Source organism: the organism of the source record quoted next, unplaced genomic scaffold, assembly GCF_019419815.1.
Source record: "Pyrus x bretschneideri cultivar Hongxiangsu unplaced genomic scaffold, Pyrus_bretschneideri_v1 Contig26, whole genome shotgun sequence".
NCBI lineage: Eukaryota > Viridiplantae > Streptophyta > Magnoliopsida > Rosales > Rosaceae > Pyrus > Pyrus x bretschneideri.
The window spans coordinates 1,959,661-2,031,749 of record NW_025999568.1 but is presented as its reverse complement, the minus strand read 5'-3'; the positions used below and the strand labels follow the sequence as shown (position 1 = coordinate 2,031,749).

Sequence of the window (72,089 nt, the reverse complement as noted above, 5' to 3'; positions counted from 1 at the left end):
ATCTCATCTGGGAAGGTCTGTACAAGATTAGCAAAATAGGCGGCAAGGGTAGCTTCCCTGCTCGCCACCATGAATGACAAAGAGATTGAAAAATAGTGGAATGCCTATAATATGAGGAAATACCATACGTGACCTCCTGCTACATTAAAGCCCAAAGACTCAAGCAACTCGACGGGAACTACCTCGTAAACTGAGGACTATCTAGTTGTTATTCAGTTCCTACCTTACAACTAAGTCATCGTTCGTTTTACTTGTTTTTCAATGAGGAATTCAGAAGTAATTTACAACTTGGCTCGGCTACATGCCTACAACAATTGATCATTCTTGCACTGTAAAAAAAGATCGCGCCCTTCTTAGAAACTTAATGCAGGAATTGCACTACCTGGGGACCAACCATGCTCTCCAATGCCAGATGGTAAACTAATTCCCCAACACCGATATGGGTCTGCTTTCTGATGTGAGAGGATAAACTATACATTTTGAATATCCAGACATGGATGAATCGAGCTGCTTTAGTAAAACTAGGTACACAATGGCTAGTGCAAGAATTCCTAGAAGTAGCCACAATGGTCTTTTTCAAGGCTTAGCTAACTGAAAGATTTTTGGTCTCTTGGCTTAATCTGTGGGGAACTGGGCCTCAGAGACAGATGAGGCACATTACGCAATACGCCCTATAGACGGCTGTCTTAGAACCCTAAAGCTGTTACTGAATGCACTAAGGTAACTTACGGTTTTCAGAAAACTGCCTACTGCTTGCTCTTCGAGCAGTAAGCCCTGCTAAACTTATACAACCACACATTTTTGTGAAAGGTTAAAATAGTTAGCGTGCATATATGAAGCTCTATCCACTGCTGACATGCTACACAATCGATAAGCTTTATCTTTAGCGCGAAATGATTATTTAGATCTACACTAATTCCTAAAGTGTTGTGATACTTGCTACGCAACACATTGGTTACATAAAAGGCAATAAAACCCACCCATCTTCATCTTCTAACCTGGGAAGAAAGTGAACCACCATACTTTATCGATGTCAGTGTCAGCATTAAACAGAGCTCCGTATTATTCTCCCGTCAATGCCAATTCACACCCACCTTTCCCCTTTGCCTATTGATTGGATCAAAGTTTACATAGAGAAACAAGAAAGAGAGGAGAGGATAGCAGTAATTGGATTCATCGGAGCTTCGAATGTGTTGGCCGGAAAAATGAGGGCATCTTGGTTTGCTGGTAACACTGAAAACTCCTTCCTTTTGTGTTTTTGTCTTCCGATGGTGACTTCGGTGTAGAGATAAAATAAATGGGTTTAAATAACTTTTGTTCATTGTTGTCACACGTTGAAGTAAAAATCACTTGTATCATTAATTATGATTCTAATCATGATTAGTAACTATGATGTATGGCAAAACTCATTGTGTGGTTAACATTACTTCCCTTTGCGATGGTACTTGTTTTCCTTTCACATATTGTTTGGGCCCAAAATAATATTATTGGGCCGAGCGTAGGTTTATGTTCGGCCCAAAGCTTTTTCAAATGTACCATGGCCTGTCTGGTGATCCTAAGCCGCTCAATTAGGGTGGTTGAGTCCTATTACAAGAAGGAGTGATTTGAATAAGAGCGGATGGGTCGAAGTCCTAGTATGATAAGGGGTCTTAATGTAATGAGGATTCTCGGTCGGAAATGAATACGGCCTGAAAAGAGGGGTGAATTCAAAGTCTTAATAAGAGTAGGATTGGTCAAGATAAGGTTGGATTAGAATAAGAAGTCCTAATCCGAATATGGTTTCAACTCGATCTTAAGGAGGATTTGTTGCTATAAATAGAGAGTAGATTGCATCATTTAAGCCCCCTCCAATCCAACACACAACTGCCCTGCGCAAACCTCTCAAACATCTTGAGATTTTTTTTTATTTTCTTTTTCCACCAACACACCTTCAGTTTGGATAAACAACACTGTGAAGGCAACCGGCGAATATCTTCAGTTTGGATAAATAGCACTGCGTCGAGGCCGACTGGTTACCTATCCAAGTCTTGGTCGAGCAGGGTTTCCGAATCCTTATTGGCAGAGGTCATCTTATTAGCCTTCTCGGCGAAGTAAAGTGTTACAAGTTACTACATTCAGCGCATTGAACGCCGAGTGGTTTTATGATTGAATACTCATAAGTGAGTTTCAAAGTTTGGCATTCTGACGGCCAAACCACATTTATCATCAAGACATACATCTCTTTTGAGTACTTATGTCCGTATAATTTGGAGCCGATTCGACGTGCTTATACTCTTATGAATACAATCACCGTGACCAATTAGTGAACTTCGCAAAACTAGCAGCCTTGTCTTTAGGCTCTAGAACCCGAAGGTCGATGGGTTTTTCTTCCTCAGCCGCAGTCGCAAGATCAAGAAGTCAGCAACGTGCTCAACGCAACATCAACAAATTTTACTCCTCGACTAAGCTTGGTCGAAAAGTTGGCACGCCCCGCATCAATCGAAGGACATAGTTAGCTCAGTAGTTACTCGACTTGCGCGCCACGTAGGCTTTGTAATTTTTAAGGTCAACATTTTGGCACACCCAGTAAGACCCATTGTTAAACTTTCGGAGTTCATGACCATTGAGACATGGTCAGCAAAAAAGAAAACAGTTATGGGAAAGTCAACGACCGACTTGCCGATTCAGGGCCCTGGACAAGATTTGTCACAAGTTCAAAATCCCATCATTACTATGACACCTAAGGCTACAAATACGACACACCGAGAAAAGGAAGTTTGTCTCGATGGCCAGCCTCGCAATGCAGAAATTCCTAACAAAACTGCATGCATTTTAATCGAAGGAATAATGGAAGATTACGACGAATACGGTGAAGAAGGTTCTGATACCCCGACTTGGTCGTTTCTTCAAAGATGACTTGATGAACAATCTTGGCAGGTCGAACAGTCAGTCGGCCATAAAATGAACAATTTGCTCAAAGTAATACGAAGTAATGATGATACACTCTAGATTGCTTGAACTATTGGTCAGTAAAGCTTTCGAAGATGGACACGTCGATCAACCTCGACAACTTCCATTTAAGAATATTGCATTACAGGCTGAGATAGGATCCGCTTGGCTCCAACCAATTGACTTGGAAAAAAGAGGATCAAGCAGTAGATCAGACGAACCCGACCAGGGAATGGAAACAGCATCCGTCAATATGACTGAGGTCCAAAGGATGGTCGATTTGGCCTTAAAAAAAAGGCCGAAGTTCCCAAAATTCATCCATCCATTCCTAGCTTATGTGGAGAAGTTTCAATATCCTAAAGGCTTCAAGATACCAAATTTTAGCCTTTTCGCTAGAGAATCGTCCTTGTTTTCGTTGGAACATGTAGCTCAGTTCACTGCGCAATGTGTAGATGTTAATAGAAACTTCCATAAACTGCGACTATTAAACTTCTCACTAACAGGTTCGACATTCGCTTGGTACATCAACCTCCCACCTAATTCCGTCCAAAGTTGGGAGGAACTGGTCGAAAAATTCCATGAACAATTCTACTGACCATGGATGGAAATGTTAGTTTCATCATTAGCTAGGATGGCTCAAGCATTAGACGAGTCACCAATGGAATACTTAACAAGGTTCAAGTCGGCCAGAAGTTGGTGCTGAGTACCTCTCTATGAAGTTGAGTTCGTCAGAATCGCTCTAAACAACCTGGATGTGGAATACAAAAAGAAATTCCAGGGGGCAAATATTCGAGATATGTAAGCACGTTGAGTAGTATGATTATTTGCTTCGAGAGGAAAAGATCTCAAAATCCCTGTCCCGGGGAACGATATACAAGAATCCCACATTTAGTTACGCATTGGCCGAAAGCGAGGATTCCTAATACGCCAGTGTAGACGTGGCTCAGATAGTAATAGATAAACTATACGTTTGCAAGGCATTAGCTCAAATTAATTCCAAGGATACCAAAACTCGCTTGGCCTCTGAAGAGACGATTAAAACATCGAAAGTCTACACTTTCAATATCACCAAGGCCGATGCAATTTTCGACCAGTTGTTGTTAGCAAAGATCATAAAACTTCGGTCAGGACATAACATTCCTAAAGCCAAAGAGTTGAAAGGCAAAATGTATTGCAAGTACCATAACTCAACAAGCATACCACCAACAATTGCGTCGTGTTCCATGATGCCATTCAAAGTTGGATTGATAAAGGTAAGCTAAAATTTCCTGAGAAACAGATGGCTGTCGACGTTAATCCCTTTCCCTCGACGACAATTGGCATGGTGGATGCTTATCTGCCTAAAAACAAAGGGAAAGGGAAGACCGAGTTCATCCTAGTACAACATGTCCTTAAGCAAAACTCCCAGCCGTGATTCAAGATTGATTTATTTTCAAATGAACTGCCTACGGAGTTTTCAAGACCGACCATAGTCGAATCTATGTCAGGTTCTAATACCGACGAAGCTGATGGACCAATGGTTTTGTGCGGTCGTTGTAAAACATGCGTCGTCCTAACCGAACCTAAAAAGAAAACACCTCAGGCTTTAACTTTATGGCAGCTATCCACGGCCGCAGCGACACCTCCAAAGGAACTCGATGTCGGCCAATGCCTGAAGGTGTTTGAGAGACTCGGCCCTCAGGTACGAACAAATGGTCCAACCTCAGCCAGACGGAGTCTTGACTTTGACGCACCGTTTTATAATGAGGATTATTACTTGCGTAACTCCAGCAGTTCAAGTTCATCAGTGAGTCAAAAAACCTTCAAGCCGCCTAAGCCACGCGACCAACATTGGTATAGTTACAATTCTCCTACTGGCATGTATACGACGCTATCCAAATCTTAAAAACGTCGCCGTCAGCGAATAAACTGCATAGCCTGATGATAGGAAGCACAAGCTAATTCGACTTCCAAGTGGCAGCCAAAAGAGGCAGCAGAAAGCGGTGATGATCGACCAACCCTGACCATTATGGCCAAATTACTTTAAGAGAAAAAGGCAGTCGATCGTGACTTTGAAACCACCATTAAAGAGTCCAAAAAACACATCAAACTCCTTCTTCGGCCTGGGGAGATGAAAGCTTGTCTCGAGAATTTCAAATAAGAAGCCGAAAACGAGCTTCCCCCATTGGCCCCGTAAGATTCATTAATAAAAGTCTGGCGGAATCTTCACCCTCTATTCCTCGGTGAATCCTTGGAGTACATGCAAGAATTTCATAAGAAACATTCCGCCAATGACTTGTACTGCCTGCCTAAGGCATGTCAAGAAGCCCTCGACCTGGCATTAACTTGTCCCGATGCTGAACAAATTATCCAGAAAACCAATGATCCAGCAATAAAAGCTAGGTTCCAGCATATACGTGAGGCTCGAGTCCTCGGATTTGAGGTCGACCCATACGCAGACATAGACATCGCCGAGCTTCCCTTCTCTCTTGAAGATCTCTAGCATTTGCGATATCATTTCGGAGTCTTCTCCGCCGTATCCCTCTTCAACCTTACGACCGATAAGAAGGACCGTGTGGCACGTTTAGATGCATATCTAGACACAAGGAACGCCCGAATCGCCTATGAAGAACAAGCTCATAAAATATTGCAGGGACAAAATCAAACCTCAACATCGAGCATGCTCGAAGACAACAACCATAATGAACTAGGTCCAGGTGCCATTCCACAAGAGCAAGCATCCAAAGAAGCAACACAAGTTGAATTCATCGCCGTCGAAGAAGATGGACAAGCGAGGAAGGATGACATACTTAAAGCAACCCTGGCCAAATTGTTTCCCCGCTCATCTTCTGTTAATCACCAACATCTGAAGCCGCTGTACGTTACGGTTCATATTGAAGGATACCCAATTTCTAAGGTGTTTGTCAATTGTGGAGCCACAGTCAACATTATGCCTATATCCATCGTGAAGGCATTACGTCACTCCAATGACGAACTCATACCGTCAAGAATAACAATGAGTAGCTTCGTCGGTGACAAGTCCTAAACCAAAGGGGTGCTCCCATTAGAGGTAAGTGTTGCAAGTCGCAACCACATAACTGCATTTTTATAATTGACTCAAAGACCAAATATAACACATTGCTTGATCGTTACTGGATCCATCAAACGAGCTACATTCCTTCTTCACTATACCAGGTTCTCATCTTTTGGGACAGCAAATCGGTCGTGGTCCACCCAGCCGATAATTAGATGTTTGAGACCAACATGATTCAGGCTCGCTATTATGACGATCATGTCGGTTACATTACTCTACAAGGTTTTAACGAAGACGGACGGTCGACTCGAATCTCAGTCCAGAAAGTCATCAAGGTAAAAGCCGAGACTGTATACCAGGATTCGGCAAAACTCAGCTTGGCAAATTTAATTACCAACACCGATGATTGACGCCCAACAAGAAATGTGTCGGGCTGCGGTTTCTTCCATCATGGAACGTCTGCTAGTTCATTGGTAAGCTATTTCCAAGCATCCACACTCGGGCATAAACTTAATCGAATTTTTGTTCGGGGGAGATAACGGCCCAATATTATCATTAGACAAAGTTCGGGCCGCACTGGCCGAACTCGGTCAAGGATCCGTTAGAAGAAATAAATGTTGGAACGGCCGATGACCCTCAACCATTATTTATTAGTATGTTGTTACCTCACTCTATGAAGATTGAACTTTGTAAATTGCTAAACGAGTTTAAAGATTTTTTTTCTTGGAGTTACCATGAGATGCCGGGCCTCGATCGGAATCTTGTTGAACATGAATTACACATCAAAGCTGGTTGTAAACCTTTCCGACAGCCTCCTCGCCCGAAGTACAACTCGACATAAAAAATGAGCTAGTATGACTTTTAAAAGTTGGGTTTATTCGGACTGTTCGATACGTGGAGTGACTAGCCAATATCGTCCCAGTGCTAAAGAAAAATGGCGCCCTATGCATCTGTATCGATTTTCGTAATTTGAATCTGGCCACTCCTAAGGATGAATACCCGATGCCAATCTCAGATTTGTTAATTGATGTTGCAACCAATCATGAAATGTTATCCTTCATGGACGGACATGCTGGCTACAACCAGATCTTTATAGCCGAAGCTGACGTTCACAAAACTGATTTTTGTTGCCCGGGGGCACTTAGCATATACGAATGCGTCGTTATGCCATTCGGCCTCAAGAACACCGATGCCACATACCAATGAGCTATGAATACCATATTCCATGATTTGATCAGTACGGTTATAAAAGTATATATCAACGATGTGGTAGTGAAATCGAAGAGCCGTCGAACGCATCTGGATGATCTTGAGCAAACGTTCCTTCGTATGCGCTAGCATAATCTCAAAATGAACCCAGCCAAGTGCGCCTTCAGTGTATTGTCCAATAACTTCTTATGTTTTGTTGTGCACCATGGTGGCATCGAAGTAGGCGAAAATAAAGCATGTGCAATCATTAGCGCTCCACCCCTGAACCAAGAAGCAACTTTAGTCGTTACTCGGGAAGATAAATTTTCTTCTCCAATTCATAGCTAATTCGGTGGGTAAAATGAAAACATTCTCTACGTTTTTGAAACTTAAGGACTCAGATAGATTTGAGTGGCGAAAAGAACATCAGGCGGTTTCCACGCAACTCAAGGTCTCCTTTACAACGCCACCAGTACTTGTACCACCTCGATGCGGTAGGCCTCTCAAATTGTATATTTCAGCAGCCGATGAGTCCATCGGTTACCTTCTCGCGCAAGATAACGATGTTGGGCATGAACAAGCTATCTTTTATCTTAGTTGGAATCTGAATTCGCCTGAGATCAATTATTCACCTGTTGAGAAACTTTGCTTGGCTTTGTTTTTCGCCGCGTCAAAACTTCGACATTACATGCTCCTATCAGTCACATAGGTCATTGCACAAACAGATGTTATTAGTTACATGCTTACTCGGCCTATGGTAAAAGGCTAAATTGGGAAATGGACAATGGCATTATCAGAGTTCAGTTTTCAATACGTGCCCCAAAAAGCCATCAAAGGTCAAGCTCTAGCCGATTTTTTAGCCTAACACCCCTCTCCTTATGGTTTCGGAGGCAACAAAGTTGACATCGGATTAGTCGAAACACGAGACAACTACTGGACGAGGCACTTTAATGGTTCTAGCACCTCAGCCTCAGCTGGTGTTAGCATCGTCATTCAATCCCTTGACTGCTACCATTGGTATCTCTCTCTCAAGTTAGACTTCAGCTGTACGAATAATCAGGCCGAATATGAAGCTCTTAACATCAGCTTTCACGTTCTTCACGACTTACGAGCAGCCCATGTTCTCGTCCTTGGTGATTTCAAACTGGGGATTAACCAACTAAACGACATTTTTTGTTGCATGATTTGTACTTTGGCACCCTATCACATGGTTGCCACCTATTTGGCAGAGTCGTTTGAAGAAATTACAATTAAGCACATTTCATGTGTTCAAAACACTGACGCAGACGAACTCACCCAAATAGCCTCCGGAGCACAACTCCCGGGGAGCAAGCTAGGTCGGGCAACACCTATAGGACGACGATCTTACCCAGCCTTAGTTAATCAGCAAGTTCTCCAATGTAATCACATGATACGTACACGAGTGATGTCTTTACAATTGTTGCTAAAACGAGGAGATCCTATAGAAGTATCTGTTGTCGAGACATTGCCAAACGATTGGAGAAGGGCGATTATACGATATCTCGATAACCCCAGCGATAAACATGGCCGGAGGACAAGAGTCTATGCCAAAAACTACGTGTCATACAAGAATGAGTTATACCGAGAGGGTAAGTGATGCGAACTAAGTAAGCACACAAATTAAAACCCTCTTGTGACAATTGTAGTAAAGATGCAAGTAGGGATCGTTCTAGACCGGGGATTAGGAGGGATTACTAAATCACTTGGACACTGACTCAAAAACGTAAAATAAACGTTAAAACACTAAACTCAACTCAAAGAATGCAAACTAAACAATAAAACACTAAAACAAATCAAAAGACTCAAAGAATACAAAACACTTATAAACACAAACTAAGACACTTTCTAACGAAATTGGACACTAAAGTAAAGGGGGTTTGAGTTTTTGACGAAATTAATTAAAATGCACAAATTGTAATTTAAAGGCAGAATTTAAATATGAATGTGATGAAATATGGAATGAATGCTAGCTAGAAGGTTCTTCTCCACACATGTCACACTTGCATACAAAATGACTTTTAGTTGGTCTTTCGATAAATTATGGAACTCGACACTCCAAGTTAATTAGGTCCGCTTAAATTAACCTTCAAATTTCCCTAGAATCATTGAGTTGGATGAATATGCATCGCAAACAAATTATTCCTAACAAGTTCTCTATATGAACAGCATGATAAAGATACAAGTTAGAATCATTACGTTCTTTGGAAATTATAAGCATCGACAAGGCATTTGTAACTATGAAAAGCATGATACTCTTGCCAGGAATTCAATTAACGCGATTGTTTATAAGCAACCTCCACTACTTGTGAATATAAGTTCATAACTATTAGGTGAAACTCACTTATATTCTAGCGTCAAATTCATGCATGAACATTAAGCGTGCACTCTCAATAAACATACACAAACAAGTTATCAATCAAACAGTTAAATGAATTGAATCCAACGTTCATGAAATTCCAACCAAAAGTAATCAATTCATATTGCAAGTATAACCATGGTTTCGAATCACCCCCTAGCTAACTAGGGGGATTTAGCCTCTCATGTTCACAAAAAGAGAATTACAAATGAATTTAAACATAAAGTACAAAGGATTGATTACACCTAGAACGCCCAACGAATCCACGTGAATTGGTACGCGTCGAAGCTCCTCTTTCCTCTTCTCCTTGCTGCGGCAGAGATGGTTTTGGATGGTTTTTTGAATGTGTTTCTGGTTTGGGAATGGATTTATGGTGGTTTAATGGTGCGGCAAGGTTGTGGGGTGGTGTTGCAAGGTTTGTAATGGAGGGAGAATGGATGGTGGTGGCACGGCAAGTTTGGAATGGAAGGGGAGATGGTGCGGCTGATGGATTTTAGGTTATGGAATGCACGGGTCTTTGGGAAAATATGCGGCTGGAATGAATATGGAATGGTGTTGCGGCTTTTTGAGAGAATGGGAAGATGAATTAGGGTCCATGGATGCCACGGCCTAGGGTGGAATGTGAATGTGGTTGATGAGAAAATAAGGTGCATGCTTTCTTGAGGCTGTTTTGTTATTTTTTTTCTGAAAAATATGAAAAGAAAAATCATATTAATAGGTCCCTAAGGTGCGGCTAAATGGTGGAAACCCTAGGGTTTAGAAATTCAAACCCTCTTTTATTTTTATTAACTAAAATTCACCTAAAGGCTGCTAGAATTTAGGAAATAAAATCAGAAATTAAAGGGTGCGGCTAGGGTTAGGTTAGGAGAGGGAAATAGGGTTTAATTTCACAACATTGGACAAAAGTGCCCCCCCTTGCACGGCAAGGGAAGGGAATTAGAGTTAAGGCACGGCAAGGTTGTGTAATTGGGCTAGGGCCTTGGTTTTGTGTCCTAAAGTGCCAACAAGGCCTTCAAAGTGGCTAGAAAATACGGACGTTTAAGTTTAGGAAAGGTTACCAAAACGGGAAACTTAGGGTTAACTTTCCTACTTCAAGTAGGAAACCTTGTTTGAGTAGGATTCCTCGTTTTGGTAAGAATTCATCGTTGGAGTGGGAATTCGTCGTTTCTTCAAGTCTTCAATTCATTCATTCCTCTTTCGCTCCAAAAGACTCCAATTTGCATCTTCTTGCACACTTTGGCCTTATAATCTGAAAATACACAAAAGTGGCCTTAAACACTAAAACAACTAAGTAAACACAACATAAATGCACGAGAACAAGCTAATTAAGTCGCATGAATATGCTCCTATCAAATTCCCCCACACTTAACTTTTGCTAGTCCTCGAGCAAAACAAAACAACTAAAGTAAACAAAACGCAACAAAACAAACAAAACATAACCTAAACCTTCCAACGTTTGCCTCAGGGATTTCCAATGAAACATGACATGTCAAAGATCATTACTCACATAGCTTTTAGTCTTACTTCCCCTTAAGCACATCCTTAATCATAGTCACCATTCACTAGTTCACATTTAATCAATTAAAACACATTTTGAATGTAGTAACATGCCTTAGAGAATTCCCTCAATTCCTCACTAGTTATGCACTCAATTTTCACTCAGATTTTCTGACTACACACCCTACACTAGTTATATGTGAGAAGATTGATTTACACATGAAAGACTAGTACTCACATATGTTATAACAAAGAAAGCAATTTCTAGAGTAATTAAACGTGTTTGGATATGATCTCATGAATGGAATGCTACTACTTAGATGCGAGAACCAGTGACACCATATGCTCATACCAAATTCAAACTCCACAATTGAAATGCACAACACTCAAGATAGAAGTCAAGGGTTGTAACGGGGCTTGGGGTATTGGCTCACAAGGAAAGGTAGGGATAAACAAAAGTTCTTTAAGCAATAGTAAGTAAAGTAATGAAATTAAGACCTAGAATTCCCTTAGAATGCAGAAATCAACTTTTAAACAAATAGGGGAGATTCAAACATCTCGTAGGGCCTAATTCATTGTTTTGGGCCCTTACTTCAACAAACAATACTTTGGAACTCTTTTTCACTTCTTTTCAACTCTTTTTCAATTTTTTTTTCTTTTCTTTTCTTCTTTTTTTTTTATTTTTTTTTTATTTTTTTTTCTAACCGTGCCTATGGCACATAAACTCACATCAATAATCTTTCCCCCACACTTATTTCCTGCAACACATTAATCAAAAGGAATTCATTGCTTACTATGCTTCAAGAACAAGGGTAAGGATGGTCCTAATCTAGGCTAGGTGAGGATAATGCGGGTTAACAAAAAAATATGGGCTAACACGGCTCAATGGGGTTAAACTTAAACACAAAATGAGTGAAGGGCACATGGCTGTTTGGCTTTGATGGTGGTCACTACACAACTTCATCTTGAATATGTGATATGCAAATCAATGACATGCTTTGAATGAAATGGGCATGAGTTCTAGCATTTGGAACTAAGTGATGAAACGCCTTCTAAGTAGTAACCAAGCAAAGAATAATGAGATCATGCAACGACTTAGAAAACATTAATGCACAGATTTTAACTCTCCAAATAACGTTTAGGCTCAAGTCTCACAGGGATGTAGCGTTTGTTTGAGTTCCTTCCTTCAAGCATGTTACAAAAACTAATTTTTTCTTTTGTGATTACATGTGAATTCGTAAACTATAACTACAATCAAGCATAAACCAAAGAGTATATCCAACGTCCATCCATGTTTGTAACTTTCTTTAACCATCATGCAATTAAAAACCAAATCCTCATCATTGCGTTGGAAGGTGACCTACGAAACAAACAAACACACAAAAACAACTCTTTTTGGGTTTTTCAAAACAATTTTTCAAATTTTTATGGTATTTTCGGATTTTTAAGTCAACACACACTAAAACACTCTAAAATAGCTTAAAAACACTTAAAAACAGTGGGAAACAAGTTTAGACATGTTAGGTGGTAAAACCCTACGAATTTCATGCAAAAATATCTCAAAACAGAATGTTACACCCCCACACTTAAACTAAACATTGTCCTTAATGTTTTAGACACAATTACAAACATTACACAAAACATAAAGTAAGCAACAAAGGAAAGGGTTTAGGGATGCAAATCTGAGTGTGGAGCGATTCCCAAGTTCTTCCTTTGTTGATTGCATGGGTTGCCTCCCAAGTAGCGCTTGCTTTAACGTCTTCCTGCCGGACGAAACTTCCATTCAAACTTCCCTAGGTCCCACGGCATGGAATTGATCCTTGAATGGAAGGTGATACTTGAAGTGAACCGGCATTGGTTTGAATTCTAGTGTAGGTGCCTGATTCATCAAAATCAGCCAGTTAGTATAAAATGTAATGGAATTTGGAGAAGATGACTTACTTGTTTTGTCCGACAAGAACTCAATGACTAACACCACTCCTTTGAAAGTTTCAGGGATATTGGACTTGGCCAGATTGCATGTGATGGTTATGACTTGTCCAATGTCATCAAATTCAACTTCTTTGGGTTTTGTGGTTTCAAATATGTCCTCTTTGATGCCTTCTACATCTTCTCCAGCCACTACCTTCTCTTGAATCATTCTTCTTGGTGTACAAAGTCCCTTGAAGAATTCAACACCATCTAAAACTTGTTGTGTTGCACCAAGAATTGGAATAGCATTTTGCACCTTTGGGAAGGCTTCCACGATGTTCTTTTTACTCTCTTCTTGGTTGGGAATCAAAAACCTGCTAGGAAAAGGGACATTGGGTGGAATAACATCAGAATAACATGGAATTGGGACGTCCTTACTTGTGGTGGGTGGTTTAGAGGGCTTAGGGGGCTGTGGCAAGGGTTGTTCTACCCTTGCTGTGTGCATGTCTTCTTCCTCCTCCTTAATTAGCAGCTCCTCATCTACTTCTAGGCTATGTTTGGACATTTTTAGGTCAGCTCCAACCTCCATAGCATTTCCCAAAGTGATAGCATTATGGATTTCAAAATCTTCCTTCGAGTTTTCAATAGTTGAGTTGGAGAGTTCACATTGCTCTTGAATTTATTTCATGAACTCCATAATTTGCCCAATTTGCTCCTCCAATTTACCCAACTTCTTGTCTTGATTTTGTTCATCCTGCGTCAAAGAGGTTAGTAATTGAAAATTTTTATCATTATCCATGAACATACTTGAACTTGATTGGAATTGTTGTGGGGGAGGTTGTGGTGGCTGCATAGGTGTCGTATAGAACTCCTCATATGGTTGCCAATATGCTTCTTGTTGAGCCTCCTTGGCTTGATTTTGTGACCCCTGCACCAAAGAATTTAATTCATTAAGAATTTGATTATAATCTATTAACGAACTTGAATTTAATTGAGCATATTGCATATGAAGTTGTGGTGGCTGCATAGGTCTTGAATAGAACTCCTCATATGGCTGCCAATATGCTTCACATTGAACTTGTTGAGCTTCCCACCACATAGAGTTCGAATGATCCCTCCAATCTCTTTGTGGACATTGATTGACTTGAAATCCTTGCCTATATGAAGCACCAAATGTAGGGACACTCTGCATTGTGGTCCTTTCGGCATACGGTGACAATTGAGAAGTAAGATTTGCCAATTGAGCTTGAATGCTAGCAAAATCCATATCTTACTTCTCTAGTACCTAACATCAAAGAAAGAGAACTAAATCAAATATCAAAAGTAACAACAAACAAAGAAAACAACACTAAGTTAAAAACTAAAACGAAAACAACTAAACCAAAAAGAAAAGAATGCAAACTAAACAATAAAACACTAAAACAAATCAAAAGACTCAAAGAATACAAAACACTTATAAACACAAACTAAGACACTTTCTAACGAAATTGGACACTAAAGTAAAGGGGGTTTGAGTTTTTGACGAAATTAATTAAAATGCACAAATTGTAATTTAAAGGCAGAATTTAAATATGAATGTGATGAAATATGGAATGAATGCTAGCTAGAAGGTTCTTCTCCACACATGTCACACTTGCATACAAAATGACTTTTAGTTGGTCTTTCGATAAATTATGGAACTCGACACTCCAAGTTAATTAGGTCCGCTTAAATTAACCTTCAAATTTCCCTAGAATCATTGAGTTGGATGAATATGCATCGCAAACAAATTATTCCTAACAAGTTCTCTATATGAACAGCATGATAAAGATACAAGTTAGAATCATTACGTTCTTTGGAAATTATAAGCATCGACAAGGCATTTGTAACTATGAAAAGCATGATACTCTTGCCAGGAATTCAATTAACGCGATTGTTTATAAGCAACCTCCACTACTTGTGAATATAAGTTCATAACTATTAGGTGAAACTCACTTATATTCTAGCGTCAAATTCATGCATGAACATTAAGCGTGCACTCTCAATAAACATACACAAACAAGTTATCAATCAAACAGTTAAATGAATTGAATCCAACGTTCATGAAATTCCAACCAAAAGTAATCAATTCATATTGCAAGTATAACCATGGTTTCGAATCACCCCCTAGCTAACTAGGGGGATTTAGCCTCTCATGTTCACAAAAAGAGAATTACAAATGAATTTAAACATAAAGTACAAAGGATTGATTACACCTAGAACGCCCAACGAATCCACGTGAATTGGTACGCGTCGAAGCTCCTCTTTCCTCTTCTCCTTGCTGCGGCAGAGATGGTTTTGGATGGTTTTTTGAATGTGTTTCTGGTTTGGGAATGGATTTATGGTGGTTTAATGGTGCGGCAAGGTTGTGGGGTGGTGTTGCAAGGTTTGTAATGGAGGGAGAATGGATGGTGGTGGCACGGCAAGTTTGGAATGGAAGGGGAGATGGTGCGGCTGATGGATTTTAGGTTATGGAATGCACGGGTCTTTGGGAAAATATGCGGCTGGAATGAATATGGAATGGTGTTGCGGCTTTTTGAGAGAATGGGAAGATGAATTAGGGTCCATGGATGCCACGGCCTAGGGTGGAATGTGAATGTGGTTGATGAGAAAATAAGGTGCATGCTTTCTTGAGGCTGTTTTGTTATTTTTTTTCTGAAAAATATGAAAAGAAAAATCATATTAATAGGTCCCTAAGGTGCGGCTAAATGGTGGAAACCCTAGGGTTTAGAAATTCAAACCCTCTTTTATTTTTATTAACTAAAATTCACCTAAAGGCTGCTAGAATTTAGGAAATAAAATCAGAAATTAAAGGGTGCGGCTAGGGTTAGGTTAGGAGAGGGAAATAGGGTTTAATTTCACAACATTGGACAAAAGTGCCCCCCCTTGCACGGCAAGGGAAGGGAATTAGAGTTAAGGCACGGCAAGGTTGTGTAATTGGGCTAGGGCCTTGGTTTTGTGTCCTAAAGTGCCAACAAGGCCTTCAAAGTGGCTAGAAAATACGGACGTTTAAGTTTAGGAAAGGTTACCAAAACGGGAAACTTAGGGTTAACTTTCCTACTTCAAGTAGGAAACCTTGTTTGAGTAGGATTCCTCGTTTTGGTAAGAATTCATCGTTGGAGTGGGAATTCGTCGTTTCTTCAAGTCTTCAACTCATTCATTCCTCTTTCGCTCCAAAAGACTCCAATTTGCATCTTCTTGCACACTTTGGCCTTATAATATGAAAATACACAAAAGTGGCCTTAAACACTAAAACAACTAAGTAAACACAACATAAATGCACGAGAACAAGCTAATTAAGTCGTATGAATATGCTCCTATCAGTAAGGATGGTTTATTGTTATTGTGCCTCAACCCACAGGAGGCTGCCCAAGCAATCGCCGAAGTACACGAAGGGATTTGTGGGGCTCACCAATCCGGACGTAAAATGCGTTGGCTGCTTCACCGTTACGGCTACTTCTGGCTAAGTATATTGAAGGATTGCATTGAATACACACGATGATGCATACAGTGTCAGATTTACGGACCTATACAAAGAGTCCCGGCTGAATTACTTCACTCAGTTACCAAACCATGGCCGTTCAGAGGATGGGCAATTGACTTAATCGGCAAAATCACACCATCTTCTGGAATAGCAAAACACATGCGGATACTAGTGGCAACCGATTACTTCACTAAGTGGGTCGAAGCAAAATCATACGCCGAGTTAACAACCAAAGAAGTTTGTAATTTTGTAGAGGAAAATATTGTGACCAAATTCATCGTGCCAGAAATGATCATAACTGACAATGGCACAATCTTTACAGCCGACAAATTTAAGGAGTATACGGCGAATCTAAATATTCGGCTTGAGCAATCTACGCAATATTATCCATAGGCGAATAGGCAGGCCAAAGCAAGTAATAAGGTTTTGATTAGCATTCTTGAAAAAATGGTAAGAAAGAGACTTGGTATGTGGCATTTGAAGCTAAATGAAGCATTATGGGCCTATCGAACTTCAGCCCGATTAGCCACCAAAACGACTCCATATGCGTTAACATATGGACACGATGCTATGTTACTGGTCGAGCTGAGTATAAACTCATTGCGAGTGATCGAACAAAGTAGTTTGTTCAGTGCTGAATACAGTCAAGCCATAAGACAAGAGTTGGAAAACTTGGAAGAAATTCGGCTTGACGCTTTCAACTTATCAGTGGCACAGAAAAAGATTGTCGAGCGAGCTTATAATCGGCGTGTCAGAGAAAGAATGTTCGACGAATGAGAGTTGGTATGGCAAACCGTGCTACCAGTTGGAATTAAAGACCCTAGGTTTGGAAAATGGTCACCGAATTTGGAAGGACCATTCGTCATTCACAAAATTCTCCGCAAAGGGGCATACCACCTCAAAGATCGGACTGGTTTAGTTCACAAGTTGCCAATCAATGGGAAAATTTTAAAAAAATACTACCCAGTCACTTGGGAGATGCGAGAATAAAAGATCAAAGATCATTTCATTAAATTTATAAAAGGACGTACAAGTAAATTTATAAAAGATTCCTAAAATTCTAAGGGGTCGAAGGAAGAAAGGTTTTAAAAGCGGCTTTAAACTCCAGCCACCTTACTTCACTCAGTATGATTTCGGCCTGCCTCACCTTCTTATTAAGTTGAACTTGCTGGATCCGCTTTATGCCAACCGCGAAATCCATCAGTCAAGCTTTATTCATCTCGAAATCCCTTTCGAGTTCTGAAGCAACAACTGACCTTTGTTGTTGAAGCTCGGCAATTTGACGTTGAAGCTCGAAAATTTGGCAATCAAAGCTGGTCAACTGCACCTTCTTTGCTTTTATAACCTCAACCTTTGGTCGGCTAGCCTCATGAGCAATCTTTGCCGCCTTTAGGTCGTCATCGGCCTGGAGAGCTTGTTCAAAAGTGATAAAGTGATGTCGGGTCTGTTCTAGAAGGTCAGACAAATAGACGACATTTTAAGTGCTCGATAAGCCACCGTCTGCAAGGTCGTTCAGGCACTCTCCTACGAAGTTGAGGCCTTTACATTGGAGGACCTGAGAGGCAAAGAAGGATATGATTTCTTATAGCTTGATAAAAACACGGGATTTGGCCACGGTCTCCGAAGGTTCGGCCGATGCGATAGAAGAACCAGCTGCTCCTAAAATGCTCAAGAGTAGAGCGTCAAGCTCGACCTCTTATGAAGGCTGCACAAGAAAAGATTTTAAGCAGAAGGAAAAAATTATAAGGAACATAGCAAAGGGAATCTGTTTTAAACCTGCCGAAAAGAGACTTCGACCATGTCCCCTAGTTCATTGCTCGAACCCAGAGAGCTCAATGGTCGAGCCCAGTGTTTAAGATTGCTTATTAATTCATGCAGCCGATGGAGGTTATCCACGTTCGAAGGCCATTGAGGTGGCCAGGAAATATAGATAAAACCCTTCGGCGTATAGAATTGTTGGTGAAATGAATAGTTGGGCACTTGACATTTAATATTTTCTCGGTTCAGATTTGTTATAGTAAAACTAACAGAAGAAAGGGATCAAGCCTTACAAAAGCTGAAGTGACTTCTTGAGGAGGAACACCAAGGTTTTGATCGTGCAGATGGACAAGCGTCTCGGCCGTCGTTTCAGGCTCTACGAGAGGCCTCTTCCCACAGTCTGCTGCAGGAAGGTCGACTTGGTCAGCTGTCTCAACCACAGCAGAAGGATTAGTGGTAGGGATTTTGGTTGGTCATCCTAAAATTAAAAGCTATTAATACTTGTGAATTTGATGAGACGAAGGGAGTTACCAACAATATAATCATACCTCTTCCAGGACGATAGTTGATTGTTTTTTGGGAGATTTTTCCTGACAGATGGAGCCACCTCTTCCAAGACAGGCGCAATGGTCGGCCCCGGAGCTGCAGGTTCTTCGACCAACGGAGTAGCAACTAGTTCAGCCACGACCCCATGGACCGGTTGAATTTAGGCCACTTGGCTAGTTGGTGTTAGCTGTTTCTCCATCGAGGCTTGAATGACAGGAGCGGGAGGAGAGACACTACGAGCGATCACTCCCGTAGTCTGGCTGGTGATAACAAAAATCTCCCGTTTTCCTTTCTTCGCCAATCTTTTAATGCGTTTTGTGGGGCAAGGGGCTTTATTTCTGTCTCGGCTCCCTGGTGAGGTCGTTTGCTTAGCAGGGGTTGCGCGGCAACTTTGGTTTTCTTGGAGGGGACCGATATTTTCCTGGCCACAGCTGCAGTGATCACGTCCGCTTTTTTCAACACTCGACCATCTGAGAAAGCGAGATCAAATTAGTAAAGTTTAGTAATAATAATAAAAAAGAGGAAATAAAGGTAGAGATAGCCGTATACCTCGGGTTGTCTCTTTGGATTGAGGGGCAAAAGTTTTTTCTGGTCGGTCGTCAAAAATTTTATTAACAACGTCTTCGACCGAAGCCCCAAAAAAGTTTTGATTATACTCTTCCCACCAGTCACCGAAGGTGTTAGTGCTGAGAGATTCGAAAACAATTGGTCGGAGGCAGAATATTTTACACCATTCCTGAAACTCTTTCTCAATATCTCTACACTCTCTCTCTAAAAAACCAGAAAGACGTCTTTGGCTTAGGAGGGAGAGGGAAGTAAGTAGAGGCACCAGACAACCTTGAAGGTAGCTGAGTTGTCGGGTAGTAAAGTAGGGGTGGTAAACCTCTCATCTCGCTCGGCAAGAGTCGCAACCAAGTGGAAGGTCACGTGTTAACACAAAGATCAGTATCTTTACTTTTACTCCATGCTAATGTTGGAAGCCTGATGGAAAATGGGTACTCTTGGAGACGACATATTAAAAATTCATCGTCAGAAATAACATCAAGGCCGAAGAAATATTTGAAGACTTCTTCGGCCCGGTGAGGAGGTTCTAGTCAGGATGCCAACTGAAGGCCGAGCGATTTAGTGGACTGGAAGTTGGGGATCTCTGGCCGATGTGTGGCAAAGTAGACCTGTAGTCAGAGTTGGAAGACCCAGAAATGACCGTTTTTGTTTGGGTCAATTTTTGCTTCGGCCAGGTAGCGAAGGAGATTAGCGAGAACGGCCAAGCTGAGTGCCAGGGTGTCACCACTAGCTAAGGCTTCAGCCACTGGCATATTTTTGACCAGGCATTTGTTTGACTTGGTACAATAGATAAACTTATTGTACTAGTAAAATAGGAAGGCTTCGTGTTCCTCCTTCCGTAGACTCGTCTCCCCTCGGCCAGCAAAATGGAGGATGAAGGTGTTGTAGTTAAAGAAGTTCTTGTACAACTTCTGAACTTCTTCTTTCGAAGGCTCTTGACCATCTTGACTCAGCGTCTCGACAGCTTGTTTGTCGAAAAGCACCTCGAGGTCGAGATTCAACGGGCACCCAAAAAGGGTGGCATCTATTGGGATGCCAGAGGAAGAAGTTCCAAGAATAGCTGAGATGTCAAGGATAGTAAGGCCGATATGGCCAAAGGGAAGGATCATGGTGTTGGTGGCCGAGCACCAGAGGCTTAGTGCTGCCATAAGAAGTTCTTTGTCCATTGCTAGCTCTATGGTCGAGAGTCTAATGACATCATAGATGCCAAGAGCTTTTTATTCTTAACCAAAGAATTTTTCCATCCGGACAACCCAGGCTGCCCAGTTGGCGTTGGTCGTCGGCCAGACTTCTTGGGGCTTTGTTAGGTCCCACTTTGACCAATCAAATCCTTGCAGCAAAGGTGTCAGGCAGTGAGCCTTGAAGAGCATGGTGATGGACAATGGTACTACGTCCTTGAATAGCGGCCCCAGGATTTGATAAGTGGTGCTTAGATCACTCTCAAAACGTAAAGTTTTGATGGTGCTTTGGTCAATGAAGCCTTTGCATTTGTTGCACTAATCAGAGAGCTGTGAGATGAAGGAAGCCATTGATGAAGATTGGAATTGTTTGGGTTTGAAGGAATAATTGTTGGTTTAAGAGCCTGAGATTTTCTAGGATTTTGAAGGCAAAGATGGCGAATGGATTTTCAAGGTTTCTGGAAACGTAAAATGCAAATGGAAAGAGTTTAGGTACTTATAGGTGTTTTGGGAGGGAAGTTTAAACGTTTGGTTTTCAAAATTAAGGGCAGAATTGACCAGGAAATCGCTAATTATTATGGATATTTAGAGAGTTTGGGGGAAAGGATCGAGGTTTCTGTGGTTTGAGGATGCACGATTGCGTATGGCAGCGGATTTAATGCAGAAGAGATGTTTCGACCAGCGCATATTTTCGAGGGTCATGATTAAGGGTTGCTAGGGTAACCAAAGAATTGACACATGACAAAACGTGCAGAGGAACTCAGATCGTGGGATCATGCTTCATAAATGCGCTCAATGGATGGGATGTTTGAGGCTTTTCATTATCCTTTACTTATCTTGTAGGGTTTAATTTCACTTCTTCAAGATCAAAAATCGGCTAAGGAATTCTAGGCCGAAGGCCTCAGAAGTGAAGGAGCAATGTTTGGGCCCAAAATAATATTATTAGGCCGAGCGTAGGTTTATGTTCAGCCCAAAGCTTTTTCAAATGTACTATAGGCTGTCTGGTGATCCTAAGCCGCTCAGTTAGGGCGGTCGACTCTTATTGCAAGAATGAATGATTTGGATAAGAGTGGATGGGTCGAAGTCCTAGTACGATAAGGGGTCTTAATGCAATGAGGATTCTTGGCCGGAAATGAATACGGCCTGAAAAGAGGGGTGAGTTCAAAGTCCTAATAGGAGTAGGATTGGTTAACATAGGGTTGGATCAGAATAAGAAGTCCTAATCCGAATATGGTTTCAACTCAATCTTAAGGAGGATTTGTTGCTATAAATAGAGAGCAGAGTGCATCATTTAAGCCCTTTCCAATTTAACACACAACTGCCCTGCGCAAACCTCTCAAACATCTTGAGATTTTTTTTTTCTTTTTTCGCCAACACATCTTCAATTTGGATAGACAGCACTATGAAGGCAACTGGCGAACATCTTCCGTTTGGATAAACAGCACTGTTGCCGTAGAATCAGCCGACTGAGGAGCACCTTTAATTTGGATAAACAACATTGCGTCGAGGCTGACTGGTTACCTATCCAAGTCTCAGTCGAGAAGGGTTTCCGAATCCTTATTGGCAGATGTCATCTTATTAGCCTTCCAGGTGAAGTAAGGTGTTAAAAGTTACTACATTCGGCGCATTGAACGCTGAGTGGTTTTATGATTGGATACTCACAAGTGAGTTTCAGAGTTTGGCATTCTGACGACCGAACCATATTTACCATCAAGACATAAATCTCTTTTGAGTACTTGTGTCCATATAATTTGGAGCCGGTTCGACGTGCTTATACTCTTATGAATATAATCACCGTGACCAAACCTGGCGCCGACAATTCGTGAACTTCATAGAACTAGCAGCCTTGTCTTCAAGCTCTAGAACCCGAAGGCCGAGACGTGTTTCTTCTTCGGCTGCAATCGTAAGATCAAGAAGTCAGCAATGCGCTCAACGCAACATCAACAAATTTTACTCCTCAGCCGAGCTCAGCCGATGAGTCGGCACTCCCCACATCAACTGAAGGACGTAGTTAGCTCATTAGTTACTCGGCCTGCGTGCCAAATAGGCTTTGTAATTTTTAAGGTCAACACATATGTACACCATTCATATGATTATTCTTCACTGCAATAACAAGACGGTAACAATCATATCTCAATTCAAACATATGCATATCACATTACATACTGTTGTAATGCATACATATCTTTATCACTTAAGTGAAAGAAACAGCTTTTCATGAAAAACTATTTCATCCAACAATCCATTTAATTATCGAACTCATGTCAGAATGCATAGGCAATTGTTTTACGTCATTACGGTAAAGCACCTTTTGCAAAATTAAACAAAAATTTGAATATAAACCAATGAGAGAAAAACTAACAAAAATTTGAATATAAACCAATGAGAGAAAAACTAAGGCTTAGATTCCACCATCATACTCTAGTATCCCAATTGCCAATTCAAGAACTATCAAGTTAATGAAGATGACTTCTGTGTGGTGAAGTACAAATGCCAATTATCTCTAAAAACTATACAAACTTGATCATATTAAACAAACGGGTAATGCTAAGGAGATCAAAAAAATTTTAAACTAAATTTCCAAATCAAATTATGTGGTTGTAGATAATTGAATTATTGATTAAGTGTCGATTAACGTGCTTGTTTCTTACTGATAACATGTCATTTGATTTGCAAATTTAATTTAAAATTTGATCTCCGTAGCATTATCCTTAACGAACAACTAGCCATTTTTTCAGGAAGTCACACAACTAAATATTCGTCTAGGATCAAAATTGTGTCTGTTGTAACCATTTGTGACCACTCTAACAATCCCAACAAATCTTTTCTTTTCCTAATCCAACTGCGCTTTCTCCTAGACTGCGGCTGAAATCAAACAATTTTGAACCACAACTTAACTTTCTATTGAGCATCATTTATCGTTATAATTTGGGAATGTGGGACAAACGAGAGGAGAGAGTTGGATATGTGCTTCCATGCTTTGGGAACAACTTTGCCTTCCCTATTTTTGGTTTCTTTTTACTAAAAATCCATTTATAAAAAAATATAAAAAAAACTGATTTTATTATTTAATTTCCTTTCTTTTTTTTGGGTATTTTTTTCTAAAATCAATAAAATGTTTTTGGTCACATCCCAGCCCGAGACGGATCACTTTCCAGGCCCGCTCCAGCACCGTAGCACGATATTCTCCGCTTTGGGGTTACCATTCCCTTACGGTTTTGTTTTTGGGAACTCACGAGCAACTTCCCAGTGGGTCACCCATCATGAGATTGCTCTAGTCCCCTTCTCGCTTAACTTCAGAGTTCCTACGGAACCCGAAGCCAGTGAGCTCCCAAAAAGCCTCGTGCTAGATAGGGAGGAGAATATACATATAAGGATCACTCCCCTGGGCAATGTGGGATGTCACATTTTTAGTATTAGCAGTATTTATGCTAATTATATAAACAAGTCAATCGTGTATTTATAAAAACTTTGGACTTATTTATTGACCTATGACTAATTAACAAAAAATTTCCATTGATATATGGTTAATGATTAAAGATTTCATTGATTTTTTGCTAAATTCCCTTTTGTTTCTTTTATTAAACTATAAACCCTAAACCAAAGAAGTTCAAGAATAATACCGTTTTGGATGGACGAGAACAATCCGGTCACTATAGTTGAGGAACAAGATCCTCCAATGCACCAGAAATTGAGTCCCTATTTAAGGATTTCAATCATCACTTTTGATGACTCATTAATTTAGGGACTTAAATGGAATCTTTGTCTCTAAAGAAATATGAACAAAGCTTGGCTACTCAGGGAGGAGTATGAACTCTTACTCAAAATTCTTCGTGTTTGAATAATAGAGGTTTGTGTTTATGATTAGAACCATTTAAATTATGAATCACACTGTAAAGATCATCTATGCCAAAAAACGAATTAAAACTAAAGTCATTTAGTTAAGCTATGTTAGCAAATACATAGACGGTTCGTAATGTTTTTATCAATTTCGTTCATATGTTTTTACACAATTTGATGACTAAATGACCTTAATTTTAATTGATTGTCGCAGAAGCAATCTTTATAGAGTGATTTATAACATGAATGGTTTTAATCATAAATACAAAGTTCAATGAATCGACAATGAACAACTTTGAGTAAGAACATGTACAAGGATCAAATGGTGGTCGATCCTAAATATAGGGTACCGTTGGAGATGTTGTGGTGCTTATGTATAAGTACCAAATGGTGGTAGATCCTAAATATAGGGTACCGTTGGAGATGGGGACTAACCGAATACGTGAGGCAAGTCCCCATACATATAGACAGTTCAGGGACAAAAGTGGTGGAGCCTAGTGAGCATTTGAGTGGAAAACTTGGCCCACCCATATGATTGTTGTTATGCAGCTACTGCTTTTTGATCAGCAACTGATCATGCAACTGCAGGCTTGGGTCCCACAACGCACATGCTGCTTATGTTTTTTTTAACTTTTGCAAAATCAAAGGTCCAGATTCATTCTAGGTTTTTTTTATTTTCTTTTCCGTTGAAAATCAATGGTTTCAAATGAAGAGTCCTCAAGTTTAGGGTTCATACTATAATGACTTCTTTATTGCAGACAATATTCCTTTAGGGACATAAAAATTTCCTCTAAGTTTCTAAATAAGTCCTCAAAAGTGGTGGGGAAAGTCTCATGAAGATGCTCTCGAACAACATGAATATTGGAATTGGACTTGTGCTAAAAGGGGCTTTCCAAGCCTTTTACGGGTGTGTATATTTTTTGTTCAAACTTCAAATAGTGAAGTCATTGCTGAGGACGGATGGATGAAGGGGCAAGGGGGGTTAGCTGACCTTCAAAAGTCTCGTGAATCTTCATGGACGATTGGATGATACCCTTTTAAAGGTTGGAGTTGCCCCTTATACATGTCCTCCAACTGATTGATAAAATGTCTCAAGGAGGAGTTTTGTTTCTTATATCTTTTCTAAAAATATTACTTGGAGAAAACGACATAGTTTTAGAACAAGATACTTCATAAGAAAAAAGTAGACAAGCAGCAGCTTAAAAACTTAGCAAACCCACATGTTGTAGCAAACCTAAATGCTTTATCTCGACTTTTGACAAACAAAAGCTACTTCGTTTTGCTCAATTTTATCTGAATGAATTTTATACTTGTCAACTCTTGGCACTTCAAGATCAACTTGAGCATTATATTCTTGATATGCGTTTGAGTAGTGAATTTTCTCAATTGAAAGGTATTGGTAGTCTTGCAAAAAGATGGTGGAGACAAGGAGGAATATAATATATAATCATGTGTAGTTGCTAATTACTTTGTCTTTGGTTATACTAGTTGCCACTGCTTTAGTGGAAAGAGTATTTTCTACTATGAATTGTGAGAAGTCCATTGCATAATTGAATGGCATATCAATGGTTGAGTGATAGCATGGTTGTTTATATTGAGAGCACTATTTTTTTTTCTTCCATTGTTAATCAAGCTATAGTGTAGTGTATTCAAATATGAAAACGCTTCGTGAACAATTATAACTTTTATTGTTATTGTTCTATAAATTACAAATGATGAAACAACAGTTTGATTTTTAAGTTTATTTTACGTTTAAAAAAAAAATTGTGAACTTTTACATATAACCGTCACACCCACCCCCCCCCCCCCCCCCCCCCCCCCCAACCAAAAAAAAAAAATAATCTTCCTGAATCCACCATTGCATTGCTGCTTATTTTGACTTGAAGAAACTTGAACCCTTCCGGAATAGCAGAAGTTCATGATTCAAGGAGTAAACATTGAAATTCTTTCCATGCTCAATAGTCATACAGAAATAGCAAACATTATGCTTTTATTTTAAAAAAAATATTCTACGTACATAATAACAATCATTTTTCTCCTAGGTATAGTTTACAATTTTGTAATGTGACATATGTGCATATTTTTTTGATTCTGTGAATGCTGGTTTTGATGGTATGATGTGGTTTTCAGGATCTGAGAACAAGAGATTTAGCGGAGATGTTTCCGATTATCGACCTGAAAGCGAAACCGACAACAAGGCCAAAGATTTTTGTTAGTCCTTTGTGGAAGTAGCTCAGCCACCTTGGGTAACCCTCTTCATTTTTCTCCAAAAACCTTCAAAGTTTTAGCAAAACTGGAGAGTGCAATGATATTTTTTACTTAAGTTTGTACTTGCTTTGAAAATTTCACGAATGCCGGCTTTGATCCTGCAGTGATTCGAGTAGACCCGTACGGCAACGTTCTATATTACCACGCTGATTCCACGTCTCCTCTTGCTTGGGATGTAGATCACTGGTTTCCTTGCTCAATTATGTAGCTCATCACTAATCTCTCTCTCTCTCTACATACATACATACATATATATGTAACCTGTTGTCATCTTTGCTAAAAATTTAGGGGGAGGATTGACTGTCCCAAGCAATTTGAGGATACTACAATGGCAGGCCTGCAAGAAGAAGCATAACATGCTTCAGTTTCTCATTCCATGGTGGGATTTTCAGTTAGCCATATCTGTGAACCAGTTTTTATCAATATTCGATTCTACCAACTCCGATTTCAAGTGGGAGTCTTGTTTCGGCAAGAAATCTCATTGGGATGGGTCCCTGGCTCGAGCACACAGTACCCCAAGGAGTTGGCAATTTGGTTGATTGTCGGACTCCGGCTTGCCGAGATGCTGCAAGACGATGACAAAGTTAGTTCTGAAAGGTGCCTTTGTGGGGCCTTAGGTATAGGCCTTGAGGCTCACGATCAAAACTAACTAAGTGCTTAGGCATGCCACTGCCATCTCAGTATGGCAAATGTAGAACAAGTGTGTTTAAGCCTATTACTTACACCCCAAGTTATTATGACTTTTTGTTATCAAAGGATTGTCGTGGATGGGTTAAGTCCACATTAAGTTCTTTTCTATGCCTTGGGATCAAGAACTTTTAGTTGGTTATCTTGTATGCTTAAAGGGTTGAGGTCCAGATCTGATCAAGTCATCAGTTCAATTCACATTTAGTCTTCTTATGACGGTAAAACCATTAAGTGAACCAGATCTGAGAATTGAAAGAACTTTGGCATATCAAAAGGCTAGAAATGACTTGAATATATACTGGGGAATATATCATAAAATCGGATTTATTAACTTAAAGACAAAACAAAGAGAGTCGAGCAAGATTTCACCTTGTCAAGCAAGGTTTAAACGTTTGCGGTCTCTTCTCTTTGTAGTTACATAGGATTGAGCACTTAAAGCAAGATGAGTGGTGAATAGGTTTACCTAAGAGAAGCAATACTACAACATTTAGAAAAGGTAGCAGAGCTTTTACACTAGACAAAAGATGTCTTTTGAAGGGGACTATGAGGCTAAAAGGGTACAAAATCTAGACAAAGCACAACTTTCTGGGTATTTGCTTGATTGAGAGGCAAGTTGTATGCTTGTTTGTTTGATTGGTTAAGTGTCCTTGTCTCTGGGCCCTCTTCCTCCTTTTATAGGCGAATTAACCCAATTGTACTGTTTTTGTTCTTGCCCAAAAACAACTGAAAGGTAGTGAGTCATCAGTATTTTTACATGTTCTGCCATTCAGAAAGTGCTTTTGGGCCAAGAGTAGGTGTAGTGATTTCCATTTGTTGTCACTTCTCTTGTAAGCACCTAACCTTGACATTAAATGGGGAGACGTCATATTGTCTCGAGATAGGTATCTAGGCTTGACCCTGGGCCTCGGGCAAAATCTCCTTTATTGAGCTCCTTTGGGCTTTCTTTTCTTGAAGTCCAAAGTTAAATAATAACCCAAATAGTGCCTTCTTCAATCATTGTTAAGCTTGCAAACCGAGGCGCTAATAATGTTTGAACAGCCGTTTTTTAGTAACAACCATTGCATGCCTTTACTTGGAACATCTCTTAATGTAGCCGTTTGTGAACTGGGTCATTTGCACTAACCCATGAATCTCAACCGTCACTTGATTCTTCGCTATAGAACTCCCTTCAATTCCATTCTTTGGCTAAACACTTTAACCAATTCAAGTCTTTCTAAATTATCAAAATCTTCCCAAAATCTCTCAGGGCTTTTAAACGTTTTCAGATCCTCCTAATTCCAACTTTGCTTCCCATTATTTCTAAAGATACTCGAAGCCACATGAATCCAATTTTCCTTTGAGACTGGTGAAAGGATTTCCACCATGCATCACCTTCTTAATGGCCTTCATCATCCTCAAGTGGGCCTTTATACTGGGCTTTCATCGCACTACTCCCCGCTTCCATTTCAGGACTTCTATAGCATTGAGGAGTAACCGAGCAGCCTTAATCGCACTGGTAGACCCCACTCGCGCTAATATTCACGAGCCTAGACTTCCCCATAGCTTATGCTTTCTTGGTCACTTCATCATTATAAGTGTATGCTTCGGGATCAACTACCACAACTTGATTGGCCAGACAACTTGGTTGGGTTTTCAGGCAAAGGCACAGAAGATTCGAAGGAGCCAAGACAACGAACAAAAGTTGGACCCATCTTTTTAGGATAAATTCCCTAGTTAAGGATGTAAAACCATTGTGCTAAATCTAATGTAACTTTAACATTCGCTAAAATGAACAAGATTTCTTCGAATCACTTTTTCTTGCATCCTTTTGAGATCCATATATGATAAGCACGAAACTGACTTTAGATTTTATGCAATGCTTATAATTCTTCTTTTACATAACAGTCCCTAACATCTCACAGGGAGGTGATATTTCTTCAGGAATTTAACATTGATTGAATGTTTTTGCAAGCCTCCCTCCACATCTACTAAGTAATATCCACCCTTGTCCAGTATTTTGTTAATAATGAAAGGACCTTCCCAAATCGGGCTCCATTTTCCAAAGCCTCTGATTTGAGCTCCCAAAGGCAAAATAGCTTTCCAAACCAATTATCCTTCCTTGAAAGTTTTTATTTTTACCTTTTTGTTGTATGCTCGAGCAACAGCTCTCTTCACCTCTTGGATTTTGTTTAGCCCTTCGATTCAGGCTACATCAAGATCTTCAATTCCTTGACACATAGCTTAAATGTATTCTTCACTATGTAGCCCGAATTAGTGCTGAATCCTGATAGAATTCACATTAATTTCCATAAGGAGGACAGCATCTTGCCCAAAGGTTAGGGCATAAGGAGTAGTTCCAGTTCCTGCTCTCTTGGAGGTTCTATAAGCCCACAAAGTATCTCCCAACCTCTCGTGCCACTTTTCGAGGCTTTCTGCCACCACCTTCTTGATAATGTTCACCAAGACCTTGTTGCTAGCTTCTGCTTATTGACTGGGGGTAGTAAGGACTAGACCGAATCATCTTTCTTTTAAACTTTCTTGCGAACTCCTCCATTTCCTTTTAAATAAAAGATGGTCCATGGTCTGTGACAATCGTCTCGGGCACCCTTATGTAAGATCTTGGTTTCAATGAACTTCTTGACTACAGCCGAGGTGATTGTCTTCACTATTGAAGCTTCTACGCACTTGGTGAAGTAATTCGTTGCCACGATTATGAATGTGTCCTTTGCTAGAAGATGGGTAAATTTTCCGGATGAAGTCCATTGCCCATCCTCTGAAGGGCCAAGGCTTGACCATAGGGTTTAAGGGCACAGAAGGCACATGTTGGAAAGGCCTATGTCTTTGGCATTCCTCACACCCTCGGGCATATGCTTTGCAATCATTCTCCATCTCAGGCCAGAAATAACCATACCTTCTAAGCGGCCATCTCATCTTAGTTCCAGCCTGATGTGCCCAGCAAATCCCTTCATGTACTTCGGCCATTGCCCTTATTGATTCGTCTTAGCCTAAGCACTTTAATAACAGTCCGTCTAGAGTTTTTCTTAGCATAGATTTATCCCACATGACATATTTAGTTACTTAATGTCTATTTTTCTTACTTGTGGGGAAGGATGGATCTTTTAAATACTGAATAATAGTTGTTCTCCAATCTTCTATATCTAGTCCCTCAGTCAACACATCTATGCTAAATCCCCTTTCAAAGATAGAAGGGAGATTCCTTATCTGGATTTTGATATCCCCTTCAAACCTCATTTCTTGGATCTGTACTCTATAAGCCAATTGTGCTATCTCGTTGGCAATCGCGTTTGATCCTCTAGAGATGTGGCTAACTGATATTTCAGTGCTCCAATAGCTTAACAATTGAATGGCCGCTAAGTAATAACCAGTCATGGTAATGTGTCTGCACTTGTACTCCCCATTTAACTAATTGACCACTAACTTTGAATCACCGAATACCTTAACTTCAGTTGCCCCCAACTCTATCAAGATCTCTAGGCAAATTATTAATGCCTCATATTTTGCCCGATTATTGTTAGTTTCTTGATAATCTAGGAAGAAGGAATAACAATGATGAGTTCCTTTAGGATCGACGATGACAATCCCTGCTCACGCAGCATTTTAGGTACAAGATCCATCAGAATATAGCCTCCATGGAGTAAACCAAAGGTTGGATATCCTCTTTAATTCCTGTTGAACCCATTTTTCCCTGCCCGAGAAGGCTTTTCTTGGTGGGATCCAAAGGTTAGCCACCTTCAGAGTTCTAGGGATGTTGATAAGCTCATCTCCTGTTTCTTGATGTTCGGCTATGAAGTCCACTATTGCCTGCCCCTTGATCGCTCTTTAAGGTATATACTAAAAACTGAATTTTGACAATGCAAGAATCCACTTTCCAATTTTACCTGTCAACATTGGTTTTGACAACATATATTTGATCACGTCGGTCTTGGCAATGATGTGGATGTGGCAAAGCAACATGTAATGCCTTAGCTTGCAAGTAGTAAAGTACAAAGCTAAACATAATTTTTCCACTGGAGTATATCTTGTCTCTACCTCAGTAAAGACTCTACTGAGGTAATACATGGCTTGTTCCTTCCCACCTTCACTGTTTTGGGCCAACAAGCTTCCAATTGATTTCTCAGAGGCAAAAATATAAAGCTTCAACGGCTTCCCTCTCTGAGGTGGCATGACCACTGGTGGAGAAGCTAAGTAAGCTTTTATGCTGTCGAAAGCCTCTTGGTGTGGTGGGCCCCACTTGAACTCTTCTTTTTCTTTTAGTCTTAGCAAAGGAGTTAGCGGTTAAATCTTGCCTGCTAAATTAGCAATGAATCTCCTTAAGAAGTTGATTTTTCCCAGCAACCTTTATAGTTGTACTTTATTGGTGGGGGAAGGTGACTACATTATTGCCCGAGCTTTGTTCTTGTCTACCTCCATTCCTCTTTGATGAACAAGGAATCCCAAAAAGTTGCCTGATCTTACCCCGAAAGCACACTTCTTTGGATTCATCTTTAGCTTATGGATCCTCATTCTTGTTAAGGCTTGTCTGAGGTCCATCAAATGCTGCTCTTTAGTTTTGGACTTTACCACGATGTCATCAATATATACCTTCATGCTATGGCCGATTAAGTCATGAAAAATGGCGTTCATCACTATTTCATAAGTTGCACCGACATTTTTGAACCCGAATGGCATTACCAAATACTCATATGCTTTGATATGACCTGGACATCTAAAAGTTGTTTTATGTATATCTTCCTTAGCAATTTTTTGATGCGTTAAGAATGTGACACACAAATTAAACCCTATTTGTGACAATTGTAGTAATGATGTAAGTAAGGATCGTTCTAACCGTGGATTAACTAGGGGTGCTAAACACTTTAAACTGACTCAAATAAATAAAACTAACCTTTAAAACACTTAACTCACTTAACAAAAACTCAAAATAAGTCCACAAGACTCCAAATACTTAAAAACACAAAATAAGATAGATTGTAATGACTAAGACTAAACAAAATATGGGGGGATTGAGGTTTTGACGAAATTAAACTAAAATGCACAGATTGCAATTAAGGGCAGAATGTAAATATGAATGTGATGAAAATATAGATGAATGCTAGCTAGAAGGTTCTTCTCCACACATGTTACACTTGCATACAAGATGATTTTCGGTTGGTCTTTCGATGAATTATGAAACTCAACACCCCGGGTTAATTAGGTCCGCTTAAATTAACCGTCAAGTTCTCCTTAAGTTAATGAATTGGATGGTTTAGCGCAACGCAATTCACAACATTCTCCAAAAGTCCTTTACGTGAAAAGCACAATAAAGATACAATCAAAGATCATTAAGCATCATGAAAACTATAAGTGTTGACGAGGCATTCGTTACTATGATGAGCATGAAACTAGTGCCAAGAATTCATTTAACGCGATTGTTTATAAGCAACCTCCACTACTTGTGAATACAAGTTCATAACTATTAGGTGAAACTCACTTATATTCTAGCGTCATATTCATGCATGAAAATTAAGCGTGCACTCTCAATAAACATACATAAATAAGTTATCAATCAAACAGTTAAACAAATTGAATCCACAACTCATGAAATTCCAACCAAAGGTAATCAATTCATATTGCAAGCATAAACCTGGTTTCGAATCACCTCCTAGCTAATGGAGGGTTTAGTTCCTCATACGTACAAGACAAAGATAAGTAAATTTAACCATTGAAATCAAGGAGAGAAAACACCTAAAAATTCCAACAACTCAAACTTGAATTGTATGAACGTTTAGGCCCTCTTCTCCTCCTCTTTGTTGTGGCACAAGGTCTAAGGACAAGTTTTGGGGTGGTATTTGTATGGAGGAATGGATGTGTGATGGTAGGGTAGTGTTTTGGAGGGATGGGGAGTGGTTGGAGTGGCTGCAATGGAGGAGAAAATGCTGGAAATACTGCAATGTTATGCACGGCAAAGGCTTTTGTTACTGGAATGGAATGGTATGCACGGGTTGGGATTGTTGTTCTGTGAAGTGTGAATGAATGCATGGTTTTATAGGGAGAATGGGAGAATATGTGGCTGAATGATTAAGATTGCATGTGGCTGAAATAATGAAGGGAATGAATGGAAAAATACCTAGGAAAAGTTGCTGAATGATGAATGCATGTCACGGCTAGGGGAGTGAATGATTATGGGTGCATGTGGCTGAATTATAGAATGGGAAAGCATGTGAGTGACAGCTAGGGTGAATGATGATGAATGCATGTGGATTAAAGAGGGAATATGGAAGAGAATGTGCTGCAATGATGAAGTGGGAAAGATGGAAATGCAAGGAGAGGCCACGGCAAGAAGGGAGAGAATAAGAGAGAATGGGCTAGGCCCTTTGTTGTATGTCCTAAAGTGCATACAAGGCCTTCAATTTCGTCCAACACTTTGGCTCCAAGCATAAGCTATCCATCCTTAGCCCAAAAGTGCTCCAAAAGGCTCCAAAATGCACTTCTTTGCTCCTTTAGCCCTTAAAACCTAAAAACATACGAAAATAACTTAAAAGACTTAAAGAACTAAGAAATAACAACGTAAATGCATAAGAACAAGCCAACTAAGTTGCCTAAATATGCTTCTATCAAATTCCCCCACACTTAGCTTTTGCTAGTCCTCGAGCAAAACAAAACAACAAAAGAACACGAAACTAGACAAAACGAGCAAAACACAACCTATACCTTCCAACGTTACCTCAGGGATTTCCAATGCACATGACATGTTCAAAATTCATTATCTCCACAGATTTTAGTCATCTTCACACTTAAGTACATTCTTAATCATAGTCACCACATACTAGTTCACAATTAAGCATTTAAAACCATGTTTTGAATGTAGTAACATGCCTTAGAGAAATCACTTAATTCCTTACAAGATACTCTCTTATTTTCACACAAACTTTCTGATTACACACCCTACACTAAGTATATGTGAGAAGATTGATGTAAATATGAAACTAAACACTCACATATGTTTATAACAAGGAAAGCACTTTTCTGGAATGTATATGAATAAGATCTCATGAAAGGAATGCTACCAATTAGATGCGAGAACCAGGGATACCATATGCTTACATCAATTCCAAACTCCACATTATTGAAAACATAATGATCAAGATTGAAGCATAAGGATTGTAACGGGGTAAAGGTGATTAGCTAACAATGAAAGGTAAGGATAACAAACGTTCTTTAAGCAATAGCAAGCAAAGTAATGAAATTTGACACTTAGAATCACTTATGATTGCAGAAACTCACTTAGACACAGAAGGGGAAAATTCACACAACTCTTAGGGCCATATTCAACGTTTTGGACCCTTTCTTCAACTACCACAAACATGTGAGCTTATTTTCACTTATTTCATCCTCTTTTTCTTTCATTTCACAACTTTTTCTTTTCTTTTTCTTTTTCCACGAATATTTTTTTTTTTATGCCTTATTTCTTTTCGTGGCATATCAACACACACACACAAATTCCCCCACACTTGTTGTTTTGCATATTCGAAAGGATTCCCTCTAAGTCATGCTTACTATGCTTCAAGAACAAGGGTATGGGTGGTCCTAATCTAGGGCTAGGTGGGGATGATATGGGTAAACAAAGAACAAAGGCTAACAATGGCTCAATGGGGGTTATGACCTACAATATATATATATAGTGCATGGGTTGGCTGTTTGGTTGATGGCTTCACTACACACTTCATCTTGATATATATTATGCAATCATGCTTTGACTGGAATGGATGCAAGTTCTAGCATTTGGAACTAAATGATGAAACGCCTTCTAATTAGCAACCAAGCAAGAATAATGAGATCATGCAACGAGTTTGAAAACAAGAATCACAGATTAATACTCTCCAAAGAATGTTTAAAGCTCAAGTCTCTCAGGGTTGTAATGTTTGTTTGAGTTCCTTCCTTCAAGCATGTTACAAAAACTAATTTTTCTTTTAGGATTGCATGTGAAGTCATACATTATAACCATAACCAAGCATATACCAAGAGTATATCAAACTTTTCTCCATGTTTATAACTCTTTCTTAACAGTCATGCAATTAAAAACCAAATCCTCATCATTGTGTTGGAAGGTACCCTAAGACACAAAAACGACTCAAAACACTCTTTTTAGGCTTTTCAAAACATGTTTTTCAAATTTTTATGTGATTTTCGGAGTTATAAAACAAAACACACTAAAACACTCCAAATCAGCTTAAAAACACTTTAAAAATAGCAAGGAACAACATTGGAAGTTATGGGTGATAAAATCCCACGAATTTGCCTCAACATACTTAGTTACCCCCCCACACTTCAATCAAACATTGTCCTCAATGTTTTAAGCTGATGTGAGAATTATACGCACACAAATTAAAACCCTCTTGTGACAATTATAGTATAAGTATAAGTAGGGATCGTTCTTAACCGGGGATTAGGAGGGATTGCAAAATCACTTGGAAACTGACTCAAAAACGTAAAATAAAGTTTAAAACACTGAACTAGACTCAAAGAATGCAAAATAAACACTTAAAACACTAAAACAAACCAAAAGACTCAAACAGCACCCAAAACACTCAAAACAGCCTTAAAAACACTTTCTGGGCAGTTTTGAGCACTTTGACTACTTTGGAGGAAATTGGGTAATAAAATGAATCAAAACACTTAAAACACACAAACTAAGACACTTTCTAACTAAGTTGGACACTAAAGCAAAGGGGGATTGAGGTTTTGACGAAATTAAATAAAATGCACAGAATGTAATTCAAACAGATTGTAAAGATGAATTTGATGAAAATATGGATGAAATCCTAGCTAGAGGGTTCTTCTCCACACATGTCACACTTGCACACAAAACGATTTCTAATTGCTTTTCAATAAACCATGAATTCTCAACGCCCCAGATTAACCGTGAATTGCACTAATTAACCGTCAGATTTTCCTAACGTTATTGAATTGGATGATTGCATACGACAACCCAAAACATTCCCCACAAGTCCCCTACATGATTGCATAATAGAGATACAAGCAAGAATCATTAAGTTCTATGAAAACCATAAGCATTGACGAAGCACTTGTTACTATGATTGCATGAAACTTATGCCAAGAATTTACTTAACGCGATTGAGATCATCAACCTTTACTACTTGTGAATATAATTCCATAACGATTAGGTGAAATTTCCTTATATCCTAGCATCCAATTTATGCATGATAATTAAGCGTGCACTCTCAACCAACACACACAAATCAATGTAACTCACATAGATAAGTAAATTGAATTCACAACTTATGAAACGCAATTGGAAGTAATCAAATCATATTGCAAGCATAAACATGTATTTCGAATCCCCCCCTAGCCAAGGGGCGGTTTAGTTCCTCATACACACAAAACAAAGAGAATTGAAATCAAGGAAAAGAAACACCTAAAAATTCCAACAACTCAAACTTGAATTGTATGAACGTTTAGGCCCTTCTCCTCCTCTTTGTTGCGGCACAAGGTCTAAGGATAGGTTTTGGGGGTTATGGATGGTGTAGAATGATGTGTTTAGGATAGGGATGGATGTAGGGGACTTCAAGGCTTATTTTTGGGCAGAAAATATGAAGAATGGTGAAGTATGGATGTGTTATAGAGAGGGGATGAATTTCTGGCGTGAATGGTGAATGAATGAATAGTTTGTGGCTGCAATGGAGGTTTATTTATAGGTGGATGAATGATTAAAGAGGGAATATGCCAGCTAGGGAGAGAATGTGGCTGCCATCATGAAGAGTGCATGGATGTGGCTGAATAATCACATGGGAAAGCATGTGGCTGAATGGATTAAAGAAGGAATGATGATGGGAGAGCATGTGGGTGACAGCTAGGTTGGTTGGTGGCTGCAATGGAGGTGTGGAATGATGATGGGAGAGCATGTGGGTGAATTATAGAATGGGAAAGCATGTGAGTGACAGCTAGGGTGATTGGTGGCTGCAATAATTTCGTCCATCCTCTTGGCTCCAAGCATATGATATCCATTCCAAGCTCTAATTTGCTCCAAAATGCTCCAAAATGCATCCTTTTGCATACCTTGCCCTTAAATCCTGAAAATACATAAAACTAGCTTAAAAGACTACTTTACTAAGGAAAAACACTTTAAATGCACAAGACAAGCTAAACTAAGGTGCATAAATATGCTCCTATCAAATTCCCCCACACTTAGCTTTTGCTAGTCCTCGAGCAAAACAAAACGATAACAAACAAACAAAACGACACTAAACAAGTAAAACACAACCTAAACCTTCCAACAATCGTCTTAGGGATTTCCAATGCACATGACATGTTAAAAATCATTATTCCCACAGATTTTAGCCATCTTTACACTCGAGCAGAGGCTTAATCATAGTCACTACTTACTAGTTCACAAATAACCACTTAAAACGATGTTTTGAATGTAGTAACATGCCTTAGAGAATTTGCTCAATTCCTTACAAGATATGCACTCAATTTTCACTCAGATTTTCTAACTACACACCTTAATCTAGTTATATGTGAGAAGATTAATGAAAACGAGCACTCACATATATATATCACAAAAAAAAGCAATTTCTGGAGTTAATAAGCATGTTTAGATATGATCTCATAAATGGAATGCTACGACTTAGATGCGAGAACCAGTGACACCATATGCTCATACCAACTTCAAACTCCACAAATTGAAATGCACAACACTCAAAATAGAAGTCAAGGGTTGTAATGGGGCTTGGGGTATTGGTTAACAATGGAAGGATAAAGGAAAACAAAGGTTCTTAAAGCAATAGCAAGCGAAGTAATGAAATTGAGACTTAGAACTCACTTTAAAACACAGAAATCAACTTTTAACACAAAGGGAAGATCTAAGCAACACTCAGGGCCATATTCAACATTTTGGACCCTTTCTTCAACTACCACAAACATGTGAACTTATTTTCATTTATTTCATACTCTTTTTTCTTTCTTTTCACAACTTTTTCTTTTCTTTTTCTTTTTCCACGAAATTCTTTTTTTTTTTTTCTTTTCCACCCGTGCCTATGGCACACTAACTCACATGAAAACTACTTCCCCCACACTTGTTTTCTGCCATACATTAATCAAAAGGAGTTCAATTCAAATCATGCTTTGCTATGCTTCAAGAATAAGGGTGTGGATGGTCCTAATCTAGGCTAGGTGAGGATAGTGTGGGTTAACAAAGAACGTAAGCTTAACAAGGCTCAATGGGGTTAACTTAAACATATAATGAAGTAGAATACACGGCAATTTGGCTTTGGTGGTGGTCACTACACAACTTCTTCTTGAATATGTGTTATGCAAATCAATAACATGCTTTGAATGAAATGGGCATGAGTTCTAGCATTTGGAACTAAATGATGAAACGCCTTCTAAGTAGTAACCAAGCAAAGAATAATGAGATCATGCAACGACTTTAGAGAACAAATGCACAGATTTTAACTCTCCAAATAACGTTTAGGCTCAAGTCTCACAAGGTTGTAGCGTTTGTTTGAGTTCCTTCCTTCAAGCATGTTACAAAAACCAATTTTTCTTTTGTGATTGCATGTGAAGTCATACATTATAACCATAACCAAGCATATACCAAGAGTAAATCAAACTTTTCTCCATGTTTATAACTCTTTTTAACAGTCATGCAATTAAAAACCAAATCCTCATCATTGTGTTGGAAGGTACCCTAAGACACAAACACACAAAAACGACTCAAAACACTCTTTTTAGGCTTTTCAAAACATGTTTTTCAAATTTTTATGTGATTTTCGGAGTTATAAAATAAAACACACTAAAACACTCCAAATCAGCTTAAAAACATTTTAAAACAGCAAGGAACAACACTTGAAGTTATGGGTGATAAAATCCAACGAATTTGCATCAACATACTTAGTTACCCCCCCCCCCCCACACTTCAATCAAACATTGTCCTCAATGTTTTAAGCTTAAAACCACACTAAACACAAGCAAACACAAAAACAGCAACTAAACTCATTAAACAGGGCAGAATGTAAATAACAAAGAGAAGAGTTTAGGGACGCAAATCTGGTTATGGAGTGTAAATTCCATCTTCTCCTTGGTGATTGCATTAAGGCTTGATCTTGAGTTTGACTGGAAGATTTTCTGGTTTCTGGACGGTCCGATGAGTTGGCCGTTCAAGAGTCCCTAGCTCTCAGTGTTCAGTGTGCGGGCTCTGTGTCCAACATGGGCCAACGCCTACTTGCTCGATCCCGTCAAGTTGAATCATTGATGGCGGAGGTGGAAAATCTTAAGCAAGAGATCAAACAACTTAAGCACGAGAATAGAGGTTTGCACGTGCTTGCAAATAATTATTCGACAAGCATGAAGAGGAAGCTTGATCAGCTGCAAGAATCTGAAGGTCGAATTCAAAGTGACCGTCAAAGGCTTGCGGCTTTCTTCCAGAGGCACCTTTTTCCTGCGTCATCTAGCGTTCCACCAAATACTGAGGCCTCGAATGATCTAACCTGTGCATAACCTACCAATTCCAGCACCATCCACACCTTGCCGTGGCCTCCCCTTGCATTTCCAGCTTTCCAACTTTTTTTTTTTTTTTTTTTTTGTACTCACTTAGAATTTCTCGGAGATCAATGAACATGCTTTGTTTTATTCAGTGTATTGGGTTGCCTCCCAAGTAGCGCTTTCTTTTACGTCTTGCAGCCGGACGATGCCACATTGATCAACCTTCATGGGAACCCACGGCATAGTGGGTTGTCTCCTCCACATTATGTTCCACAAAGCTCTCGTAGTAAGGCTTCAATCGATGCCCATTCACCTTGAACTCTTGACCTGTTTTGAAACTACAAACTTGGACTGCACCATGAGGAAAAACATTAGTAATAACAAAGGGTCCAATCCAACGTGAACGTAACTTACCCGGAAATAGACGAAGACGAGAATTAAACAACAACACTTTCTGTCCAACAGAGAATGACTTGGTGCGAATCATCTTATCATGAAAGGCCTTTGTCTTTTCCTTGTAAATGCAGGCATTCTCGTAAGCTTCATTCTGTATTTCCTCAAGTTCATTCAATTGAAGCTTACGATGAATTCCCGCATCATCTACATCCATGTTGAACTTCCTCACGGCCCAATGAGCCTTGTGCTCCAACTCCACAGCTAAGTGACATGGTTTGCCATAAACAAGCCGAAAGGGGGACATTCCTATGGGTGTTTTGTAGGCGGTCCTATACGCCTACAATGCATCCTCTAACCTCAAGCTCCAATCTTTTCTTGTTGGCCCAACCGTCTTCTCAAGAATCTGTTTTATCTCCCGATTCGACACCTGGGCTTGCCCTCTTGTTTGAGGATAATAGGGTGTCGAAACCCTATGTGTAACGTTGTCTTGAGCATTGCCTCGATCGTGCGATTACAAAAATGTGAACCTCCATCACTTATAAAGACTCGAGGCATTCCAAACCTAGCAAAAATGTTAGACTTCACAAAATCTGCAACCACTTTGGAATCGTTAGTCCGGGTGGCTTTTGCTTCCACCCATTTGGAAACATAATCCACCGCCAACAAGATATAGAGAAAACCATGTGATGAAGGAAAAGGACCCATAAAATCAATTCCCCACACATCAAATATTTCAACAAAAAAGATAGGTGTTTGCGGCATTTGGTCCCTTGCACCTATATTTCCCATTCGTTGGCAACGATCACAAGTTAAACAAAATGTTCTAGCATCTTTAAAGATTGTTGGCCAATAAAAACCACATTCTAACACTTTAAGGGCAGTGCGTTGTGTGCCAAAATGCCCACCACAAGCATAAGTATGACAAAAGGTTAGAATCGAATTAAACTCACAATCATGCACACAACGACGCACAATCTGATCTGCACAAAACTTCCACAAATATGGGTCATCCCATACATAAAACCGTGCCTCTTTCTTCAACTTATCACGTTGGTGCCTAGCTAGGGTACTTGGAACACGTTTTGACACCAAAAAATTGACCAAATCGGCATACCAAGGTTCACATACCTTAATGGACAGCAATTGCTCATCAGGGAAAATCTCTTGGATGGGTAGGGAGTCCTCATTGGACACCAAACGACTTAAATGGTCAGCCACTTCGTTCTCACTCCCTTTCTTGCCTCGAATTTCAATATCAAACTCTTGGAGAAGAAGCATCCATCTAATGAGTCGTGGTTTAGCCTCATTTTTAGTGAATAAGTACCTAAGAGCTGCATGGTCAGAAAATACAATCACTTTAGTGCCAAGTAAATATGAACGAAACTTATCTAAAGCAAACACAACGGCAAGAAGTTCTTTTTCCGTGGTAGAATAGTTTAGTTGAGCATCATTCAAGGTCCTAGAAGCATAGTAGATGGCGTGGGATTGCTTATTCTTCCTTTGACCCAAAACAGCCCCTATTGCATAATCGGATGCATCACACATGAGCTCGAAAAGCAACGTCCAATCAGGTGGAAGGATGATAGGTGTCGTGGTAAGCTTGTGCTTGAGAAGCTTGAATGCCTTCTCACACTCCTCGTTGAACTCAAACGTCACTTCTTTTTGTAGGAGACGACATAAGGGTTGTGCAATCTTGGAGAAATCCTTGATAAATCGCCTATAGAATCCTGCATGGCCAAGAAAAGAACGAACCTCTCTAACCGAAGTAGGAGAGGGTAAGTAACGTACAAGATCTATTTTAGACTTATCAACTTCAATTCCTTTTTCAGAGATGATATGACCCAAAACTATGCCTTGTTTAACCATAAAATGACATTTTTCCCAATTTAAAACAAGGTTAGTTTCCACGCATCTTTTCAAGATTAAAGTAAGATTATGCAAGCAATCATCAAATGAGTCCCCAAAGACACTAAAATCATCCATAAATACTTCAATTATCTTTTCAACATAATCTGAGAATATACTTACCATGCATCGTTGAAAAGTGGCTGGTGCATTGCATAAACCAAATGGCATACGACGATATGCAAAAGTACCAAATGGACAAGTAAAGGTGGTTTTTTCTTGATCATCCGGCGCTATGACAATTTGATTATATCCCGAATAACCATCAAGAAAGCAATAAAAAGAATGACCGGCTAACCTTTCAAGCATTTGATCAATGAATGGCAAAGGGAAGTGATCTTTCCTTGTTGCGGCATTTAGCTTCCTGTAATCAATACAAACACGCCAACCGGTCACAACACGAGTGGGTATAAGCTCTTGATCTTCATTCTTCACCACCGTGACTCCGGACTTCTTTGGAACAACCTGCACAGGTGACACCCAACGACTATCAGAAATAGGATATATAACACCACAATCAAGCAATTTTATAACCTTCTTTTTCACTACTTCCAACATGGGTGGATTAAGGCGACGTTGAGCTTCACGAGATGGCTTGGCTCCCTCCTCCAAAAGGATACGATGCATGAACGTGGTGGGACTAATGCCTTTGATATCCGCCAAGGTCCATCCAATGGCAGATTTGTGCTCCTTTAACACCCTTATCAACTTGTCTTCTTCTTGGGCCGTGAGTGAGCTTGATATGATGACGGGTAGTGTTTGATCTTCTCCCAAGAAAACATACTTCAAGTGACTAGGTAAAAGCTTTAACTCAAGTGTAGGTGGCTGCACAATTGATGGAAGTAACTTGTTAGTCAAAACCGAATCCAAAATTGAGAGTGGAGACTTACCAGAGTGTGAGGGCAATGACTTGAGGGCAGCAACCATTTCAATCACTTCACCACAAGCGGGCACGGCGATATGGTCAGATTGCATGCCGTGGGTTGCAAGAATTCCCCCACCCTCATTTCTTGCTCCTATGCCGTGCACTAAGGCTACATTGAGTGCATCTTCGTTCATTTGATCCAAATGCACCTGTGCCAACGAATCCACAATGTCAATAGCAAAACAAGAATGGTCCTCAATTGGATATTTAATGGTTTCAGAAAGATTAAAATTAATAATGTCCCCATCAAACTCCATGGTTAATGTTCCCGTAAACATGTCTATCTTTGTTCTCGCTGTTTTCATGAATGGACGGCCTAGTAAGATTGGCAATGATGGAGCATGGCTCGAATCCTCCATTTCTAAGACATAAAAATCTGCAGGAAAAATAAGATGATTGACCTGCACTAAAACATCCTCAAGGACTCCCTTGGGATAAGCGTTAGAACGATCGGCCAATTGAATTATAACGCCATCTTGTTTTAACTCACCAAGGTTCATAGATGCATAAATGGAATATAGCATGACATTAATAGAAGCACCTAAATCTAACATGCATTGTTCAAATCTAGTGTTTCCAATTATGCATGGAATAGTAAAGCTCCCTGGATCCTTACCCTTTGGAGGTAACTTTCGTTGCAAAACCGCAGATACATTTTCACTTACTTTCACAACTTCCTTGTTTGAAATTCTTTGACTAGTTGTGCATAACTCTTTTAAAAACTTTGCATACATGGGCACTTGCTTAATGGCATCAAGTAAAGGAATGTTTACTTGGACTTTTCGAAAGATATCCAAAATGTCCTTTTCGCTTTCTTCCTTCTTCGATTGTGCAAATCTGCGAGGGAAAGGAACATTGGGCAGATTAGTGTTCAAAATCACAACATTTGGGACAACATTACCTGAGATGGACGGATGGGAAGGCTTAGATGGTTGCGGCTTGGGTGGTGCTACACTTGCCGTGGGGTAGGATTGCTCATCTTCTTCAATTTGTATCTTCTCATCTTCCTTGTTTTGGGCAGATTTATGTGCTTTGCTTCCCACTTCTTTTCCACTTCTTAGGGTGATAGCTTTTGTAGATTCGAAACCACCCTTTGGATTGACCACCGTAGTGCTTGGTAACTTACCATTTTCACGAAATTGTCCCAAAAATTCAGCCATTTGTCCCATTTGCTTCTTTAGCTCATTAACCTCTTTTGCTTGGTTCTGCATTCCCTGTGCCATTGTAGTTAATAATTGATATGTTTTATCATCATTCATAGACGTACCTGAGTTGGTTTGGGATGATTGTGCTTGAGGAGGTGGTTGTGGTGCCATTGGCCTTGGAAAGAAATCCCGGAGTTGTCGGAATCCACTTTGTTGGGCAGGTTGTTGTGCATCTCTCCATCTGAAATTTGGGTGGTCACGCCATCCTTGATTGTAAGTATTGGAGAAAGGATCACCCCTTGGTTGGTTTTGATTCCCGTAACCCACGGCATTGGCAGATTCCCACCCTCCATTCTCAATTAATTGAGGGCATTGATCAGATTGGTGTCCTTGAATGGAGCATACACCACAGATTGTAGCTCCTTGCGCTCTGGGGCCTTCAACAAACTGCGACAACATAGACGTAAGGTTAGCCATTTGGGATTGTAACTCAGAAATAGAACTTACCTCATTTACATGATGTGGCCGTGGGGTGTCTCTCTGCCCAACACCTTCATATTGTTGTGCATTGAGTGCTCGATTAGCAATGAGAGTTTTGGCATCCCTGGGTGTCTTGTCCACTAGAGCTCATCCCGCGGATGCATCCAACATTTGCCGTTCAAGTGGTAAAAAACCTTCGTAAAAATATTGAAGAAGTAGCCCCTCCTTCATTTGGTGATGTGGACACAAAGCAACAAGAGTTTTAAAACGTTCATAATAAGTTGGAAAAGATTCACCTTGGCTTTGTTGAATTCCACTAATCTTCTTGCGAAGAAGAATGACTCGTGATGTCGGAAAGAACTTCTCCAAGAAGGCTCGCTTCATACTCTCCCATGACGTGACAGTTCCGGGAGCCAACTCATACAACCAATCCTTGGCCTTCTCCAACAAAGAAAAAGGAAAAGCCTTCATCTTCAATATGTTGCTGTCCACATTCACCGGTGTCATACTTGAGCATACTACTTCGAACTCCTTTAAATGCTTATTGGGGTCCTCTATTGATAACCCATGGAACTTGGGTATATGATGTAGCAAACTGGACTTCAACTCAAACTCATCGGTCTTCTCAGGGGCTGCATTGGGGTATTGGATGCAAAGAGGGGCTGCATTGGCCAAACCCGAGGCAGAAAGCTCCTTGATGGTTTGATTATCCGCTGCCATGGTTGGTACTTCCTCTTCAAACTTTGCCGTGGCCTCCTCTTCAACCTCAACTTCTTGCTTTTCTACTTCAGGTTCAGGACGAGGAAGATTAGACTTTTGCAATTTCTTGTTCCTTCTCAAAGTCCTCTCGAAATCGCCGTCAAAGTCGGAGATATGCTCACGAACAGGTTGTGAGCTACGGGTCATAAACTAGTACCTACACACAAGAGCAAACAAGATAAGTAATCAACTTAATAGACTCGGCACAAGTAAGAAAATAAGTTGCCACACACGGCACAAAAACAAAACATATACACACGGTGCAAAATTTAAAACAAAACAGAAACCAAACAATTTAAACAAGACTCAAGACAAGGGATTAGCAACTTTGCTAATCCCCGGCAACGGCGCCAAAATTTGATGCGTTAAGAATGTGACACACAAATTAAACCCTATTTGACAATTGTAGTAATGATGTAAGTAGGGATCGTTCTAACCGGGGATTAACTAGGGGTGCTAAACACTTTAAACTGACTCAAATAAATAAAACTAACCTTTAAAACACTTAACTCACTTAACAAAAACTCAAAATAAGTCCACAAGACTCCAAATACTTAAAAACACAAAATAAGATAGATTGTAATGACTAAGACTAAACAAAATATGGGGGGATTGAGGTTTTGACGAAATTAAACTAAAATGCACAGATTGCAATTAAGGGCAGAATGTAAATATGAATGTGATGAAAATATAGATGAATGCTAGCTAGAAGGTTCTTCTCCACACATGTTACACTTGCATACAAGATGATTTTCGGTTGGTCTTTTGATGAATTATGAAACTCAACACCCCGGGTTAATTAGGTCCGCTTAAATTAACCGTCAAGTTCTCCTTAAGTTAATGAATTGGATGGTTTAGCGCAACGCAATTCACAACATTCTCCAAAAGTCCTTTACGTGAAAAGCACAATAAAGATACAATCAAAGATCATTAAGCATCATGAAAACTATAAGTGTTGACGAGGCATTCGTTACTATGATGAGCATGAAACTAGTGCCAAGAATTCATTTAACGCGATTGTTTATAAGCAACCTCCACTACTTGTGAATACAAGTTCATAACTATTAGGTGAAACTCACTTATATTCTAGCGTCACATTCATGCATGAAAATTAAGCGTGCACTCTCAATAAACATACATAAATAAGTTATCAATCAAACAGTTAAACAAATTGAATCCACAACTCATGAAATTCCAACCAAAGGTAATCAATTCATATTGCAAGCATAAACATGGTTTCGAATCACCCCCTAGCTAATGGAGGGTTTAGTTCCTCATACGTACAAGACAAAGATAAGTAAATTTAACCATTGAAATCAAGGAGAGAAAACACCTAAAAATTCCAACAACTCAAACTTGAATTGTATGAACGTTTAGGCCCTCTTCTCCTCTTCTTTGTTGTGGCACAAGGTCTAAGGACAAGTTTTGGGGTGGTATTTGTATGGAGGAATGGATGTGTGATGGTAGGGTAGTGTTTTGGAGGGATGGGGAGTGGTTGGAGTGGCTGCAATGGAGGAGAAAATGCTGGAAATACTGCAATGTTATGCACGGCAAAGGCTTTTGTTGCTGGAATGGAATGGTATGCACGGGTTGGGGTTGTTGTTCTGTGAAGTGTGAATGAATGCATGGTTTTATAGGGAGAATGGGAGAATATGTGGCTGAATGATTAAGATTGCATGTGGCTCTATGATTAAGAGTGCATGTGGCTGAAATAATAAAGGGAATGAATGGAAAAACAGCTAGGAAAAGTTGCTTAATGATGAATGCATGTCACGGCTAGGGGAGTGAATGATTATGGGTGCATGTGGCTGAATTATAGAATGGGAAAGCATGTGAGTGACAGCTAGGGTGAATGATGATGAATGCATGTGGATTAAAGAGGGAATATGGAAGAGAATGTGATGCAATGATGAAGTGGGAAAGCTGGAAATGCAAGGGGAGGCCAAGGCAAGAAGGGAGAGAATAAGAGAGAATGGGCTAGGCCCTTTGTTGTATGTCCTAAAGTGCATACAAGGCCTTCAATTTCGTCCAACACTTTGGCTCCAAGCATAAGTTATCCATCCTTAGCCCAAAAGTGCTCCAAAAGGCTCCAAAATGCACTTTTTTACTCCTTTAGCCCTTAGAACCTGAAAACATACGAAAATAACTTAAAAGACTTAAAGAACTAAGAAATAACAACGTAAATGCATAAGAACAAGCCAACTAAGTTGCCTAAATATGCTTCTATCATTTTTATCTGATTGTAACCAGCATTCCCATCCATGAAAGATAAAACTTTGTATTTAGCAACCGCATCTATGGATAGGTCAACCATGGGCATGGGGTATTCATCTTTAGGCGTGGCTCCATTAATGTTTCTATAGTCAACACAACATCTAACTGCTTTAGTTATAGCTTTTAAAACAGGTACAATGTTGGCCAACCACTCAACATATTTGGCAGGCCTAATAAATCCGGCCTTCACCAGCCTTTCGATTTCTTCTTTGACATTTTCTTCAATTTCTGTTGACATCCTCCGTGATGCTTGCTTGACAAGTTTAAATCCCTCCTTAATAGGCATTTTGTGTTCTACCAAGGTTGAATCTAAGCCTAGCATCTCGGTGTAATGCCAAGCAAAACATCTTTATATTCACGCAGAAGATCGACAGTCCTTACCCGATCCTTGGTTTCCAATAAACCACTGATCTGTATAGTTCTTGGATCATCCTCAGTCCCCAAATCAATGGTCTCCAAAGGATCTTGTACTTCTGGGACCAGTTTGTCAAGGTCTGCACACAAAAACTCAACCAACTTTGGATTCTTGGGCAAATCATCTGGCCCATCTAGATCATATATAAATTCAGCCATTTGTATGGCTACTTCTAACTCTTCCCCAAAAGATCCTTCTTTACTCACTCGGTTGCTTGAAGCCTCTCCACTCCACTTTTCTTTTTCCTCGGCTGAATTTTCCCTTTCTTGTTTCCTCTCTCCCATACACCAACAATTTTTTTTATTAAGGACCTAACTGCAACTACTTGGTCTTTCCTTTTCTTTTCTAACATTTAATGGTGTTGGGGAATTGGGATGATAAAGGGCCGATCCCATTCTTCCCTTGTAAGAGATAACCCTTGCTCTAGAAGCTTTTGGGCCGTCAGCTTAGTTAGGCGGGCGTTCTTATCAACTCCTAAACATTGAAGAATCCCAACACTAGGATTGTAAAAGTTGGCTGTAAGGAAAAATGGCCATGATTCGGCCTCTACCATCTCCCAGAACCCAGGTCCTATTTCTTCTTCTTCATGGTACACAACCACTTGTTAATGTAAGGTACATGGCACAAAACGACTTTAATGAATCCAATCTCTACCTAGTAAAGCCCCATAAGTGGAAGTACTGTCTGTAACAAAAAAAGGCCAACATGCTCTGTTTCGAACCCAAATCAACCTCTAATTGTAGTATCCCATGAGTCCTAGTGATAGCTCCCGAGAAACTAAAAACTGTGACATCTGTGGGGATAAGATCTTTTTCACCTCTACACATTCTCTTCATTTGCTTGTATGGCAAGACATTGACCGCAGCCCCTCTGTAAATTAAGACCCTCTTGAAGGGTACTCCCTCCAAGTGAGCAGTTACGTATATAGGCTTGAGATGGTTGGCCAGGGCCAAACTCGGGCAAAAGAAGGCCATTTTGTCCGAGTATATTCTCTCAGGCTTCTTCATTGATTGCTCAAGCAAGCATACCTGGCTGGGCTTTTCATGTCCTGCTTCTTCGACACTAACATGCGCCATCGTAGGTTCTGTAGCCAACTAATCACCTTCCATCGTGAGAGGTTGATCATGCTCGGAGCAAAACATGGCTGATAAAACATATGTCATGTTTATATGGAAATTGCTGGGTCCCGGTAAATCTTTCTCCTTGCGCCTAATGTGGTTCATAAACTCATCCAACCAAGCCTGTGCTTCTTCTGGCAGCATTAGTTTAGGCAATCCCTCCTCTTGAGTTATGCCAAAGTTATGCGCATGCACTAGGCTCTCATAGAGAGAATCAACGAGCAATTGTAAGGGTATCCTTCTCTGGAGCGAGATTGTTCCGAAACAAATTGGCTTCAGGCTCCACTTAGGTGTCGGCATCATTATCATATCTTCCTGAGCTCTCTTCAAGATTCTATACTTTCCAAGATGGGGGCTATGTGGTACATGATCTCATTCCCCTTCAATTTTACTATTTTCCTTGTTCACCTCCTTTTTACTCCTCCAATGAGGTTAATTTATCCCTTCATGAGGTACATTTTTGAACTTTACATTCTTCAAGGTTTCTGAAGTAGTGGGAATTTTCAACGAGTTCATGTGGGCCCTATGCTGCCTTTGAACTCTCCTGGTCACGGAGGGTCCCATCTTTTTAACAGGCCTTCCATCTCATCCGACTATATACCATCTTCCCCCAAGTCGGGCAAGATTCTTCTTTGTGACCGGATTCTGTGTTCTTCCCTTCATTCTAATATCTCCACCGGCATAACTTAGCTGGGGTAGCCTCACATCCACCAACCTTGGAGTCTTGGCATCCTTATTCTCCACTTCTTCTGAAGCTTCATAGTTTCTGAATACTTCTAACAAGTTTTTAGGCTAAAAGTCTCTCCCCAACATCTGGAAGACGTTCCTAAAGGTTTCCTTCTTAGTTATCCTTATGACGTTCACACGATTTTCATGTTCTTCCTTCTCCCTTCTCTTGATCAGCTCCTGACCAAGGAGAGCTCTTACTGCTGGTACCTCTAGTTCGCATTCACATTGACACCTGATGCATAGTACTACTCATTTGATTATAGCAGTTTTAGGCTTTTCAGGTAGCTTGATAGCTCCTTCAGTTGGTCTCTCAATTGGCCTCATTTCTGCTCTCACTTCCCAAGTGGCTTTCCCTTTCCCTTTCTCTGCCCATGTTAGGTTGATTATGTTTACTGGGGTCGGTATAAAGGGATCAATATCAATCATTGTATCAGTCTGTGGCTCTTCTAGCAATAACTTTATTTCTGGCCCACACTGCCCCTACTATTTAATGAGAATAAAAAGGGGTCAGGCAACTCTACTTCTTGGATCTCTTCCAACATTGGCTGATTACTTCCGGATTCTTCCTTGCTCTTTCCTTTATTCCTCTTCTCCTCAAGTAAAGGAAACAAAGGAATAATTGGCTCCTCTACAGGGTTGGCTTCTCTCATCATTTCTCTAACACGGTCATTTTCAGGGGTAGAATATTCCAAATTTAACCTTCTTTGCAGATTTCCTGTTAAGGAACAGAGTTTGCTTATTCCTTTTTCATTTCTAGAGAGTTTTTCTCCATGCTTTTCAAGACAACCATCATTGTAGCCTGCAGGTCTTCATTTGTGACCCTCGCTCCTGATTTCTCAGAAGGAGTCAGGCTTTCCATCAAGACAGACCCTTACAAGTCTTCGAGGAGATTTTCCATGCTAGATCTTGGTGTACACTAGGGTGTTTTCTGCTCTGTCTTCCTCTTGAAGGTTTGTTCTTTCATTTATCTTCTTGACATACAAGACTTATGGTCCCACGAGGCATGCCAAAGCTATGTTTGGGCAGGAAATCTCGTTGGGAAAGGTCCCTAGCACGATTACACAGCTCCGGAAGGAGTTGGTACTTTGGTTGATTGTCGGACTCCAGCTTGCCGAGATGCTGTAAGATGAGAACAAAGTTAGTTCTGAAAGATGCCTTTGTGGGGCCTTAGGTGTAGGCCTTGAGGCTCACAATCAAAACTAATTAAGTGCTTAGGCGTGCCACTGCCATCTCAGTATGGCAAATGTAGAACAAATGTGTTTAAGCCGATTACTTGCCCCCTAAGTTATTATGACTTATTATTAAAAGATTGTCGTAAATGGGTTAAGTCTACATTAAATTCTTTTCTATGCCTTCAGATCAAGGACCTTTAGTTGGTTATCTTGTATGCTTAAAGGGTAAAGGTCCAGATCTGATCAGGTCATCAGTTTAATTCACATTTAGTCTTCTTATGACGGTAAAACCATTAAGTGAACCAGATCTGAGAACTAAAAGAACTTTGGCTTATCAAAAGACTAGAAATGACTTAAATATATATTGGGGAATACATCATAACACCAGATCTATTAACTTAAAGACAAAACAAAGAGAGTCGGGCAAGATTTCACCTTGTCAGGCAAGGTTTAAATGTCTTGCGGTCTCTTCTCTTTGTAGTTACAGAGGGTTGAGTACATAAAGTAGGATGAGTGGTGAACAGGTTTACCTAAGAGAATCGATACTACAGCATTTAGAAAAGGCAGCAGAGCTTTTACACTAGACAAAAGGTGTCTTTTTAAGGGCAGTCTAAGGCTAAAAGGGTACAGAATCTGGACAAAGCACAACTTTCTGGGTATTTGCTTGACTGAGAGGCAAGTTGTATGTTTGTTTGTTTGATTGGTTGAGTGTCCTTGTCTCTGGGCCCTCTTCCTCCTTTTATAGGCGAATTAACCCAACTGTACCATTTCTGTTCTTGCCCGAAAGCAACTGAAGGGTAGTGAGTCATCAGTATTTTTACATGTTCTGCCATTCAGAAAGTGCTTTTGGGCCAAGAGTAGGTGGACCGATTTCCATCAATTGTCACTTCCCTTGTAAGCACCCAACCCTTGCATTAAATGGGGAGCCGCATATTGTCTCGAGATAGGTATCTGGGCTTGACCTTGCACCTCGGGCAAAATCTCCTTTATTGAGTTCTTTTGGGCTTTCTTCTCTTGAAGCCCAAAGTTAAATAATAACCTAAACAGGTCTACTTCATATTTATCTTCCTGCACGCAGGGACGAAGCCATAAATCTGTATGGATAGGGGCATTGTTAGACAACGTCACAAAATAAAAAGCTAGAGAATTTACTAAACAAATACGTATTTATTAATCCATAAGATTTTTCATACAAAATATTACAATATCCCTCGACGCATGTTCATGATTTGAAAGCGTTGCATGATAACTTCATTACCAATACCATCAAATATCTCTCTATATAAAAATAATAATGTTATCATTCATCTATTTATCTCCCATCCGATTTATCAATCAATTCTTCAGAAATTTCATGGCCGAAAATGCTCTTTCAACATTGGCAATTGCAATTGAAAGAGTTAATACTAATGTCACAAACAAGTAAACATGTTATACACCTTACTAATGTCACAAGCATGTACATTTTTTTGTTTGCCAATAAACTGAGTGGGGGCATCTACCCCCTATGAGCCCAAAGTGGCTCCGTCCCTACCTGCATGCTTACGAATTGTGTCCTTTCTCAACATTGGCAGGCATAGAGCATTCTCATTTCTCTTCTCTGAAGGTGAATGTGAGGAACTCAATTCTTCAGAGACTGTAGACTCACATGCTTTTCTACAACATTATGTGGAATCGAAAGAGCAATTGGGCCTAGCTCCAGCTGCCATTGTTGTATCTCGACAGGAGTCATATAGTTCTTCATCTGCTTTGAAATCTATGGACTATAATAAGCAAATAAGGCCACAATCTTATGCAATTGGTTAGTTCTCAAGTAAAAACTACTCAACAGTTTTTACTGTCTGTTCAATAATAACGAATATCGTTATTCATAACCCTTTTTTATTTTGAATTGTTTTAGCTGCAAGAATATGGAAACATGCTGTTTTGAAAGAAAATAAGAACTCGGACTTCAGTAGAAACCCATACCAAGCCATTCTCATGGCAAGAGATTCCCTAAAACAAAGAGAACAAACTGCATAGATGCAGGCAGAGATACAAAAATTGGATGATGAAGTGAATCAATTGAGGCAAAAAAATGAAGATGAGAAGCTCACCATTCAAAACTTGGAACTGACATTGATAAAGCGAAGGCAGAGAGCATAAAAGTGCTGGCGGCTACCAGAGGCACAGTCATCGTATAGAACTACGCTTGAAAAGATGATTCGAGATTCTATGCACCAGTAAGATTATAAAACAACAATCTGAGTAGAAGGATTTGTCATTTTCAATCTTTTCAGTTTGTGTTTTACGGACTAATTCATTGATGCTTTTTCTCTTTGTTTTTTCTTAAGGTTCGTCATCTATAAAGAGCAATTGAGACTGAACCATGCCACAAGTAGTGCGCTCATGGCAAGACTTGAGTCACAAAAGGCAATCTGCGATGCATCGGAGAAGGAACTTCATAAGAAACACAAAGAAAGAGATGAGTATTAGCTGAGGAGAAAGACAGCACGACGGTTCTTTATCTACAAGCAATCAAGCCAAGAATGCCTTTATGTAAGGAACTAAAAGTGTCTCTAGAGGAAGAACAGAAGGCATCTGATGCTGCTTTATCCCAGTTTAATGAAGACGATAGGAGAATTGAACTATAAGAGGAACTGGAAAGACCGAAAAAACGATTGTCTATTGACAACCTCTGGGAGCAGGCCAGATACAGTGTTTGCATTAGAGGATAAGAGCTTGTTATAGAATCAAATGCGGAGATTGGAAATAGAAAGGAAGCACAAATTTCAATTTCCTGTCATTCAAGAACCAGAGATTGTGGAAGATGAAGAAAGAAGGAAAAAACATGGCAAGGGGAACTTAGAGAAGTGGCTTCAGATTCTGTTGGACAGTTCTCCAGAAGAGTTGGATCCTTAAAACGAAAGTGCAAATGAAAAGCACAGGGCCGGTGATATAATCAGTCAAATTGAAGGAAATGCAAATGAAAAACACAGGACTAGTGATATAATCAGTCAAATGAATTTGAAGTACCTGCAAGGGGTCAAGAATGTGAAGTGTCCACAAGCTGAGGTTAAAGGTGTGTCGAGGCAGCATTTAATTGTCCAAGAGAAGGATGACAATGCACATCAAGTGCGTACTCCTGTTAAGCCCCTTAAGGGGGTTATTAACAGGAAGAGTTTTGAAGGGAGGAACCAGAGTAACGGAAAGGAAGAAAAACTTCCAAGGTCTGAGAGTGCCAGAGCCTTTCGACGAATCCCATCTTCTCAATCGATAATACTGAGCATGAAAAAAGGTGTTGACTGTATACGGAAGAAGCCATGGTAACCAGTGATGACAATGAAAGCTATGCTATGGGAAACAGGTTTATGAAGTCATCCATAAAGACAATCAAGAAAGCAGTGAAAATATTCATTCTTTTTCTTCTCCATTGTATTCCTTACAAAATTTTTTAGATATGTCTTTTGTTTCGGTAAAGAGAGCAAGCAAAGGTGACAACGCCTTAAGCTTAGAATAATTGTGTCAAGCTTAGGTATTCTTTTATAGTGTTATTTGTGTATAAGATTGATATGTGTGAGATGTGATAAAAGCTATTTTACCTAAATAAGGATCATTTCAAGTTCCTTGCAAGATCTCGGTTGCCAGAAGTATCTAAAATGTTCAGCTAGAAGTCTACAACAACGCAGAAGAAGAAAATCTGATAAGGAAGACATTAGTAGCACGTTTACATAAGGGTAATCGGAATCAAGAAACGGAATTGAATTCCGATTACAGCATACTTCGGTGTTTACCAAATCTGGCAGAATCAAAATTTAGTGGGTCCAACACAAATTTTGGAATCCAATTCCAATATTTGGCTGATTTGGATTCCCAAGTTAGGGAAGGTATTTGGATTCCGGGCAATCAGAATGCTAATTTTGTTCCCTTTATGCCCTCACTTACTTTCATTATTTCCAAGATTAACCTTTTAACCCTAGACTGTCATTTTCCTTTAAACGCAACTCCTTTCTCTCCTCTCAGCCGCATGCCTTTCTTTCCTCTCAGTCGCAGTTCTCGTCACAATTACGAACAAGTAAATCCCTACTTCTTCTGCGTTTTTATCTCTATGTTGAATTTTTTGCTTTGAACTACACGAGTAAATGAGTTTCTAGACGAAGACTCTGACCTCTGATAGAAAATAAATGAAAGATTTTCCATTAATTGTGTTTCCTCACATCCTGCTGAATCTTTCATTGCTTCCTTCACTTCACTTGACTTCACTTGTTAGAGAGAGAGAGAGAGAGAGTCTGAGTTTATTCTTGCCCACTAGTTCTTCTAAGTTTTTTACAAATTTCAATAAGTTGAAAACTTTGTTATTGGTTTTTGGAGTTGTGAATTGGGTCTGATTTCAGTCCAACAAGTGAATGATTGCATGAGAATGTAGTTGGAAAAAGTAGACATTCTCTAGAATCTTATGCGAGAAGGGGAATATGGGTCGTCAAAACAGGCAATCTGTCTTGCGCCTTTGATTGAGGTCTGGGGAATATGGGTCGTCAAAACAGGGAATATGGGTCGTCAAAACAGGGAATATGTCTTGCACCTTTGGTTGAGGTCTGCCCTGGGGGTTAGACACTTATGTTCAATTATAAAATGTTATAAATTACTAATTACTATCTCTGTCTTTAAAGACTTAATTGCTAAAATTTATTTTGCACCAGAGCTGAGCATTTTGTGCACTTTGATATCAACTGCATGTGTTATAAACTTCGGCTCTTTTGCAGATTGAAGATGTTTATGAGACTTTTTATGATACGTGTGGACAGTATTGGCCTTACATCAATCATTATATTCTCGTTGCAATCATTCTCATGCAAATCACTATGATTTGTCTTTTTGGACATCTATTGTTCTGCTGCATGTTCTAAATTTATGTAATTTACTTGAATTATTTGGTTGTTGGGAACTTATTGAGTCCATGTGATCTTTGAAATGTTGTATTGTTTAGGAAGAGTAATTTATCCCTAATTCTTTATGCTCACAAATGTTGTATTGATTAGGAAGAGTATTTTATCCCTAATTCTTTATGCTCACAAATGTTTATTAATCAAATATTCATCATCTTTATGAAATTAGGAAGAGTGAGGACAAGGTTGTGGGTTGAGCTCTCTTCACTGATTGCAGGTATACTATGATTTATTTTGTTATTTTTCCATTAATTGTGAGACTAGGTATGGAGGAAAAAAAATATAAATTTTTGTGACTGATTGTGTTCTGTATGTTAATTTATTTCAGTTTGCCGATATGTTTATTAACTTGTTAATTGAAGTCCTTCATGACATTTTTTTTTTCTTCATTATTTTGTGTAGACCAATGGCTGGTCTAAGTTTATCCACAAAGAAGAAATTACATGATGTGTTGAATGTGTTGATTGTCTATCTTCGAACTATATTTGTTGCATGTGCTACTTCTTGTTTCTATTCTTGGTATCGTTTCCAAAAGCACCTTAGAAGTCCCTCACCTTCTCAAACAGTTATAAGAGTTTACAAGCAATTAGAATACTTACATAGTTTAATTTATGAGAGTGATGTGACATGTATTGCTCAACTACGAATGGATAGACGATCCTTTCATAGATTATGTCAAGTTCTTGTGACTAGAGGACAGCTACGAGCTACTCAAAATGTGTCTATACAGGAGATGGTTGCATTTTTCTATACAATCTTGCACACCATCTTAAGAATCGCACAATTAACCATCACTTTAGAAGGTCTGGTCGAACAATTAGAAAATATTTCCATGAGTGTATTAAAGCAATGATTCGATGCCAAAAGGATTTTTGGCAAACACCTGAGCCTATCCCTGAGAACTCAACTGACCCAAAGTGGAAATGGTTTAAGGTATGTAATATCTACATGCCTACACTACTTAGTAATTACTAGTTTTTTATTTCATAGTTTAGTTTGTTAATTTAGTAGCTTATATACTGTAGAATTACTTAGGTGCACTGGATGGAACACCGGTTAAGGTGCATGTACCAGAATGTGATAAACCAAAGTACAGAACAAGGAAAAATGAAATAGCAATGAATGTTTTGGGAGTCTGCACTCTAGACATGCAGTTTATATATGTTTTATCTAGATGGAAACGGTCCGCACATGATGGTCGAGTTCTTAGAGATGTTGTGACTAGGAGAAATGGATTGAAAGTCCCTAATGGTAACACTCACAACCTTTTTTAGTAATTAAAATTCTTAGCTTTTGAATTGCAAGTGATGTAGAGTTGTAAGTTTGACAATTTAATTCTTTAACAATAGGTTGTTACTATTTAGTTGATGGTGGCTACACAAACGGAAAAGGTTTTCTTGCACCTTATAGACGAACCCGTTATCATCTGAATGAGTAGAGAGATGGTTATCGTCCTACAACACCGGTTGAGTTTATTAATATGAAACACTCAAGTGCTCGAAATGTCATTGAAAGGTGTTTTGGGCTATTGAAAATGTGTTGGGGAATTCTTAGGAGCCCATCGTTTTACGACATTAGGACACATCGTCGGATAATTTCAGTGTGTTGTATGCTCCAAAATTTTATAAGGAGGGAGATGGTTTTCGATCCTATAGAAGCTGAAGCGAACGGGCAATTTCAAGATGGGAATTCAAATGAGAATAACTATATTACCACTGTTGAGTCATCATATGAGTGGATTGCATGGAGGGATAACCTTGCCCAAGAAATGTGGAACAATAGGGCGGTTCATTGAGTTGGTGTTTGATATGTCCTTTCGTTTAATGAAGACATTAGTGTGTCTTTTTATATTATAATGTTTGTAATAACATTTGGAATGCTTCTTTTGTTTTTAAGTTAAGAAAGACATAATTGTTTGTGTAATGACATTTGGAATGGTTTATTTGTTTCTAAGTTAAGAAAGACATCAGTATTTGTAATCAAAACCATTTGGAATGCTTATGTCTAATATTGTTTCTGTAATAACATTTGGAATGTTGTATTTGTTTCTAAGTTAAGAAAGACATCCTATTTGTAATTGAAATCATTTGGAATGCTTATGATTTCTAATATTGTTATGTAGAATGGCGTCTGCTTCATTTGCGAAATGAGGAAGAAGACAACAGAAACATTATTGGACAACTACTAAGGATACAATATTGGTTGAATCCTTGCTTGAGTTGCATAATGACTTGACTTGGCGAGCTGACATTGGTTTCAAAAATGTTGGAAGCTATGATGGTGGAAGCTGACACTAGTTATTCGTAGTCTCATTTGAGCTATGATGGAAGCCAAACTCCCAAGGTGCGGATTAAAGGCATCTCCCCACATTGAATCACGCATCAAGACGTTGAAGGCAAAATATTTTGCCTTAACTGAATTGCTAGCTCTCAGTGGGTTTGAGTGGAATGAAGGGAAAATGATGTTGGCTTGTGAGAAAAGTGTGTATGATGAGACTACGAAGGTATGCACATATATACCCTTGCTAATTTAAGATTATATCATATGGAAATATTAGAATGATTTTTGTGGTTGTTCATTAGAATAATGACATAAAAATCATAATGATACTGTAACATCGACTGTCGTCAGTGACATCTTTTGTATCTTCGATGAATAAAACTTATAAAGGGACAGAGAGAAGGTAGCCGGGTTCGGATTCTCAAAAAATTTAGTACAATAGACAGCGCAATAGGACAGACATAACCATTCCACCTGCACTTTTTTAGATTGGCTTAGCAAATGTATAAAAAGGTCAGTAGGTAAAGTTCACAACTGGTTTCCATGTACTAACCTTGACAGGAACCACAACTTCATATAGAAGTAGAGCATCCCTAGCAGCCCGATAGAACTCCAAAGCAACTCTGGGAGATGACACGCAAACATCCTACACATTCCAATCACAGTTGTGGCCTTAAAAGAATTGAGAAGCAAGAAAACTGAAACTTGAGAAAAAATGCTTTAATCATGAAAACTAAGTTTTAAACACAAGGTTGCTTTTCTTACGTGCCTTGGATTTTGTGTTTTTTGTTTGTAGGGTAAAAAGGATGCAAGTGGATTGTACAATAAGCCTTTTCCGCACTACCACAGTTTGGGAGAGATTTATGCAAAAGATCGTGTTGTGGGTGCAAATGTTGGTAATGCTGATGACGATGAAGAAGAAGTTAGACTTGAAGATGCCAATGTCAATCAAAATGAAGGTGAGGATGAAAGTGGAAATGATTTTGATACTTCTTTCTCAGTACCAAATACCCAACAACAAAGGAATGCAGAAAGTAACACATCAAACAGTAGTCGCAAGAGGGCAAGAGTGAGGGATGAAATGGCTAAGCAATTCTCTGTTATGGCTAAAGCTATAGCCGATGTGGGACCTAAGCTTGATGGTCTAGTTCATGCATTGTCAATCGAAATAAATCTAATAGAAATGCAACAAAAACTTGATGGGTGAGTTGAGCAAAATGGAGTGTTTGGTTCCCATGGAATTATTTCAAGTCACCAACTTCTTGGCCAAAGAACATGACCTTCTGATGGTCTTTTTCAACATGTCTGATGAAAGGAAGAGTGCATATGTGACTACTTTATTGCAGACTTGGGTGCATAATGACGTCTATGAATGCTAGTTTTTTGCTAATGCTATGACATGCTTGCTACCATAATGACATATCAAGGAAAATTGTAAATGTTTTGTAAATCTATTGACTGATTAGATGACACCATGATGGTGAAGAACTACTTTTTGTTGATATTATGATGTTTAGGCAGGTTAGGAATATTTTGTTGACAATCCGATGTTTAGGCAGGTTATGAATATTTTGTTGATAATATGATGCCTAGGCAGGGTATGGCTAGTTTGTTTAGGTTGGTTATGATGGTTAGATAGATGTACTTTGATGTAAAATTTTAACTTAAATGAAGTTATTTCCCACTCTTTATTTGTTCCTAATGTTTTTCCTTCATTTATTTACTATTAAACAAAACTCACGCCAGCCCAGTCCTTCGCAGCTTTGGAGTAGCTGTTCTGAGACTCATTTGTGACAGACTTCTCCTCCATCCTCTGGTTAACAACCGACAAACAATGGCTCACAAAACAACTCCTGTCATTGGAAGTATTCCGTGAATCAGTAACTTCAAGAAACACTGAAATGTGGCATGGTGGCCGAGACTACCCTGATACAACCAAAGATATGGAAAATTTTCATCAGTTCACTCTCTAAAACGCAAGCTAAATAGTTGTTATGTTGTCTAACACATTTATAAAACTTTATCATTCCACCATGTGGAATTTCAAACTGTTCATGACATACACAATCCTAAGAACAAAATGAGCATGCCTAAGCATAGTTCAAGTAACATCGAGCACAAAGAGCAAGTTATAAACAATATACACAAACCACGGTGGCTTACACTATCTTGGCTAGCATTAATACATATTTGATTTGGGACAAGGGCATTTTAGTAAACATACTAGTTTATATTCCGATTCTGCTGAATTAGTAAACAGCTTTATGGAATTCTATTCCGATTCCAGAATATTTAAGTAAATGTTTTCAACAGGAATCCGATTCTGACTTCTCCTCATTCCAACTCCTCCTCTTTTCATTACGGTTACGTAAACGCGTCATAGATGTTTACCATGATCTACATTAAATGGAATAGATATGTGATCTCATACCAATGTTTGTCATGTGTGATACTGTAAGTTGAAGCCCCTTTTAGGCCGTACGTGAAATTTGAACTGAAGCCCTAGTATCTGCAGAAAACAAATCCAACAAACAAATCCCACATTCAGAATCATTAGTGCATCAATAAACAGAGCTCTACAATCTCGTGCCAGTAAGTTCAATGCACGTCCTTATCCATTGGAAGTGGACAACGTTTTAAACCACTGTATTGCATAAATAACCACACTTTCGTAGGCTGCTTGTGTATTTCGGGCTTCTGAAGTTGCTCCAAGAGGGCAGTAAAAGTTTCAACTTGAAGTGCCATCACAGAAAGCAGCAACTTCGCCTCCTGAGATCTCTGCGGTACATCTTCTTTGTGCCCAAATTATCTACAGCCCCACACTTCTCTAAGATTAAATATTCCTCCGGCAGCTCATTTATCGGAGTTTCCCCAGTAACCTTCATCCCCACAAGTGCAGGAGCCATCCTTAAAATGGTGAAACTTTTCAGTATGCCTGACAGAAATCTCCCGACGCACAACTTGGAGATAAATTTGATAGTACTGTGACAGCTTTGGCACATGTAAAGGTTCTTAGTCACCCATACAGGCATCCCAGGCTCTGTATTAATGAGCCCAGATGCAACTGCAAGTCCTTCGCTGTGTCCACAGAAGATCTCCGCTTTCGAAGCTTCAACTTCATCTGAAGGACTGGTTTCCGGCTCTATGACACAAGCGAATCCCATTTTATCATAAAATCCCTCCATAACAGCATTTATACATCAGTCAACAATTGAACCCACCAACTGAACTAAATCTTTTCAACTGACTGCGAGTTTGATTTGAACTTCTAAGTATACTGAAATTTTTTGGCTCACCACGACTTAAAAATATCTAAAATTATCCTGATAGTGTAGGTTTGTAACTAAGTAGGGCATTAAAATGATTGATGGGTGATGGAGCCTTGGTCAAGTGAGGCATGATACTTGAAATCTATTCACTTTTGTGAAGTCACTTTAAGCACGCCTTCAGTCTTTTGGGTGAGTAGGGACACCCCACCCTTACAAGTGGGGTAGCAAACTATGTCTTTGAATGATAAAAAAATATCTATTCATAGGCCCACTTTAAAAATAAAGTGTTTGCACCTCACGGTGTACAACGAATTTATGTGATTTAACTACAATGCTTACAGGTATTTGTATGTGATCGTCATATGGTGTGATAGTACTAAGTATTGTAACCAGTCCTGAATTTATGAGATGAAAACACAACATGCATGTAAAATCTGGAATGCTTAGCTTTATGCATACAATATTTCCAATAAGAATAACATTTCTAAATAATGAATCAACCAAGTTTATTAATTCAATCCAATTAAACTATTAGCAACTTCAACTAAACAGATAATGCAATTTCAATGCCTATGAATAAACTGGACTCATAAGAAGTCATCAGCTGTTTATTTTTTAAGCAAACTAAGATCCTACCAACCAATAACTTCACCAAATATTGCTGCTTCTCAATCTCATCAACCCTCTGGTTCTTCCTCAAACAGGACACATCATATTCTGCGCGGAGGTTTTCCACCGGTTGAGTCTCCGGCTGTTGGATTCAGCACTGAGTCGCTGGCAAGAGGACCATTCCGACCTCCCTCTTGGGCCACAACTGGGATCTTAACTGCCGCTCTTTCCATCTCCTTCTCGAGCTCTTCCTCCCTTCGCAATGCAGTGAACTGGGTGTCTAGAGACCTGGCTGCTGCCAGCCATGCAAGAACAATCACCAGAAGTATTCCTCCAAGGTAAGGTGTTGAGTTGGCAAGTGATCCAAAGGTTAAAATCATAAACTGCTGAATCAGAGCACCACCAGACTTCCCCAATGGGTTGCAGACAACATCAATGGCCGCCTTTCCTTTAACCTACAGAAATAATTTAACAAGGAACGTAAAACAAAAGGGCTCAAAAAAACTCAAATTAGAAAAGTCAAACTTTTTCTTGAACAGGATTCAAAATACGACCGAAACCTCCCTAGATTCAAATAAGCTCCCCCAATTCAATCCCCCAAATGTCTTAACTGATAGACAACATAAACAAATAAAAACAGCCACAGTTGAAACTATTTGCCAACCCAAATTCTAAAACTGCGGGTTGTGAGTAAGAGAGTCCAAACCTTGGTGTCCTCATCCAAGGGAATATATGCCATTTCTTTGCATGGGTCAAACAAGCTGTACTTGGCACTCTTGCTGAAAATGTTTTGCAGAGCACCCACATATACTGCTGCAAGAAGAGGAGTCATCCCAAGGCTCGCAATAGCGGGTGAAAGTGGGCCACCAAACAATATCAGAGAGAAGAAACCAACTCCAGTCAGAAGTAGCACTGTAGGTGTGATCTTGGCAGCAACTCCCCATCCATATTTTTCGAATATAACTTGGCTTAGCAACATCATTGTGAAAGTTGCTATTCCGGTGGCAGTTGAGAAGTCGCCCATAAAAGAAGAGTACTCATTTGGGCTTGGAAACTGCACAATTTGCAGAGAAACAAGAAGAGAGGCCAATTAGTGAAAAAAAAAAAATATAGCCAAAGATTAAGAAAATCGGGCTAAGGTCTACCTGAGCTTTGAGCTTCGATTTCCATGTAACCTCCACAAGGTTGATACTAATACCATATGCAACCACCAAAGTGGCAAGATCTCTGATGTACGGTGAAGACACCAAAAATTTCAAGCTCTCCATTGTCCCCATCTTTGGCTTCTCCTGCAAGGTAATTGAGAGTTATTAAAGATGCATCAAGTCCAAATATAGGGTTTGAATTGAGGATTTGCAGCAAAATTATGCAATCAATTGGAAACCACAGGTATCCTTCAGTATACATTCATATTTTCTTTTTTGGAATTCATTCCGTATAGTTTAGAAAAATTAAAAATAGGAACAATGGTGCCACTTCATAACAAATGAGGCATCACTCAACAATATGAAACTTCCATCCATGCCATTAGCATAAGAGTTATTACCAATAAAATGATAAACAAACATGATTTCTTAAACATTTCAAAGAAAATATATCGCTTTAATAACCCGGAATCATTCAAGCACCTGTTAACCAAAATTAAGAAATTAGAAAAGAAAAAAAAAAAAAAAAAAAAAAAAAAAACAGAAAACATGACCACTATGAAAATATTGGCATAAATTCCTGGACGCATTAACAATGACAACTGACAAGTGACCAGAGTATGTATAAGATAATAAACAATATATTACGTTTTTAACTTCCCAGAAACATATTAACATATGGTAATTGACAAGTGACCAGAGTATGTATAAGATAGTAAACAATATGATACGTTTTTAACTTCCCAGAAACATATTAACGTATGGTAATGCCGAAAAATAGTAATGCTGATAAACAGAACAGACTGAATATTTGGGACCAAAAATAACAGATACATGCAGCCCAACAACACAATTGAGATGTGACAAAAATATTACCTTCTTCTTCTTGCTACGGGTGGGAAGAGGAACATAAGTGTTTACCCACCAGTACAGGCCACAGATAGTTAACCCCAACAACACCACAATGCTCATCATACCCCTTAAGGACATGGCCCAGCCATCAACTCCAGGACCCAAATTTTGCCTCAGATTAGAGAAATACTTCACTGTTCTGCCTGAGAAAATTAGTGCAACGTTCGCTCCCAATCCAAAAAGAGGGTAGAACCTCTTTGCTTCCTCAACGGTAGTGATCTGCACAAATGCATGTAACCTTAATTATTTACAGTTCCCAGTCAATGACAGTGATGCAGACCTCAAACTTCGACCGGGGAAAACTTTGAGATCATTCCTAGTATTCTATAAGAATCCATATCTTGTTATACAACTCAAATGGGGTTGTTGCAAAATAAAAACCGTAATATGAAAAAATAAATTCTGATACGAATCATGCTTAGAAACTAGAAAGCAAGACCCTTGAGCAGAAAAGTAAGTTCTTGTCCAATCTGCTGAGGCAAATAGCAGATAGAGATATCCAAAAAGGAATCTAGCATATTATAAGTGTATGATTAAAATACCAAGCTTCCAATTCCAATCGCAAAATACATTTCAGTTATACTTCTGAAAAACTGACACATCACAGAGACATATATACCATATATTGTGTTCACATAATTTCCCAGTCCTGAACAATTATATACAAAACCGAGACTGGAAAGTATGAACAACCAATCTAGAAATAGTTTATGCCAGATAAATCATTAATTCATCTATATTTTTGGTATGATAGATTTGTCTACGAAAGGACCTGATTGGCAAACCCCCAGAAAAGCACAGAAATCACGACGCTCCCCCACAATTCAGCCATGACATAGAACAAACAAAAGCTCCAAATCCTCAAAATTGCAAGAGGACCAAGGAATCTCGGGCCGAGAACGTTGAGAAGACTATCAGCAAGGGCTTCAGGGTGGATATAGCCACTGAGAGGATACAGGACGAACCCGAACGCCCCAAAAAAGGCGATAAAAGGTAGAATAACAGTGTAGAAGAGAGCCTTCTTGGACAAAACATTAGAGAGTTTTGTGTAGAGTAGCATAAACCCAACAGCCATAGGCAGATTCACCCAGGTCTTCAAAAAAGGTATAATCTCTGCACTGCTCCCTTTGGCTGTCACAACCAACACATCTTTTGTGTCCCTGAGGATTGTGTAATTGAACAAAATACAAAAGAACATCAACCCAAGCGGGATGATTTTCTTGAGGGTCACAGTCTCAATCCCAAGGAACTTGGGCTGCTCAGATTCCCCAAATGCTGGCTGCCCAGCAGCTGCAGCCTCAGCCCTGCAGATGAACAAGTTCCTCTCTACTGGGGCAACCCCATGATTTTTTGGGACAAAGCTTGGAAATTTCGGGAACCCATTGGAGGATAGAGAAAACCCACCTGGGGTTTTGGGTTTGGTGGAGAAAAATCTCTGCTTTAATCCCAAAGAAGATTGAAAAACCTTGGTTCTGGGGTTTGAGGGAAGAGAGAGAAGCCCTTTGGTTTGTAAGACAGCCTCCATGTCTCCCCTCTCTTAGGTTCCTTCAAGAAAATTCAGAGGTAGGTTTTCTCAAGAGAAGAACATGAAGAGAGACACAGATAAGGGAGAGATAAGGTGGCTGCCTCAAGAAAAAAGATTGATTTTCAGAGAAGTGTAAAGGGAAGAAACAAATATCTTTAATATTTTATGAAAAGGAAAATACAAGCCAAACCAATAAAATTTTCAAGTGGAGATTTTTTTTCCAAGTTTGGAAGATTAAATTAAAAAATGGGTTCTGCAATCTGTGAATCGTAACCCAGAAAGACAATTCTCCATCAGTGAAGAAGAAAATTAATTTTTCTTATCAGAAATTTAAATTAAACAGAGATGGAGTGATGTGAGTCAGATTAGAGTGTGAGTGGAGGCTAATTCGGAAAAATGAATGGGTAAGCGACACAGTCGGGGGTCGACGGAAAGCAATCCCGGAAAGATTGCAAAAGACTGATTCTTGGGGCAAATTGCACTGACCAAAGTACACCTATATTATGACACTACGATTTTTTTTTTTTTTTTAATAAGATCACCAAAACGCCCTTGAATGGGGACAAAATAAAGATGAGCCCCTGCCCTTAAGATATTTTTCACTTTTTGATGGGATGGACACTTGGAATTGAAAATCGAAATCGGCAAAAACCAAATCGGATTGGCCTGAACAATTTGATTTTTGCGATTTTGAAACGATTTCGGTTTAAAATCAAACTGCAAGTTAAAAAACGATTTAGTTTCAGTGTTCTTAATATCTTGAATCGAATCAAAATCGAACCTGCTGTATAATACAAACAAATTTAATTCAATACACAACAATGTGTTAAAAGGAAAAGACGTAAGCGAGACATTCTACGGATAGCCTTGCATAGGTGAAAACCTTAAGGTGTGAGACGAAGCCTAACCTCACGAGACTTATGATTTTTAGTATAAATTATATATTGTATAATATTTTGGTGGAATACTTAAGAGTCTTAAAAGGAAAAACAAGAATAAACATTTTAAGAAGAAAAATATATATAACGTTACACACACAAAAAAAACAAAAAAACAATAAAAACAAAACAAACAAACAAACAAACAAATACTATTTTTCTTTCCGGCCACTTACTTTTTAAGGAATATTAAGTTACAAGATATGTTTATAGAAATGAGTCTCTTCAAATCTATAAAATAATATAGATATGTTGGATGAATATGTTGGAAGTTGGGATGCTGGATAGCTGAAAGTCACTTTAAAGAGAAAAAGAATCAGCCAAAAAAATAATATTAAAAAAAACAAAAAGTAAGCAAATGAAAGCACAACAAACGATGCCATGCTATTCATCTTGTTCAAGCAGCCATGTTGCGTCTGCAACTTCCATATTCAACCAAAAAATTTCCAGATTCTAGTAGCTCTTACACAAAATAACACCCAATTGACTACCTTAGGCACGCCTCAACCTACGTCTAGGCGAGTTTTCGCCTACTCCACTGGGCAGAGTTGATTTCACCGAAGCCCTGCCTCCGAAACTGCTTAGACGCACCTTGGGGCACATTTTTTAAAACACTGATGTTGTGGTGTAATTAGTTATTTGGTAGCATCCTTACATTTAGTATGGAGGCCTTGATATGCATGCAAAATTGGTTGAGGCGGCAATAACATTATTACTTTGGAGGATAATGCACATTCAGTTGACCATATTAAGTTCTATGAGGATGCGTTTGTTGCACCGGACTATCTCGAACTCGACTAGCTTTAGGGACAAAGCTGGACTGGCTTAGAATAGACTAAGCTAGACTAACTTGGTGAAGTGTTTGGTGCACTGTTGGACTAAGAAGTTGGGTTGACTTCTAGTTCTAATTCAATTCCTAGCATTCAAATTAACTACCAATTTCCCTTATATCTTCAACATCAATATGTAAAACGCAATTAACATTGGCCTAACATACAAAACCTTTCTGTTGAATTCAAATCACTTAGAAACCTCATAACTGATTTGCAAATTGATCACAGCATCTTGTATTTATGGAATTAAATCCAATGATAAACTACAAATTTTTCAAGAATTCGCAACAACTACTAAGTGGAGCAGAGAGGTCTTAACAGTCCGTTAAATTTTGGAGGGTCTTGCTAAGACTGGTTAGCAAAGTCCTCTTCAATCTCATTAAAGCTAGCCGCCGATGCTAACAAAACGGGACTACACTCACTACTAATCCTAGCTAGTCCAGTGAAACTTAACATGGTCAAACAAACATGCCCTAAAAGTGTTAACTCGGGTAAGTAAATCATTTCAAGTAAAATAACTTTTGAAATTTATTCCAGGTGGAATACCCTACAATAAAAACTTAAAAGCAATTGTATTGACTAGCCAACATACTAGTCAACTGAGTACAGATTGTTAGAATCCCACAAGCATATAAATCAAACAAACTTAGAAGGTTAAAACTTAACAATATGAACTTCAATTAAGTTTTAGTCTTAGTACTTGAGTTAAGTTTACTTGATTAATAAAGTGTCAATACTAGCAACCCCTACAATGTTTAGTTCCAACAAGGTTATAAATAAGGTTTTGTAAAGTATTGAACACAAGGAAGTTTTTGGCCGAAAAAGCCTACATCTGGGTTAAAAAACCAGGGACCCTCGACTGAGTCCAATTCACTAGTGTAAACAAAGGTTCATACAAAGATCCACCACACAAAGCTCAATTCCTAGAACCTTATCTACGGAGCAGCTTTAGCTTTGTGCAACCTTGTATTACACAAGACAGACTCCTTCGGTCTTCACGAAGTGGTAGCTTCTCCTGAGCTCATCACCTTATGGCACTAAGATCAACACGATCAATGATATGATATGATTTTATGATATGCACATGAGATTTGGATTCAACTGACTAGTCAGGTTCTCCAGTCAAACAATTAAAGAAGAACCTAACATGAATCCAAGAGATTGGTCTATGAAGGATATGAAAACTTAGGTTTTGACCAAAAGCTTAGTGCAAAACCATTAAAACAATACAACCCTAATATGCATTGATTGGGTGTTTGTGCATGAGATGGTTTTGTTGCTAGGGTTATGGTTTAGAAGCTTAAGAGGTAGCTCTAGGCTAAATGCACTCTTTTTCTGAAAATCTGAAAAACCTAACCAAGAAACAAATGAGACCTTGAAAACTATTATAATGGAAGAGATGGACGTTTTAGACAAGGGGAACAAGGAGACACGTGTCACGAGCCAAAGAGACCTTCCCAGATCAAGGGTAAGAGATCCACGCACAGGAAAATGTGTCAAATAGCCCATGTGAGCTGTCTTATTTTGCATGCCTAGACAGCTGGAAAACAGACGAAACATCTGACTAGACAATTACACTTGACAAAAGGAATTCTGGAAAAATAAGCCTGACATGCATATGCAAATGTATGATTCAAATCTTTTGTAGTGAAGATGGTTGGTGCTTTGACAAGTTCAATCCCCAGTAGTAATTCCAGATTAGCATTGCACCCTAATTCTAAACTATGAGCATGTGTGGTACCAAATACAAGATTTGACAAGGGAAGTCAAACAATAAAACTAGTATTTAACAATCTCCCCCTTTGGCCTTTCTAGACAAAATAATCTCAAACCTATAACTAATTCACACATCACCCATACTCAAGAAAGCAAGCTAAGACAATAGAGGAGCAAGTAACAACTCCTGCAACAACACACAATTCTCGACAATAGACAAGTGAGGTTCATCATGGGTTATGAGATTAAAATAATATAGTAAGCTCAAGTGATACCAACATGTGTATATTCCAAAACACAATTTAAAAATGCATGTTTACAATTTTTAAATTGGTTGATATTTTCTCCTCCATTTTGTCATGGTAAGACAAAGGAAGAAAATGATAAACAGATAAGCACAAAAATTGGTAAGGAATAACAATAAAGAGACAATGCAAATTTGGAACACCAAACGAACTTAAAAAAAGGTACAATTATCGGTACCAAACAAGTCAGATATTTAGTAAGTTAAGCTCAGAAGTTCTAAGTAGCATGAATGAACAACAACAAAACAAATATAGCACGGTTAATTACATCAAAATCCCAAGCAGCAAAAAATAAAAAAATCAACTTTAGTAACGTTGTTCAAGATCAACAGATAAGAAACTCCCCCATAACAGTTGCATACTAAACCCTTATAGGTGCTCCCCCATAAACCTAGAACTCCTCTGATTGTGATGAGTCATCTGAGCCGATAAGAGATCCAGCAATAATGACATCTTCAACAGGAACACCTTCAGGGCATGGATCGTGACCAAGACCTTCTTCATCTACATCTTTATCAGAGGAATATATGAACCTGATGTGCTTGCCTTTCGAAGTAGGAGTGGAAGAGAAATGCTGGTGAACATTGATGGACACTCATTTTCCTTTAGCAGCGTAGATAGCAGCCATCTTGGCAGGAACGGTAGTAGAATGGCCGGAGGAAGCAGTGGTGTGATAGGATACAGATGAAAGATCCATATAGCGATGAAGGACAAGCTTTGGACGTCACAGAAAAGGCTCGGGGACAAATTAAGGAGGATTCAAAGAGGTTTTACTCAAAGATGGTGAGGAGAATGAGTTACTGACAAGTGGTAAAGACGTTGATTGATCAACTAGTGACTTAAAATCAACAAATTGTTTTCTAAGAGAGTTGATTTCAGACTCACTATATGCTATTTTCCTATCTTGGGAGACAGTTGATGGTGGGACTGGTTTAGGATCACCTTGAGCTATGGCACACATGACATTACTAAGATTCATCATATTTCTGTCAAGGTCCTTAGTGGTTCTAAAACAAAGATCATCAGGATGTTTTTGAACACCAACAAGCTTACATAACTGATTGATCAGACAAGGGTGAATGGTAGACCTTTTTTGGTGGGTTCTAGGATGCTTGGACTTCGAAAAAAATGGACTTGAAAATCAGAAAGCCAAAAGGCACATCATAGTGAGTTAACATGGCAAATAATACTCTGGCTGACTCAAGGGTAAGGTTACCATTATTTGATGTACCTAGAACATTTCTACGAATAAAGTCCGACCAAATTCCTATGGAAGGGTTTGAGGCGAGACTTTGAGACTTGACCTTTAATAAGAGGAATAGACGGATCAGCATAAGCCTCATGATGGTAGGCACTCATGTCATACTTACTGGTTGCAACATTAAACTTTGATGACACGGGGCAAATGATGGGTCACGATCAAGGACCATACAAATAATAGATGGGTCAAAGGCAACCATGACACCATAACATAAATATGACCACCAGACTCAGGAAAAGTTGATGGAATATTAGAGTAAAACTCTTGAACCATAGACAAATTGAAATTTAGAGGATGAGAGTTTACCCTATGAAACCTGTACCGTTCAATTAAGTCATCAAAGCAGATAGCGTTAGCCAAGGGAAAATCATCCCAGACGATTCGTTGTTCAAACACGACCTTTCGTGCAGCCATCGTAGAGAAGAAATTTGTGGCTTGAGTGGATAAAAAGATGGGAACTTGGTCATTAGATGTACATCCTGAGGAATTCCTTGCAATATGAGATTGAGTAGTGCAACAAGAGGGCTAAACACGAGCAGAAGTAGTGTTACCGGCCATTGATAGAGAAATTTTTTGGTGAAATGGATTGAGAGTTTGAGACAGGAGGGAAAAATAACTCAAAGCAAATGGCATAGAAAAAGGTATGGTAAAAACCTAGATGTGGTAGATGAGGTTAAAACCTAAGACAACTAAGTTGTGCGATGAAAACCAATGGATAAGGTGCATAAGGTCAAAACAAACATGCAAAGACAGGAATGCCCCTAATGAACCTTACCTTTCTAATTAAGACACTTGACTAGTGAGAATGTTGAACAAAATCACTATTAAACTACATTGGTGCAACAAGTTGTAACTAAGAGAGAAGATGGCACACACACAAAAGAAAAACAACTACAGTGACAAACATAGTACCATTGAGAGTAAGTCACAATCCTTGCAACATAAATTGAGCCAATGTCTAAACACAAAACTACTCACAATAAAGACCCCAGCCTAATAAAACTTTTAAGTTGGCAAAGGTGATATTGAGCACATAACCATTAATAGGATTGGTGAGAATTGCATTTGGACAATCCAAGACACATTTTGAGTCCTTGAGATAGGGAAAAATGAATTGAATGTTCATGACATTGCATGAGATAACACTTTTGAGAATTTTAGAATTTTCTCTTCTCCCCTTTTTGAATTTTTGAGAACTTTGCTTATGAATGTAGAGATTGAAGCTCTGAAATATGATTTTACTTTTGAGATGGTCTGAGCACAATGAATGACTAACTAGGTGGTGTTTCACACTAGAAAAGACACTTAGCCCAATA

General features: G+C 39.2%; 1 protein-coding gene and 1 pseudogene across 1 annotated transcript; one reads left to right on the top strand and one right to left on the bottom strand.

Moving 5' to 3' along the window:
* The first annotated feature begins 24,689 nt into the window (after positions 1-24,689).
* Positions 24,690-53,530, top strand: LOC103935386 (annotated as a pseudogene).
* An 8,421-nt stretch (positions 53,531-61,951) lies between these two features.
* LOC103935385 (plastidic ATP/ADP-transporter) lies at positions 61,952-66,068 on the bottom strand. The gene is made up of 5 exons (XM_048587178.1): positions 64,968-66,068; positions 64,160-64,414; positions 63,284-63,427; positions 62,845-63,192; positions 61,952-62,593 (listed from the first exon to the last, which is right to left on the bottom strand). Exons 1-5 carry the CDS (start codon positions 65,718-65,720, stop codon positions 62,240-62,242), a joined length of 1,854 nt encoding a protein of 617 aa, XP_048443135.1. The 5' UTR covers positions 65,721-66,068; the 3' UTR covers positions 61,952-62,239.
* Between the last annotated feature and the right edge of the window lie 6,021 nt (positions 66,069-72,089).

Coding starts and splice junctions, on each gene's coding strand:
- LOC103935385 (XM_048587178.1), bottom strand. CDS start 65,720: ATGGAGGCTGTCTTACAAACCAAAGGGCTTCTCTCTCTTCCCTCAAAC. Junction 64,415..64,967: donor TCTGGGGGTTTGCCAATCAG/GTCCTTTCGTAG, acceptor GCATTTGTGCAG/ATCACTACCGTTGAGGAAGC. Junction 63,428..64,159: donor CCCGTAGCAAGAAGAAGAAG/GTAATATTTTTG, acceptor ATTACCTTGCAG/GAGAAGCCAAAGATGGGGAC.